This window comes from Eptesicus fuscus, chromosome 11, assembly GCF_027574615.1.
Source record: "Eptesicus fuscus isolate TK198812 chromosome 11, DD_ASM_mEF_20220401, whole genome shotgun sequence".
In the NCBI taxonomy this organism is placed as follows: Eukaryota; Metazoa; Chordata; class Mammalia; order Chiroptera; family Vespertilionidae; genus Eptesicus; species Eptesicus fuscus.
In genome coordinates, this window is record NC_072483.1 from 65,775,973 (window position 1) to 65,848,061 (window position 72,089).

Below are 72,089 nucleotides of genomic sequence, written 5' to 3' on the forward strand. Positions count from 1 at the left end.
AAAAGCCCTCTATCTTATCCTTTTTCATCTGCATAAAATACCCTGATTCATCTCAATATCCTTTCATGTGTACAAAAATAATGTATAAAACTTGGTGAGAAATTAACTTACTTTGTGTGCATTAGTCACCTGATCTGCACCAGCAACCACCATAAAATTCACAATGTATTTGTATCTAGGTCCTCTTGACTAAGAATGTAATTTTAGATATTAAGGATTTCATTATTGTTAACTGGCTGTACAACTATTGTAAACCTTTAAATAACTAAAAAAATAAAATAAAAAAATAAAGAACTCATCCATATATGGAAAAATTCTTCATTACATCTACAAATAAAAATTTGTTGAGAAAGCCTAGATTTTCACTGAGTTAAGAATAACCATGCAATAATAAAATGGAGGCCAGCCTGTGAATAAAGCAGAATGAAAATTTGGGTTACGCACTTTTTCGAAATGCCCAACTTCCTTTGATTAGCTTCCGTTGTGCAGAAATTTAGCTCAGCAACAAAACTAAGCAATAATGTGGACTCTTGGAATCTGTTCCACATTGTATGCTATTGTGAAAGGCAACAATGCCAAAGTAGAGGGTCCAAAAATGAAAATGTTGAATGAGAGTAATATCCTCTGAACATCCATGGGTCCTACCAAAGGAAACATTTCCTCTCCATCCCATTTTTGTAAATGCTCACTTGAAAGACTGTCACTTTGTTCTAAACATAGCTTTAATGGCTTAAAAAAATAATTAGAATAATTCAGGAAAGATAGCTCACAGAGATAAATGATATATGCAAATTACTAATAGAGACTTGTTTTCAATTATAGATCACTAAACTAATGCAAATATTTCTAGTTGGATTAAAATAGTAAATGATCCCAAATAAAAACTGCTTAAGTATGAATCCATTCATTCTAAAATAGACAAAACAAACAAGTGAAAAACTACAGTCTTTATTAAACTCCTGTCAGAGAATGTCTTCTTGAGTGTTAGTAATTACCTTCTAGGACATGTACTAGGCTACTTAAAATTCTGGCAGACAGAGTGGCCAATTAAGTAGCACCTCTCACCAGGTCAGGACTTTACCAGGCCGGTCTTTACCGAGGCTCACCTGTGTCTGAGGAGTTTCCCACAGCAGTATGTGTCCTCAATCAATCAATGGTCAATAAATGAAAGTGTAAATGTATTAAGATGTTTTCATGGCAGATCATACAAAAAGTATTGGAACCACATCTTGCATCAAACTTTAAACTATTTATTCTATTTTAGCTCATGCACACACAAATTAAATAAAAAAGCATATTCTATCATAAAAGAGATCTCTCTAGTACAGTGGTCAGCAAACTCATTAGTCAACAGAGCCAAATATCAACAGTACAACAATTGAAATTTCTTTTGAGAGCCGAAAACCGACTTCTGCGCATGGGCCACGAATTTTCAATCGCACTGTACGTGCGCGCCTGCACGTGGTATTTTGTGGAAGAGACACACTCAAGGGGCCAAAGAGCCGTGTGTGGCTTGCGAGCCGCAGTTTGCTGACCACTGCTCTAGTAGTTACACATCTATTCATTCTTCTTTTTTTAAATCCTATCCAAGGGTATGTTTTTAGAGAGAAGAAAAAGAGAACCATTGAGGTGATAGAGAAACATTGATCGGTTGCCTCCCATATGTGCCCCGAATGCACCCAAAGTGGGGATGAACCTGCAACTTAGCTATGTGCCCTGACCAGGAATCAAACCTGTAACCAACTGAGCCACCTGGCCAGGGCCACATTTATTCATTCTTAAAACACATTTGTTGAAAGCGAGTGTGCCAAATTTTGTGTTGTGTGCTCAAAATAACATGGTGAACCAAACATTACCCATGTCCTGAGCCCATAATTTGCATTCCAATCGTATTAATTTGGACTTCAAACTTCAACATAGAGAACATACATCACAACATGTAGTTTAAAAACAAAGTGTATCAGAGATGAGAACTAAAAAGGGAGATCAATACTAGCACTAAAATTTATTTTTGAGACACTTTGGGTAAATTCAAGATGAACTTATAATTCATTCTTTGATTAACTGAACCAATATTGGTTCAGCACATACAAAACACCAAATATAAAAATAAGTAGGTCACAAACCCGCCTCTGCAAGGACTCGGGCTAAGAAGAAGCCTAATGTACAAAAAAAGATAACTGTGGCAATTTGACAAGGCTTGATGAGCAAAGAGAAGAAGGAAGCTGGCTTTTGCAGAAGAAAACCTTGACCACGTTTTCCCAGAGGGGATGAAAATTGAGTCGAGCCTTCAAGTTTCAATAAAATCCAGCCAGTGAGTAAATGGAGGAGAAAGGGTTGTGATGGCAGCTAGAAGCAAAAGCATGTGGGAAGTGACAAGGAGGAAACTGTTGCCTGTTGGGTTTTCTGGTGTGCTGGGTTGTAATGCAACTTTAGTTACAGGTAAACCACAAAGTACAAGAAGTTCCATCTAAAGCTACCTGACACCAGATAGCAGATGGGCCAAAAATCTGCACTCTTGATGTACACAGTGTGGCTTCTTGAGTACTGGTGGAATAAAAAAAAAATCAGCAAATGTGTGAATAAATACCAAAATGCCTGGTCATTCTATGTGGTGGAAAGAATAATGGTCCCAAATCCATGTTTGAATTCCTAGAACCTGTAAATACCTTACCTGGTGAAAGAACCTTTATAAATGTGATTAACGTTAACAAATTTGGGATGAGGGATTCGCCTGAATTATCCAGAAGAGTCTAGTATGATTACAGAGATCCTTATAGATGAAAGAGAGAGACAGGAGGGTCAGTATCAGAGTGAGGAGACCTGAGAAGGCACTGACTGGCCATCGCTGCCTGTGAAGGTGGAGGAAGGGGCCAGGACCCAAGGAATGCAGGCCTACAGAACCTAGAAAAGCCGAGAGAACACATTGTGCCCTACTGCCTCTACAAGGAAGGCAGCCTTGCCATATCCCCATTAGCCCTGTGTGACTGTTTCAGACTTCTGACCTCCAGAACTGTAAGATAATACATCCGTGTTGTTGTAAGCCACTACATTTGTGGTAATTTGTTACAGCAGGAATAAAATCGAATATACTCTATTACTGAGCAAGCTGCAGAAAAAAATTCCCAATGTGAAAGAAGGCAGTGAGAATGATTGATAGATTCATTAAATCTTGATTTTTCAGTAGCATTTGAAGAGGTCAAATAGTTCAAATTTCAGGCCAGTTTGATATACATTTCCCTAAGATTAAGAGATTACATGGCCTTAACCTCTGAAAGACAGGATACCTGATGGAAGTCTTGATTTTCAATCAAGAAAGAAAACATAAGACAAAACACTGTGACTGTTGATCGTTAATAATTTTTTCCCATTTGGTTATAGTTTAAGTTTCTCCAAAATCACTAGCACTGTGAAGTCGCTGCAGAAAGTTTAAATGAAGTATGAAATAACACAATGAGGTTGGCCAGCTGGGCTCACTAGGGTAGGAAAGGCTATCCCTGGAAGTGCTGTTTGCAAAAGTACCGAATGAAAACACTAACATGAAATGCAGCTGTTGTTTTAGTTGAAATAAGGCAAATCTAAGGTAAATGCATGTTCATCTAAAATAATGTATGTCAGTGGCTCTCTCTATGGAGCAGGCCCTTGCCTTTCCTTGGCCCCTCCTTTCCCCAGAGTGTCTCTCTCTCTCTCTCTCTCTCTCTCTCTCCTCTCCTCTCCTCTCCTCTCCTCTCCTCTCCTCTCCTCTCCTCTCCTCTCCTCTCCTCTCCTCTCCTCTCCTCTCCTCTAAGCTTCAGTGGCCCTTCTTATGCTCTAACTTGTTTCCTGAGCTCATTTCTTCTACAGCTCACTTCTACTTCTGTGACTTTCTAAATAGACTTTATCTCATAAAAAATAAAACAACGCATGTCATATAAATCCCACCTATTCTAAATTGGAACTAACAATGGAACATTTAAATGAAGATTTGATTGACTCATGATGACAATAGCTGGGTTTAAATAAATTCTTCATCTTTCTCAAGCAGCTGAGAAAAAAGAGGCCAGTTGATTCAGCATAAAATGCAACATGGAGATGTTGTTACTGGTGGACTCTGATGAGTCCCTTCCAAATTTTAATAAATCTGATGCCCAGGTTGCATCCCCTACCAATGAAATCAGCATACCTGGGGTGGGACCCAAGCATCAATGTTGTTTAAATCTCCTTAAGTGATTTCAAGTTTGAGAATCCTCGGGGCTCCAGAACCCTTCCTCGCTTGTTGAGAAGTGGTTGTAAATCAGAACAGGAAACGAGCTGTACATCCCCCTACTGTATGAAGTAGGCTCAGTGACACAAAGACCGTTTTTCCTCTCCTTGGCACAGGACACCCTACATTTCTCCAGGTTTTTGTAGGACAAAGCCTGGACCCGAAATGCAGGTTATTTCCAGGATTAGATTGGATCCTAGTATAAGGTGACCAGATTTTAACATTGGTAAAGCGGGACACCATTGACCGGGGAGGGGGTTCTTGATTAAAAATTTGGTCTATATGAAGCAACAAAAATTTTCATAGAACGCAAAATTAGTATTGTAATATATTTTTTTTAAATTTCAACATAAGTACAATTTACAAATATAATAAATAAAAAATTATGTATAGTATTATTTTATTCTTTGGCATATTTCTCATTTGAGTGAATTTTTTTTTAGTAGATTGCTGTCGTTGTTTAAAAGGTCATGAATTTGCCGTAACGTTAATTGTAAGTTAATTGTAAGTCAAGGCCGGCACTAGACTTTTTGCCGCCACTATAAAATATAAATAATACGAGTACTGTCTGCTAAATTCAAGAAAATTTATGTATTTATGAAGTAAATAAATAAATTACTTACCTAAATTATCTGAATAGCTGATTTGTAATGACATCACTTGTTTAACTAGCTTACTAGCACGCAGTACGATGTGTATCGTCTGAGAGACAGTTACAAAATGTTTTCGTCATTGCCAATCCCAAAAAATGCCATTGTTCATTAAGTCCAAACAATGGTGGTCGAATTCTAACAACTGATCAACAATGCGAACTTTGATAGGCAGTTCTCGAGAATCAGTTCTCAACAATTATTTGTTATTATTAAAGTTTAACATTATAAAATTAACAAAAATAATATAAAACTCATATCCTGGCTAAGTAGCCACATGGCCGCCGAAAACCGTATATTCCCTTCCCGTTCTCCCGCCGTTCCCTAGCTTGTCGTGCATTCTTTCCAAAAATCGGGACTTTTTTAAAATGCCGCGGGACACGGGACAAATTGTTAAAAATCGGGACTGTCCCGCCAAAAGCGGGACATCTGGTCACCTTATCCTAGTACCAAGTATGTAGTTTATTTGATATTAATGTGTCACTAAAGTGTTGTGCCATAATTACATAAGAGTAGGGAGAGCTGGGAACAAGGTATACAAAGTTCTTTGTACTATTTCTATAACCTTCCTATAAATCTAAAATTACTCAAAAATAAAAATTGTCACATGATGCTGCTTAAATCATCTGCTTAGAATCTCTCACAAGAACTTATTGTGAAATCTCTTCTGTGGCAATTGTTCAAGAGCCCAGCTAGCTTAGGTCTGGTTTATCTTCTTTTTTTTTTCCCCATCTGCATCTTTTGCCATCATTCTGTCAACAGCTACACTGTCCTAGGTGGGGACATTCCCAAAGTAGACTTCTTTTTGTGGTCTGACTGTGCTTGATCTCAGAGTAAAAAAAAAAAAAAAAAAAAAAAGGAAGGAAGAGGAAGAAAGGCTAGCAGTCTTAATTCAGAAGCTGTGAAAGTGTAAGGGTTCATTGATAAGATGGCAACAGATTTCACAAAATATGTCACTACAAGCAGGACTTTTCCTTGGTCTCCCTCGCCCCACAGTTTTTTATTCTTATTCGTGGCATCTGTTACTGCTCTCTCTGTTCACTTGAGCATCTGAGCTGCTCACACTGCCTCTCAGTGATGGTCCCATCCACTTTCTCTCAGGAAAAAGCCCTCCCAGCCAGGCCCAGACACACGAGACCCTCACTATTGTGGAAAGGAGTCCCAAAGATACCCCTCCCCATTTCTCAAGAGCATCAGCCCTTCTAGAATTCTGGCTCCCTCATTACATTTTCGTTGATATGGGTTCACATTTGGGATCACCCTACAGTGGCAAGTATAGCTATGGGAGGTGTTAATCAAAACTTTGCTCTGATGAGACAGTCCACAGAAAATAAACTTTAATACCCTAAAGGCTCCTTCCAACAAAAACAATGCTAAGCCAATTTAGTCAGATTTAGCAAATAGAAGCACAAGGAACCACCCAGTTATATTGGAATTGCAGACAAAAAAGAAATGCTTTTTTTTTTTTTTTTTTTTTTTAGAATCAGGCCATACTGATACTAGAAAATTACTTGTTATTTAATCAAAAAATGACCAATTGAACTGGGCATCCTGTGTTTTTTCTGGCAATTATAGGAGAAACTCATGTGATCCACGGAAGGCCTTTCTGTGTGGGCCAGCACTGAAGGCCAGATTCTCTGCAGCCTGAGATGGTGTTCAGAGGCATCCTTTTCAAGAAGTCGAGAATATATGTGATTTCCATGTTTGGCAATGACATCTATGCCCATGAGTTATGCTTTTTCTTTCTCCCATACTTTCTACAATGCCTTTCCATAAATGTAACTTATTTTTGGCATTTATCAAAGGACTATAGATAGCAATTTTGAAGAATAATAAAATTACTTTTTTTCTCTTCCCTGCAGCCAGGAAAGACATTGCAGGAGAGAGAGAAGGATGGTACCTATCAATAGGTGATAGCAAAATGGCACAATCCAACTTTCGCTTTAGAAATAGGGTGATGTTATCCTCAAGGCCTCTTGGGTGAAATATATATGATGTACAGAAGTGTTTCTCTTGCATGCCTGAACTAAATTATTCCTAAAAAAATGACTTGCCTAAAGTTTCTGTGATAGAAAATGCCATTGTTATGATTGTTACAAAAATGACCATGGAAAAATAGGTCATTATATCTGCCTATAGCAGATTACTGTTCTGTTTGCCTTTTTTTTTATTATTATTACTTCAAAGCTTCACAATTTGAGTTTTCTGGATTTTTGATGAGAGTCTGAAATTAATACTTTGTAATTGACATATGCATTTAAATGGGAAGTTTAAACAAGTGTCTCTGTTTGACTTTAAATTATTTTTCCTGGTTTTTTTCTATTTGCGTACAGAGGAAATGAACTATTCTTTGAATCTTTACATTGCATTTGAAATGTACAAAAATAAAGGCCAGACATATATAAATAAAAAATTACCCTCCCAATCTTCCCTGTATCCACCACATTATCTTTCCAGCTTTATAATATTTGAAACATTACATCTCTGTGTATGAATCTCCTGTATCATTAATTTTTTTACTCCACAATTATTTCTTTGAACTATATTAAAATAAAAAATATATTTTGCATCAGCAACAATGTTTAGCCATTCTTTTCCTTGTTTATTCTCCCAAATAACATCTACCAATATCTCCACTTAATTCTAGCTTCCTATTTCCATGTGAATTACCAAGCAATCCTCCTCCCAATGGACTAAATTTGGGCACCCAAGTTTGAAGAATAAATGACAATGTAATGACAAAATAGAAAACAACAATGAACCAATAATCATAACAAAATTACCGTAGGCTTGTAAAAATTTACAGTTAGTCCAAGCTTTTCCATCCATGACTTCATTAGACACTCATAACAATCCTATAAAACAAATAGTCAGTGATCATTATTTCATTTAATACACGAAGACACAGGCTCAGGGTGGTTAATGGCTTGTGCCTGAGGTTATAACATTAGTGAGAGACAGGAAGAGCCAGGACCAGCGTGCATTAATTTTTGAGCACCAGCCCATGTTCTGTCTGGTATTTGCAAGGGAAAAGATTCTCAGCAGAGAAATAATTACAAGGCTAGAGAGAACCCTGCTGCAATCCACCTGGATAAAAGCATGATGAGAAAACCTGTTATGCAACCCTGGAAAAGTGAAGCCATGCTATTTTGAGGAAAGCCTCAGGGTTAAGCCTAAGTCTAAGAATCCACACTTTACTGGTAGTCAGCAGTGGGTGCTGACAGCTATGGCCAGAGCCAGCGACACAAAGATCCATTTCCCAGGGACACAGGATGGGATGCCTGCCTCCAACACTGGTTCCTCTAAATTCCCCCTATTCAAATAGGCTCTCACTATCCTCCGAATCCCACAGTTCCTCTTAGGCCCCCACATGTTCTACTTTAATGGCTCTTGACTGGCCTCACCTTCGAACCCTGTGCTGAGCTTTTGAAACAATACACATTCCTGATATCCACAGTGTATCACCTAAACCAGATTCTCAGAAACAAGATCTTTGTGAAAGGTTCTCCATTCACCCTGAGGCATAGTTAAGTTTATAGCTATGCCTTGAATTTATAATCTGCTAATTACATTCAAGCAATGTTTGTTGAGCACCTACTATATGTGAGGTACAGAAAAGAGGACCTGAGTAAAATTTAGAACCTTTTTTCAAAGAACCCATGGTTGGTTAGGCGACAGAGGCCTGTAAGTAAATACATTTAAATGAGGCTGTAATGCAACTACTATAGTTACAGAACTATGCAAGCAGTCCTGCCTCTGACACCTACAGTGGCCACACTGGAGTCTGGAGTGACAACTGGGTGAGGTCTATGCTTACTCTTCTCTGTATTCCACACCACACTTAAGGAAAGTAAATGTTCAATAATCTTGTGAATTGGCATGATTGATGGCCTCATTGTTCTTTTTAAAAACTGACTTTTATTTTTCTGAAGGTTAATTCCATATCCCTGAAAGGAAACTCTCCACTTCTTTTAAAATCTCATCTGTTATTTACCTCCAGATTTCAAATAACCTGCCGCTACAATATCTTGACTTTCAGATTTAGACATTATCTATTTGTGTCTGCACACTATCCTACTCTTAAATCCTTTACATATTCTCCTCCTATCTTTAATATAATAATTTACACTTATTTGCAAATCAATATATAATTACTTGTTAAATTAATAATTATTCTGCTAAATCAACTATTAAAAACTAAGCCACTAATTCTAAATTTATATGTATTTTTAATTATTTATTTGATTCGATTGCCTTGTTAAATTACTTAGTTTATATACACATATGTGTTTCATATGAACATATACTCTATTGTTGTACTTGTATATATATATATATAGTTGCATGTGTGTGTACTAATTCCAAGACAAATGCATGGTATTGTTTCATTATCCAATGCAACTGTGTTGAGAGGAACTTAAGTAGAAAGGGTATTATAATGACTAAAATATGACACAGGAATGACTATCTCAGTGTCAACTCTGCTCAGTTCATAGTTATACCTAGATGTCTCTGTTGGCCATCCTTCAGAAGAGACATCCAAAGTGCATGTGGCATCGTCAGGGGGTGGGACAGTGGTGTCACACTGCACCGCTGGAGGCTTCTCTAGAATAGAACAGATTTCCACCTGCTGCTGGATGTGCCACACAAAAGTAACAACATGTCATGATATGTTTTCATGGCATAGAGTGTAAAAAGTATCACCGCCTCTAGTACATGTTAAACTTTGATAATCTGAAGTGATGGGTTTATTTTTAAATGTTTTCAACTATGGTCTATGGTCCAAGCAACTAACTGAGTTATTCTAGACCCTCTATCTCATTTTCCTTAATTTCAGTTCCTCCCTGATCAGATTCCAAGTTGGATCTTAGCTGATGTCTGGCATGAGTTTGTAGCAGCTCAGGGCTCAGCCTTTTGGGCAGAATGCCATGATAATTTCACCCAACTGGTGTAAGCTTTGTTGCAATGTTAGTATCATTAAGTAAAAATAGACTGAGCAAAAATACCATTAATTTTAGAATTCTCAGTATATTTTAAAAAAAATGGTGGAGTTTTCCCGGACATGTTAATATGAGAGTTTATTATGAAAATATTAATTGAGAGCCATATTGAAAAAAGCAGAAGGTATACCTGTGGTTACCAGGGATAGAATTATAATAAAGTCCTAGTTAATTAAACTCAAATTTTATCTACAGAAGTATGTATCTCAGAAGGAAACATTTTCAAAATTACTCACTTATAAAAACTTCCATCCCATCACAAATCGACTGAACATCAAAATTCAATAAATAGCAATTCAGCTCCCTTTAAGGCACATATTAAAAATGTAACTTAGAAAGAGATCACGTCATTGGGAAAATTTAGTTACAAAAAGCTAAGAAATGCAGCTGTAGAAGCTTATTTCATCTGAAACCAGTGAATCCTTTATAAGACCTAGAAATTATTTATCAAACATTCTGGATGACTAAGACCCAAAATTATGTTAATGACACAAAGCTCTTAAGGTATCCATGACCATAAACTTATGATTTTATCCAGTTTCTGATGATTAAAAATTATAATTATGTTCTACTTTTAAATAAAATTGTGATGAAGGTTATTGTGTCTCCATTCTAGCAGATATTAGAGAAGAAACTATATTTAATGACTTGTGGTTAATTATTAGTAGAAGTATTTTCTCTATCCTACAGCTATTTTTAAAAATACTACTTTCAGGCATTGGCTAGAAGAAGGACAAGAAAAGATGGGGAAGAAAGGGAGAAGAGAGATAAAAGGAAAAAAGGAGAAAAAAAAGAGTAAAAAGAGGAAGAAACAATGGGTGAAAAAGAAAATGAGAGATTAAGAGTTAAGAGAAAGAAATGTCAAAGTGAGTAGATATAGGGAGATCCCATAATTATCACCGTGTGTTACTCAGTGCCTTTATTGATTATATATTTTATTAAATCTATAGCCTGAAATATAGATGAATTCCACTGGAATCATATTATATATGAAACAGTATAGGATAACAAGAAGATATATCCCAGACTTGAATTAGGTAACACTTTCTGATAAAATTGAAGACAATGGGATATAAGGAATGATAAATGTAGACGTGACTCATACTTAAGTAATAATCAATAAAGAAGTGTCCATGGAGCTACATAAATATCTTCATTTTAATTATGTTGATTTCAAAAGATGATTTAACTTTGGGTGCTGGGCACACAATGCAATATACAGATCATGTATCATAGAAATGTACACTTGAAACCTATATAATCTTATTAACTAATGTCACCCCAATAAATTTAATTAAAAACAATTAATTGTATTGATGTAGAAGAAAGATTGAAATACAAATGGTAACAACAAAACCTTATCCCTTTTGTTTGGCTCTGTCTGAAGAAAGATGACTTTAGAAAAAGGATGACTATCAGCTTGGAGGCCTAAAAACGGGATCCCTAAATATGCTTTGCTACCAGCATATTCCAAGGCAAAGACCCCAATACGATGTCTGTTTAGTTGACAGATCACCTTAGTGAAAACGATGTAAGAGGATTTAACAATTGGATGGTATAATTGATTAACATTGCACATTCACCTCACAACCTCCCAAATGCCAAATAACATCTATACAAATTTATCCCTAGGGGACGATTATATTGACCTGTAGACTAGAATGTTTGGTCCTTTATCACTGTATTTTTTATTCTATTTTTTACAAATTACCAGATTGACTTTTTGGTTGCTGTATCATTCTATTATGATGTTGGTTAAGGAACCTAAATTACTATGGATACCTGACAAAATCAAGTTTCTAAAACAGCAGATATGAAGACTCACCCCAAGATACGGTGACCACAACAATATACCACCATCTATGCACTGTTCTGCAGTGGGCCAACCATCCTTCCTAAGGACATAGCAGATCATTCTGTTATAACTATAGTGTCTAAATTACATGCTTTTTTCATGGAAGTTTACCCAAAGTTTCTCTTAAAAACTTTGAAAAAGACTAGCACATCTTTGAGTAATAAAACTACAAATGAACAAAAACAGATCCAGAGACAGAGAAGCATCAATCAGACCATCAAACCTCAGAGGGAAGGTAAGGGAGAGGAGGGGTAAGGGGGAGAGATCGACCAAAGGACTTGTATGCATGCATATAAGCCTAACCAATGGACACAGACACCAGGGGGGTGAGGGCATGAGTTTGGGGTGGGGGGACAATGGGGGACACATATGTAATACTGTAATAAATAAATAAAAAAATACAAATAAATTTCAATTTGCTTGTATAATATACATACTTGGAAGAAAAAAAGATATGGAATGGTTTGTCCTTATCCAATTACAACAAACTCCGAAAAACAAGCCATTGGGAAATAATTTTTTTTTCTCCTCAATCTCCTTTAGTTTATGTAGCTTTGGAGAGGCTCATAAAATCACAATCTCTTTTTCTAAAATGTTCCATCTGTTCCTGCCGATTATTCTCCCACTTGAAGACTAAATCCTTTTGCTTCCCAATTATCCTCAGTATCCAACTGTGATGATGGCAAAGGGAGTAGTAGAGAAAAGGATGTAGAACTAAGAAATGGTGATTGAGTTTTCATCAAAATATGTCTACTAAGAAATAGAGAGAAAGGGAGATGCAGGAAATTAGACAATATTACTGGAGTTTTATTATTATCCCAAATTTTATTTGCTTATAATGACTCCCAGATGAATTTGTCCCTGTGTACAATATTTTTATCCTATATATGGACATGTACATATATCCACTATGATAAATAAGAAGAGAGGGTATCTAATTTGTTTCCTAAGATACCAATATAAATGGATGATGACTGAAGATGAATTATCTGGTGCTTATGGTATAGTGCCAAGTATCTGATAGATGCTCAGTAATGATTAATACCTTATTGATCATAATAATAACAGCAACAACTAACACCAACCTGATAATTTCATTTAAAAATAACAATAACTTTATCTTAAAGGTGAAGTAATTGAGACATAGAACATCAGTAATTTTCCCAGTGCCAGACTGCTAACAATTATGCAGTGGAGGTAAAGTTTGAGCTCAGTCTCACTAAAGGTTCTATGTTTTTAGCATAATACATAATTATTCTTGTTATCATTTCTATGTTGTTAATGCTGTAAGTATTATTTTTAATATTATTTAGAGTTTCTTAATTACAACCCAACATTCCATAAGATAAAAATGAAATTTGATCAATCTATTTGGCTATGCTTGGAGAGTTGATTATTTTAGCATGGTTTCAGAAACTGGGTTCATACTTACAGTGGGCTCACACTAAACAAGGTCATGAAATGGATTTTTAAAAACCAGAAGGATAATAAATTAATATGCAAAATAACCGATTAATGTACTTTTCTGCAAGCAGTAATTACAACAAAATGGGAACACTAAATGTTTGAATGTAATACAATCCCAATAACATTCTTAAGAAATTCTTTTTAAATATGAAAATTAAATAGCACAAATTTAAGAGCATAAGCATGTAAGTGTATCCAGAAATATTCTGAGAAAATAAGAGGGAAGACACACCCTTTCAGACATCAAAATATATGTAAAAAATGCATAAACCAAGATTGTAGAGATAAAATAGTAAAGCCTTAAATCCATTTAAATTATGTGGGAACTTAGCAAATGTTAATATAAGAAAATGTTGATATTAAAAATAATTGTGAAAGAATAAATAATTTCTAGAGTGGTTCTGAAATTACTGCCTAGCCATTTCTATAAAAGTAAAGAAAAATTATTATGTATTTCTACATGAATCTGCAAAAATAATTCCAGATATATTAAATACTTTAATATATAACATAAAACAATATTACTCTTGCAATATAGATGAATGTCATATCTTTGGTGATGGATATAATTTTTTAAATATATTTTATTGATTTTTTACAGAGAGGAAGGGAGAGGGATAGAGAGTTAGAAACATCAATGAGAGAGAAACATCGATCAGCTGCCTCCTGCACACTCCCCACTGGGTATGTGCCTGCAACCAAGGTACATGCCCTTGACCGGAATCGAACCTGGGACCCTTGAGTCCGCAGGCTGATGCTGTATCCACTGAGCCAAACTGGTTAGGGCTGGATATAATTTTTTAATAATGATGTACAGCAAAACCATATGAAATAATTATAGAGGCCATGTACATTTTTAAATAATTATACATAAAAAATGCCACAATTGAAATTGAAAAGTAAACTATGAAAATAATTTTAATGTCTATAAAACCTAGAAGGTCAATATCGTCAATTTAAAATAGATCCTGTAACTAAAAAAGAAAAATTTCTAATAGAAAAATAGGTAAAGGACTTAAAAATATGTATATAGAAAAAATATTCATTACATACATAAATAGCCTCTTCATTTGATAGAAAATAAAGCAATAGAAAAAAGGCTATATGAAATTGTGCCCATCATAATTTATGCAATGTGCAATTATTTCAGCGTTAAAACTAATTTTGAACATCTATGACCAATTATAGTAGACTGTCACTGACAAATGCTTTTGCTGACAACAGTTAGAAAATACAGGTAAAACATAGATAACATCTACTTGAAATCATTGGAGAACTGATAAAGCAACCAAGACATAAGCAGCCAAAATCCAGGAGAAAAGGACATGGAAGAGGGGACCGACATCCGCCACTGTTTTGAAGATCCTTGGTACAGGGCAGGAAACTGAGAAACACAACAGAAGATCATGATCACAGAGTGGAAATGAAAGTGAAGCTTTTAAAAAATCCCTAAGGGATTAAGAGGATGAAAGTAGTATTTGGGGTTCCTTAACTGGTCAGATGAAGGGACCAAATCTAGAAACAGGAAGACCCAAAGAAGGGCATGTGACACTGTGGTTTATTAACCTACGGGTTTTGCTAAGTCCGTAAGTTGAATAGCAGGAGAAATTATAAATATAAACAATTTTTTTAATGTTTGTGTGTGTCTAGAATAGTGTACCTTCTTTTTTTATTACTAAAACGTTTTAGTGTTGACATTATTGCAGGAGTCCTCCTTGCCCATCTCCACCCTCCCCCACCTACTCCTATCTTGGCCTTTACCTAATTATTGCCATGGGGTATGCATATATGTTCTTTAGCTATTTACTTCACCTTCTTTATTTAGTCAGTGTATTAATCAAAAGATGAAGGATATCATTAGAAAACTGTATTTTAATTTTTAAATAATCAGAAATGCTAAAGCTAAGTCATAGTTGATATTAGAAATCCACTAGGTAGGCTTACCACTGACCAGGGCTTAACAGAAATGAAGACCAGTAAATGAAAGAAATGTTATAGAAAATATCTATGCTAACAGAGAGTGAAAAACAATGGAAAATATAGAGAATAACAGAAGAGCCTAGAAGAAAAGTTCTAACCTAATATCCCCAGAAGATGGGAGAGAGAACAGAGAAGAAACAATAAAGAGCTGATGGCTAAAAATATTTTCAACTGATTAAAAAATGCATACACACAACTAGATGCATCATAGTAAAACTACTGGAAACAAAACAGAGAGAAAAAATTGAAAACAATGGGGGTTGAGTTGGAGGTGTGGAAAGATACTCTCTCTGAGGAGCAAAAGTTGGGCTACACTGACCTAACAAAAGAAATTGTGAAAGCCAGAAAATAATGGAACATCTCTAACAGGGATAGTATGGAATATGAATAGGAAGAGACAGAAAGAAGGCTTCTAGACTTCTGGCAATGTTCTATATCTTAGCCTAGGTGGTGTATCTACACTAATAAAAGAGTAAGATGCAAATTGACCATACCTTTGCAACACCCACCAGCCAATCAGGAGTCCGTATGCAAATTAACCCAACAAAGGTAGAGGGTTGATTTGCATATGCAGGTGCCAAGTGGCTGGAGGTAGGGCGGGACACTTGCATCGTTGCCATGGAAACAACGCAGGCATTCCACACCACCCCAGCCACTCTGGGCCTCTGGGCAACATGGGAAGGTGGAAAGGCCACTCTGGCCAGAGCGAAGGTGGTGCAGGCAGCCAGGGGAAGGAAGGCCCATTCTTGCATGAATCTTTGTGCATCGGGCCTCTAGTACATGTTATATATACTTTGTAAAAATTCCTCTAGCTGCATACTTAAAAATTGCATATTTAATAAAAAAACTCTATCATAAAAAATTGTAAATCAATATTTAGTGACATGGAATGATGCCCACACCAGATTGCTGAGGCATATTTTAAAACAGCATGTAGAATATGATCTCACTTTTAATTTTAAAAATTATATACATTTATAGATTTCATATAAATATAAATGCATGAAGAAGTACCTAAACATATGTTCATCAAAACACTGAATATTATCTCTAGGTGGTAGATATAGTGGGGATTTTAGTTTCTTCATAATATTTTTTTTCTGTATTGTTTGACTTCAGTGTGTTTCTGCCTAGAAAACACTGTAGAAAGAAATTGCTTTAAATGTGGCACAATAAGAATGTAGCTATTCATTACCTGTTTAGGTTAAAAAGTATTTTCTTGCCCTAACCGGTTTGGCTCAGTGGATAGAGCATTGGCCTGCAGACTGAAAGGTCCCGGGTTTGATTCCGGTCAAGGGCATGTACCTTGGTTGTGGGCACATCCCTAGTAGGAGGTGTGCAGGAGGCAGCTGATCGATGTTTCTCTCTCATTGATGTTTCTAACTCTCTATCCCTCGCCCTTCCTCTCTGTAAAAAATCAATAAAATATATTTTTAAAAATATTTTCTTAATAAGGCATGTTCCATAGTCCTTACAACCATTAAATAAATTGAAGCTGTTATATTTTCCTATATTACAAATATGTAAGCCTAACACAAAGGCATTATGAATTGATTGAGTTCATATATCTTCCTGTTCAAAATTGTATGTTATTCCTACTATAGAGTAACAAGCATACATTAAATGCTTGTATCCACAATGTATCTTATGGTTTTCACAGACTAATATTATAATACTGTCTAAAATTAAGAAGTTGGGTCAAAGATGTCCAATAGTAGATATGGGCAAGTTTATAAATTAAATGAAAAGTTTTGAGATCATAATGACAATATCACTAAGTAATTTGAAAATTATAAATGTATAAATATTAAATATGTATACATAATTTTATTTTTCTATAAATCAACATTTATATGATAATGATATATCAATGGAGAAAAAACATACATACACAAGCATACACCAACAAGTGAAGATAGACAATTTCCACTCAAGCTTTCCATGAAGGACAAATTCCGTGAGCTCACATATTTTCTAGTAGCATCTAAGACTGCGAAAACAACAACAACAAAAAACACAAATCACCATTAATGCTGCTAAGATAGAATTTGGCATTGGGAGATTTTTCTCATCCTAATTAGTATGTGAACATAGGTCCCTATAAATCATTGACTGCAGATATTGAACTTTCACTGGAGAAAGTTAGTGGATTATGATTACAGTCTGGATTTACACCTTAGTTCAAATCCTAGCTCTGCCATGTGAACCTTATTAGAAACCTTACCTTTGCTTGTGATAATGTGAACCTTAGCAAGCACTACAACCTTTCTAAGTCTAAGTCTTGGTTTCCTTGTCAGTAAATTACCATCACTCAACTCATAAAACCGTGCTTATGATTTTTTAATCTTTATTATTAAGAGCATTACAGTTGTCCCCCATCTTTCCCCATTGCCCCCCTCTATCTGGTTCCCACCCCACCCCAGGCCTTTACCAACCTATTATCTGTGTCCATGGGCTATGCATATATTCATATGTTTTGATTAAAAGATGCAACACACATAAGGAACTGAGCCAGGTGCCAGGAACACATTTCTCTCAAGATCAGTTATTATTAATATGTTGGTTTCATGAGGCATGAGGTGTGGGGGAGGGAAAATTCATGCTGATGGCATCAGTGCATCATTTACTGTAAAATAGTCATAAGAAGAGAAGAAATACAAAAAGGAAATTGCTACCAAAGTCTGACTTTGGTAAGATAGATTCCATGTTCTATGATATAACTTGATAATCACTCTCACTTACTGCTTTGCCTGCAGTATAAGGAAAACAAAACGTGTGTCACACTGAAGTGCAGCTTCTTTCCAACACTGTACTTTGCCAGTGGCACACCCACAGAGCATATGGCCAACGGAACACTCTCTTCTGTGTTCTGCACTTAAATCTTCCTTCCAGGGAGGTTCTCCTGCTTCTGGGGCTCATGCATTTAAGATGCACTGTGGTTTGTTAATTACAATTTAACCTGGTAGGGAAGGAAGACGCATGTATATCTAGCCTTCCTTTGATTTTGCGTTATTAACATAGGAATGCAGATCTGTTTGATATGTTTTGGCTGATGCTGTGTAGTATCTCTCACAGAACTGTACTGTATTTGCTGATCCATTTGAAATCCAGCTTTTAACTGAGCCCATTTAGATCAAAATAGTAGTGATCAGTAAAATAATTTTGGGAGATGACAGCTATTTATCATAAGCAAAAGTTCACTTATCCCTTTTGTAAAACTGGCGTACCTGATTATGCTCATCAAAGTCAGTTCTTGCATAGATACTAGATATATAACTGTTTATTTAACCAAGCCTGGCAGAGCCAGGCAAATGTCACCTTTAAATATACACCGATATATGCAGATATTTGCATCTGGAAGCAGGTGCAACACTTGCAAGGGATTCAAACAAGAAGACATCGCTAATTGAGGTAAGCCAGAACAATACTTCATGTGAACCACATACATCATCACCAACATCTTATTACAATAGGTAGTAAGGCTAAAAACTTTTTAAATGACCAATCCCTCCTTACCAAGTAATTGCTACCATATTTTAGACACTAGTGATGATAGGCAATCCTTCCACCAGCCTTTGATTAACCCCTCCCCATATTTGTTTTTGTTGACCAGGTTTGTCCTCTATAGTGCTGAAGATATCTAACAGGTGAATCAGAAGTGTCTCCATTTACTTAAGTCTGTTTCAAATGCACAGATTTCTTTTAATGCCACTGTCTTTGATCTCTCTGTTTTTGATAATTTTTCATATCTATATTTTTTAAAATCCTGCTGGAGGGGAAATGTTTTAGTCTGACTATTAAGAAATGCTTAGACTCTATTTTATTGGCTTTATTGGTTGAACCATATTAAATTACCAACATTGACCACTTTTGGCCTAAATATTACAATTTCATGTAATTCTGTCTAATAATTTCACTTCATTTTATTTATATTACACTCTGCACTTTTTTTTTTTTTCAGAGAGGAAGAGAGAGTGAGGGAGAGATAGAAACATCAATGATGAGAGAGAATCATTGATCAACTGCCTCCTGCAAGCCCCACACTGGGGATTGAGCCCACAACCTGGGCTTGTACCCTGACCTGGAATAGAACAATGACCTCCTGGTTCATAGGTTGATACTCAACCACTGAGCCACACTGGCTGGGCTACACTCACTCTTACCTTTGACACAACCTTTTTACCTGTTTTGCAGCGCTCAGGGCAGGTGTTACTTCTCTAAGACTCCCCATGTGGTCATGTTATCAATGATATCATTGAATTACACCTTCTCTTCTGTGCTTATTACCATGTTGTCCAAATGACAGGTGTAGTCATACTGGTTAGACTGGCCTCACAGATTCACCCCATCCTGATTTTCATGCTTTTTGTTCTGTACTAATCCTCAAATATCAATGATTTCTCTGTCTTCTGTCCTCTTCATCATTACCTCATTTATTGTCATTATTATTGTAGCAGAAACTTGCATAACCCTTACTGCATATCAGTGCCATCCTCAGTGTTTTACACATATCAACTTATTTAACCAAATAAAGTTATATATTACCTCAGCCAGGTGAAGGGATGGGTCAAACAAGTGAACTGATTTGAACTGCCATATGACAGAGAGTGTAAGTTAAGCAGGCACCAATTACTATGTGAAAAAATAATTGCTTAGCTCAAAAAATAAAATAAATTTGCACCTTAGACATATGCTAGTAAAACAACAGATGATAAAGATAAAGAAAATATTTCAAAAGCAACAGGACTCAAAATATATTGCCTATAAAGGACCAGGAATTGGATTAACATTAGATTTCTCAAATGCAATAAATTAAAACATGGCAAATAGACAGAATCAAAATGTTGAAGGAAGATAACTTTTAATCTAGAATTCCATAAAGCATCACTGAAGTGTGAGAACAAGAACATTTTCAGCCCTTACTGGTTTGGCTTAGTGGATAGAGCATCGGCCTGTGGACTGAAGGGTCCTAGGTTTGATTCAGGTCAAGGGTATGTACCTTGGTTTCGGGCACATCCCCAGTAGGAGGTGTGCAGGGAGCAGCTGATCGATATTTCTCTTTCATGGATGTTTCTAACTCTCAATCCCTCTCCCTTCCTCTCTGTAAAAAATAAATAAAATATATATATTTTTAAAAAGAACATTTTCAAACAAAGATCCAGAGCGTAGGAGACATTAGAAGTAAGGGTTTCTAACATTCTTAAACTTTTCCAGAAAATGGAAAATGTTTATAATCTATTATACTATTTAATTGTAGTCACTGACAAAATAGCAAATGAATGCATAATTTTCAAAGCATCTGAAAAGAAAGAATAGACTCTATTAAATTTGATCGACTTAGTAGAAAGCAGGAAAGAACAACAACCAAAACAAAAACAATTAAATATTAAAAATTTAAAAAAGAAAATTGAAGGAATAAATCTTAATACAAATGATTATGCTAATGGCTAAATTCTCCTATTAAAAGAAAAATAATACCAGATAAATAAATACAGCTATAATAATGAAGACACGAAGTATGAGGGAAATAGGAAAAGACATACCATATAAATACCAGTTTAAAAAAAGCTATTTAAAAGAAGAACCCTCTAGCCGAAACCGGTTTGGCTCAGTGGATGGAGCATCAGTCTGCAGACTGAAGGGTCCCAGGATCGATTCCGAACAAGGGCATGTACATTGGTTGCAGGCACATCTCTGGTGGGGGGTGTGCAGGAGGCGGCTGGTCGATGTTTCTCTCTCATCGATGTTTCTGGATCTCTGTCCCTCTCCCTTCCTCTCTGTGAAAAATCAATAAAATATATATTTTTAAAAAATAAATAAATAAAATAAAAGAAGAACCCTCTATATCTAAATGCTTTTTATTAGGAAAAGGTTATCATAAAAGGACCACTTCACCATGATGATATTATAGTACTGAATTGATTCAGGTTCATTAACAAAGCCTTAAAATATATTATGTAGAGCATTAAAAAATGAGAAAACAGATTAATTTTTGAAATCTTTCATTACAGACATACACATGGTATACATCGCTCAAAAATGACAAAATAAGAACATTGGCCTCCTTACTGTTATGAGATCATAGAGGATATTTTTCTGCTGCAGAAACTCTGAAATTCCCATTCCTTTTGTCTGGAACACTCTTCCCCAAATATCCACAAGGCTCACTCTCTCTCCTCCTTCAAGTCTTAGCTCAAATATCACTCTTTAAATGAACCTTCTCAGTCATTTCTTTTCTTTTCTTTTTTTTTTGTCAGAACATATTATTTCTAAATAAAAATTTAACTGGAATTATTTTTATGAATAGATTTTGTTACATGGACATTTCCAGTAATTTAAGATAAATTACTAATAACTCATACCTGTCCAGCTCTAAATATATTAGATAATCATACATATGAAGTACACAATTTCAAGGCACTTGATCACATAGAATAAAATGCAAATGAAAACCCCTACAATACAGCTATAAGGGATGCTCCCTAGGTTGTGTGCAATGATTTGTTCTTTTTTTACATTTTAGTGGGGGGAAAAAAGTGGCTGAAGTCGATGAAATTATGGGTCCCAATTATTGAGGACAGAAAGATTTATTCATTAGCATCTGACAGTGTCATTGTGAGCAGAGTGCACTCCCCATCCTTTGGCTTTGGGATTGGCCATGTGATTGTGATGCCTTTAGCATTTAGGTTGTTAGTGGATGTGAGGTGGAAGAGACTTTGAAATGAGTTTGTGTGGTTAGTTGCTCTCTTGTTTTCCTACCTCTTGCCACATGTAGTCTCTGGTCTAAAAAAGATAACAGGTCTGTGAAGCTGACCTTGATGAGGCAACCCAGAGCTTAGAGCTAAACCCAGCTAGCCCAACCTAGATCAGCCAAATATCAGATAACACACAGATATGTGAGCAGTAATGTTTATTGTCACTGACAGGGAGCTTTGTGGTATTCTATAAAGACTCATAACTGAAGTAACTACATTTTATAACAAAATGTATTTGTGATCTGTTTTATGTGAAGGTTATATTATTGTGAGTTTCCCAAAAATTTGTACTGTATCATTCCTGCTCTCATAACCCATATCATCTATTATATAGATACCTCGATCTTTGTTTAATTAAATGAACATTCATTTAGCATCTTCTAGATTCCAGGACTCATGCTGGTTTCTGGAGATACAGAGATAAATGGGACATCATTGCCAACCTCAAGAAGCTTATCTTATACTAGAGGCCCAGTGCACGAAATTCATGCACGGGGGGTGGGGAGGGTGGGCCTCAACCCAGCCTGCACCATCTCGAAAACCAGGACTCCTCAGGGGATGTCCAACTGCCGGTTTTGGCCCGCAGGGATCCCTCTCACAATCTGGGACTGCTGGCTCCTAACCACTCGCCTGCCTGCCTGCCTGATCGCCCCTAACCACTCTGCCTGCCTGCCTAATCGCCCCTAACCACTCACCTGCCTGCCTGATCACCCATAATCGCCTCTGCCTCAGCCCCCACCGCCACAGCTTTGTCCAGAAGGACGTCGGAATGACATCCAGAATGATGTCCAGAAGGTCATTAGGCTGTCCAGTCTAATTAGCATATTACACTTTTATTATTATATATAATAAAGCCTAATGTGCTAAGTGTCTGGACAAGTCGACAGTTCAACCAATCAAAGCGTAATATGCTAATGATATGCCAAGGCCACTCAACCGCTTGCTGTGATGTGCACTGACCACCAGGGGGTAAATGCTCCAACTGGTAGGTTAGCTTGCTGCTGGGGTCCAGTCAATCGGGACTGAACGAGACAGGCCAGACATGCCCTGGAGCCCTCCTGCAGCTGGCCAACCTCCTGCATCCCTCCCCGGCCTTGATCGTGCACCACTTTGGGCCCAATCCCACAGACCAGGCCAAGAGACCCCACTGGTACATGAATTTGTGCACCGGGCCTCTAGTGTGTAAGTAAAAGGGATAGACCAGTAATAGAGATATGGAACATCACATGATAAACCATCATACAAAAAGCCCTACAGAAAGATAACAAGCTCATTTAATATGCAACAAACTAACATTAAGGCTCACCTGAGACTATGGGTAGAATCTTTTACCCATGTGGAAACCAGTCCGTGTGTGTTGAAAATAAAGCCATGATTTTGGCCTCTCATCAGTATCACACTCCATGGAACTGGGTCCATGAAACTCAGCCCTCTCGCAACCTCACTTATGCAGAACACAGCTGACACACCAGGAAGCAATTTTTTAAAATGTTTAATAAATAAAATAGGTGTCATAAGTTCCATGCACTGAAGTTCCTATATTTTATTCGTAATATTTACGCTGAGATCCTCCAGTCAGAAAGTATTCATTCATTTTTATCAGGTGCAAATCTCACAGCATATCTTAGAGTAGTTGGATAGCATGTTTTCAAGCAGAATGGTGAATGTAGGCACAGCTTATGTGTAAAACTGGAATCTACAAATAAAATTGAGATAAGGGATACTCTACGGACCCATGGTTTTTGTGTGACTTAAGGGGGGAGAAAAAGAATGACCTCTATAATAAGAAAACCTATATCTAAACCAAAAAGTTCTATGGGAGAGAGGGCTGAGGCTGTGACTTCAGCTGGTGGGAGGAATTAACCCTATGAACATGCCATTTGTTGATTACATTCTTTAGAAGAGTTATGGTCTGACCACTAATATTTCACTTGTTTCTTTTGCTGTGTTTCCTCTGACCTTTTTTCATCATTGTCTTACCAACACTGATATTAACAAAGCATTGTTCTAAGAGACATCCTGCTTGTGCTTATCCCACTCTCCACACTATACTTTGTTAGAAGGCCCACTGAGCTACATCCTTCATGTTTCTCTTTAGAGAGCCACTTGTTTTTTCTCAGCTTGGCTTTATTCATATGGAGAATGGTAATAATAAAGCTTACCTTGCTGAGTTATGTCAAGGGTTAGAAACTATGCATGTAATATTCCCACCACAATATGGGGCACATAGAATAAGTGGACAAGTAAAATGAATTTAATTTGAATAGCAAGGTTTCCACAGCAGCCTTGAAAAATATTAATTTATTTTACTGTAAAAATAGTAAGAATATTAACTCAGATATTTAAGTTATCAAAGATCTTCAACTAAAAGGAATCAATTATTACCTTCACTTAATAAAGAATATTTCAAAAATAGACAATATTTTCTCTTTGCCAACCCTTCAAATCTAAATCAGAAAATTTCTAAAATAACATTTTTTCATATGCACAGGTTGAGACAAAGGAGATCAGCATTTGTTACAGTTTTTACAACTTCAGAAACAGAATATCTGGCCTGATTTTGTTTTCTTATTCCAAGGCTATTGACTGTCATGCATATCAAAGGCCTTAATTGCAGAGATGAAAGGCATGATTCACAGTTGATAAGAAAGAAAATCTTTAGAGTCTCACAAGCAACCTTCTTTCCCAAGCAATGACATGGTCTGATTGAGGAACGCTGCACTGTAATTACAGGATCCTTTTAGGCATGATTGTAACTGTAAAAGATTTATCCTCTGACCACCATCTGCTTTTTGTTCATGAGATAAATTGTCAGTTGTTTATCGACTAAAATATCCTTTGTGCTTTGTCTTGATTTGCCAGATGATCAAGAACTCAACAAAATTTACAGTTGTTTCTATTTCATTTGCCAAATGTTGAAAAAAAGTGAATATTACTTTATTTTAAAAATTGGTCCCATTGAGAAGTTTTAAGGACTATTAACTGCCATTTCTGTGACATGAAAGGAACAAGCTTTGGATTTGTAATGAAATATATTTTAGGTTAGAAACCCATTTAAAATATTAGTAATGGCAAAATAGGGCAAGCTAGAGTCAAATCAGTTTTCCATTTTAGGGTTATTTTCACTTTACTATCAAGATTGACAGTCAATCACTTGCAACCTCACTTTATAAAATTTAGACAGAAATTTCCAAGTGAAGAATGTCTTTTATAATAAACTTTCCAACTAATCTGCATAAGATTTTTCCACCTTTAATGATAAAATGAAACTCTGATTCATACCATAGGAGTTCTTTATGGAATGGTTTTAAAAGTATGACATAGGCAGAGTGCTTTTCTCACCAAAAAAAAAAAAAAAAATTTCCTCCAAAATCTCAAGTCATTTCCTAAACTACACTCAGTGTTGTCATCTCTGTTAATTAAAATTTCAGGCCCTCTTAAATGCAATCACATTTCTCATTTATAAAATGCTTTTTAAGTCTGATCAGCAATAAATTATAAGGCAGTGATTTCACAACAGTAATGATTTTATTACAGGAAAATAGAAGAATAGAAATAAACACCACTTTGTGGTTTTAAACATCTTTGCCCACCACCCTGCACCACACTCACACACATATACACACACCAGAGTCACACAAATATGCACAAACAAACACACAGATAAACACACAGTCACACTTACACTCACACTCACACACACCCCTGAATCTGCAGCACCTTGGAGGTGGAAGGATGTTGAAGTCACTCCCATTTAGGTCAGTTCTTCTCACCATGGTACTTAACATCCAGTATCCTGGCAGATTCAGGTCAGGTATATTGTAGAATTTCTAGGAATTAGTATTTTAATTATTACCAAATGTCTGAAAATTTATAAGTATTTTTATATTAAAATTCAAAAAGTTAGAGCAATATATACTACTTTTATTTATTTAAACACTAAATTAGAAATGAAAATCTTTTAAACAACTCAATAGCAACATGTATACACATCTCTTTATGAATCAACAAATCTGTAATTATTTTCTTGAATTTCTTTGTTCTTAGCTACTATAAGAGCATTTTAATTTTTATAAGAAGACATTTCATTTACATTATCATGATAACTGATGTCTTCATTGTATTTTTTCTCTGATTTTAGCGACATCTATTAATATTGTTTTAGTTTTGTTTCTATATTTTGTCATATTGGCAGATGAGAATCATTTTATTCTGACACAGAATATTTAATGCCATGATCTGAGGAGAGGCTGTGGAGGAGAGCAGGACAGGGAGAGGTGACCATGAATCTGGCACTGAGACATTTGAGACCCTCCAAACCTAAGCAGCCATTTTTCTCCTGAAGAGCCAGCCCCTCCTAGCAGCCTCAAGGCAGCTAATTCAGCCACACCTGGCCTACACCTTGAGATTTACAGAGGAAACAAAGACTCTGATAGCCCCAAAGAGCCCTCAGGGACTGGGTTGAAGAGGAACCTGATCAATCCCTGAAGGTGATACTGCACCACCCCCTACCTAAAGCACTCTCAGAAACAGATGCTTGAGTGATTGAGTGATTAAGGTTGACAGCAGGCAGACAGGCAAAGCCTGCATATTGGTCCCAACTGCTTGCAGGCAAGGCTGTGGAGACAGGTGAAGAGGAGCAGTGGATCACTTGGAACTTCAACAGAGTGCTGACTACCTAACAGGAAACGGAAGTGTCAGCAAGAACAAAGAGTGGGGTCTTAAACCAACTCCCATGGGGCATTAAAATTCAGCTGAAGCAAATGACACTTCATTTTTTTTATTAATTTTTTTTCTTGTTTGTTTTTTATCTTTTTTTTTGTATTATTTTTCTTCATTCTACTTTTTTTATTGTTATTTTATTTTATCTTATTTTTTTCTCCTTTTCCACCCTTTTCTTCCTCACTTCTCCCTTTTTCATCCTGTTTCCTCTTCTCCTGTCCCTGCTTTAGTTTTTTTTCTCTTTCCTTTCTTTTTACCCCATGTTAAAAATTGATCTTCTTTATTTGCTTTTTGATGTGTTATTATTGTAGACTCAGTTGGATTACTCACATATCTAATTTCCTCTCCCCTGCTCCAAGTCCATGCACCCCTTTTCTCTTTCTTCATTAATAAATTTTTTTTTTCAATATATTTTTTATTGATTTTTTACAGAGAGGAAGAGAGAGGGATAGAGAGTTAGAAACATCGATGAGAGAAACATCTATCAGCTGCCTCTTGCACACCCCCTACTGGGGATGTGCCTGCAACCAAGGTATATGCCCTCGACCGGAATCAAACCTGGGACCCTTGAGTCCGAAGGCTGACGCTCTATCCACTGAGCCAAACCGGTTTTGGCCATTAATAAATTTTTTAATGCTTTTGTGTTTCCTCTCCTCTCTTGCTCTCTTCTTCTCCTAATTGTTTAATTAGTTTCACTCACTAAACTCAAGCCTAGCTGCTCTCTCCTCTATTCTCCTTTTCCAAAAATAAATGAATAAATAAATAGATAAATTAAAAAAATTTTTTGTTGTTTTATCTTTTATTTACTTATTTATTTATTTATTCTTTTCTTCTTATCCAGTCATTCTTTTTTTACCTTCTCTATACTGAACCATGGTCCTTCCCCTATTCATTCAATTCCTTAACACCGTGGTCGGCAAATTGCAGCTCGAAAGCCACGTGTGGCTCTTTGGCCCCTTGAGTGTGGCTCTTCCACAAAATACCACGGCCTGGGTTGAGTCTATTTTGAAGAAGTGGTGTTAGAAGAAGTTTAAGTTTAAAAATTTGGCTCTCAAAAGAAATTTCAATCGTTGTACTGTTGATATTTGGCTCTGTTGACTAATGAGTTTGCCGACCACTGCCTTAACCTTACTTTCTGTATATAAGTTCTGCCTCTTCAGATTCTATCCCCTCCTTTTTCTGGGTGTTTGTTGTCTGTATTTTTTGGTTTATTTGTTTGTTTGTGGTGTTTTCTCCTCATATATTTTTTCCTTCTTTTTTCATCTTTTTATTTCCTCTCTTACCTTTTTTTTTTCTTTTCTTGATATCATTTTTGCTCTCCTTTCTCTCGCCTAGTTCTCTTTTCTCTGGTGGTCATTTTTATTGGGGTTATCGGTGTTGAGAGTACATTCCTGTTTTGTTCCCTTTGTGTTGTGTCTTGTCGAGTGTATTTTGTGCTGTTCGGTCAATATAGTAGAGAGCAAGCCACATAACCAGACACCCTGAGAGGAGACTCTGTCCACAAATGGGACAATAACACTCAAGACCCAACTACACCAAGAGAACCCAAATATCCCAAGTAGGGGGCATCCCTAGAATACCCAGCCTAGAAGACCTGCGAGATTGCACCATTGGGTCCCACAAAACATCTACTATATAAGAAAAACTCAAAAAGTCTGAGTGGCATAGCAGTTTGATCTAATACAAAATAATCACAAAGGAACAGCAAAAAATGAGGAGAGAAAGAAACAACCCCCATTCGAAAGAAAAGGAGAAATAAAAAACTCAAGATTTTCATTTTGTTTTCTTGCAATTCAGCACAATGAAGTTATTCTGTTGCTTAAAGCACCTCTAAGGCTTCCCAGCAAAGAGAGAAGAAAACTGAGTCCCTAGCCCTGATTTACACAACCCTGTAAGGTCTCTCCAGCTGACTTCTCATCTTCTGTCACATTCCCACTCTCCTCTCTGTACTCTAATCTCACCATGCAATTCCCTGCTGGCCTTTGTGATGAAAACTTCAGAATCTCAGTTTAAATACCATCCCCTCCAACCAGTGACTCTAACCACCCAATCTAAAAGGCCGGCCATGATGTATCTCTCTCATATCAACCTATTTTATTTATCTGTGTTGCCTCTTTAATTGACACTCCCCACATGTTGCTGTCTCTCTAACATAACGTAGTAGTAGTCTTTCTAGTCTTAGATCTTGTCTATCTTGTTTACCATTTTCCCTTCACTTCTATCAGTGTAGTCATTTAGCAATATCTGTTGAATATGTGAAAGAATAAGTAAGTATTCATAAGGTAGGTTTCAAGCTGATCGTAATGCTTGGTCTCATGCTTCCGAAGTTATTGCTGGTTTCTAAATAGGAAGGAAAAGTAGCTTGTCCTCAAAACATGAGGGTTATGGAAAATCCACCTTATTTGCCCTGTTCATTGATGAATGATGAACATACAAAATATATTTTGTATTTTGTATTATACTGAGACAAACAAAAACTCGTAGAAAATTAGTCCCAAAATCTTATAATGGGAGACATCAAGGAAACCCACAGCCCTACATGTAGCAATCATAAGCGTGTTCCCAGAATAGCTGTTTTAGCCCTATTTTAATTGCAACATACTATTGATTGTTCCTATACCAGTGAAATATCCCAGGAACACTAGTATTTTGTATTTCAAACAATATGCTCAGACTTCTCAAGTATTAAAGTGGTTCAAGTATTCCTTTTTAGCCCATAAATCTAGATTTGTCTTCCTACCAAATATGTTCACCCTAGACAAACAGAAGATATCTGAATTTTCACTAGGGTTGTGAATGCCAGATTTAGCAAATAAAAATAGAGAACAACCAGTTAAATTTGAGTCTCAGGTAAACAATAAAAAATTTTAGTGGGAGTGTGTTCCATGCAGCATCGAGGACATACATATGCTAAATAACCGTTTGCACCTCATCTGAAGTTCACATTTAACTGGAAGTCTTGTATTTTATCTGGCAACCCTGACTAGGGTCCACTGTTGAGTGGTATCTTCTCTAATTGGTGTACCTAGAATACCTAGCATCTTGTTATGCTCCCTCAGGGTTCCTGGACATAAAATAACAGACTCGCTGGTTGCCTTGGACTCTGGGACTTAGTGAGTGCTTTGACCCTCGGTTCAGTAATGCATTGGGCCCAAGACGTACTAGTATAATATACATTGGTACACTCTGTATCCTTGTCTGTTTCCATCAACATCACATGTTCTTTTTCTCAAAATAGTTTAAGACTCCATTAACTATAAAATGGTTATATCAGTCATTGAACAAACTGTTGTTTAGTTAGTTATTCCATCAAAACTACAAAGTCTTTTAAGAGAAAGCACAAGTGGGAAATGTTTTATGTCTCTCAAATAGTATGGTACATCATAAAGCTTGATGGCTCATAAAACATGTCCTCACCAGGGAGTTTCCTCATTTATGTGCAGTGTGAGGTGGACCTTTTCATTCAGCAGGCAGAACTGGTCATGCACTGGGAATATGATTGCTATAGGCTAAGTTTATTTTTAATGATTGTGCTCTGAGTTTGCACACTCAATTCTCTTTCTCTCGTTGGCATATACAGTTGGAAAAGAGGACATAAAATGAGAAAACCTTTCAGATTTTTGCTAATAAATGTATAACTGTATCTACAGGTGTACTCATCCAACCCTCATTTCTACTGTTTACTTTTTAAATTAAATTTTGGTTGACATTGTTTAATAAAATGTTATAAGTTTCAAGTGTATAATTTTATGATACATAGAAAAAATGCAGGCTTAAGCTTATCCCTGTACCTGTCCTCTCAAGACACTTAAGCTAATGAGTATCACTTTCCTCTGTTGTACAGACACCTTCTCTCAATTTGATACTTCACTTCAGTTATTAGACAATTTTAGGATTTCCCATAAAATAATTATCCCTATATTCCAAGCAACCCACAGCCACAATCTACCTCCTTTGGCTTATTCACAACCAAACTTATCAAAAATTTTTACGGTAACCCATTTCTCACTTCTTACTTCACTCCATACCTACTAAACTGTTATTACTTACTTCCACCTCTGATGTTTATCCAACCACCTCTCTCTAAGATCATCACAGCACACATCCTTGTAAATAAAACCCTAACTTCTGTGGACTACAGAAAAATAACTCCCAAAGATGCCCACATTCTAATCCCTGGGACCTGTGAATGTGTTATATTAGAGAGAACTGGAGAGATGGAATTACTAACAGGACTTGGCTTGATGTTTCTAGCTTTGAAGATTGGGGAAGGAGCTTTGCAGGCATGCAGGCAACTCTAGAAAGTGGAAAAGGCAAGGGAACGGATCCTATCTAGAGACTCTATAAAGAGATGCAGCCTTACTAATGCCTTGACTCTAGCCCAGTAAGATCTATGACAGACTTTTCTAATGGACAGAACTATAGATGATACAGTCATGCACCACATGACAATGTTTTGATCAACAATGAGCTACATATGCAATGGTGGTCCCATTTATTATAATGGATCTGGAAAATTCCTTTCACGTAGTGACATTTTAGCCATTGTAATGTAGCAATTTCCAATGGTTTTCAGTATTTAGTACCTTGCTGTGCAGATGTGTATCCTAGGAGATGAGTATCAAATAGTCTAGGTGTATAGTAAGCTATGCCATCTTGGTTTGTGTAAATACACTCTGTGATGTTCACACAATGACCAAATAGCCCAATGAAGCATTTCTCAGAATGTATCCTCACCATTAAGCAATGCATGACTGTAAATTTGTGTTGTTCTAAACCAACTGATTTATGGAAATTTATAATAGCAACAGTAGGAAACAAATACAAATTCTTTGATCTAACTCTCCCTGGTTTTCCTACCACCTGTCAGACTACCCAACCTGACTTGTATCTCCTCCTCTCTTTTAAACCCTTGTGCTCTGTCCTAGATGCATGTTCTACTTACTCTGTATTATCCTCATCCAGGACTCTAATCACCACCTCTCTATAGAAAACACACACATTTATATTCCAAGCCCATACTTCTGGTTGAATTCCAGGTCTATAAATACAACTGCTTGCTTGACAGCTCTTCTCAGATGAATCACAGTCACTTCAAAACAAATACAGCCTAAAAAGGAAATCATGACCTCTCCCCCTAAAACTTGATCCTCTTCCAGCGTATTCTATCTCTGTTACTGGAACTATCAACCATCTAGTTATACAAGCCAGGCACTTAGGAGTCATCTTTGACCCCTCTCCCTCCCCCTCATCTTCTATATGAAATTTATCACTATCTCCTATCCATTTTACTTACTACATAAATATTGCTAACATTCATCCCCTTCTGTACATTTCCCTTGCCATCATTCTTGCTGCATTAGATTTCTATTGTTCTGTACCAAATTAGCACAAATTTAGCAGTTTAAAACAACAACTTTTTAAGGTCACAGTTCTATAGGTCAAAAGTCCACAGAGTCTGGGCTAGCTTCTCTGCTCAAGCTGAAATCAAGATGTCAGCTGGCTGCATTGTCATCTGGCAGCCAGGGTCCCCTTAGAGGATTATTCCTATTATTGGTAGAATTTTGCTTCTTGCAGGTATAGTACCGAAGTCCCCAATTATTTGATGGCTATCAGTAGGAGACTACTCTCAGCTCTAGAGACTACCCACGTTCCTGATCACCCTGTCTCCTCCAAATCAAAATTAGGGATGGTACCGTGACTCTTTCTTCTACTTTGCATCTTTCTGATTCTCCTCCTGCAACCAGCTGGAAAAAGCTCTCTACATTCAAGGGCTCATGTGATTGGATTAGGTCCACCTAGATAATTTTCCTATCTTAAAATCAACTGTGCATACAACACATAACATAACCATATTAACAGATTCTAGAGATGAAGGTGGAATATCTTTGGAGGACCCAAAACATCGCAAGCATGTCAAACTCCCGGCCGGTGGACCACATGCCTTGGCCCAAATTATCATCATTCTCCACACTATGCATTGACTTCCTAATTAATTCACCCAAATCCATTCTTTCCACCACTCTAGTCTGTTCACACTGCAGCCAGAGTGATCCTCTCCAAATACACACATGATAATGGTACCCACATGCTTCCTAGTGCTCTTAAGCTCAGCCATGGCCTAAAGCAGTGTTGCTTGATTTGTCATCTGGAGCCCAGTGCCTGTGACTGCTCCTGCTCTGCAGGGCGATCAGCACAGAAACCACGAGCAAACATCTAGACACGATCACAGCAATTCAGAGTAATTTAATGTCTGATAGAACTAAAAACAAATTTGGGGCTTGTGTTTTTATGTATGTCTTATTTTTATATTTCATGTTTTTAGTAAGCCACTGTTTATTTTATTTAATGAAATTATCGAACTGTGAAATATAGAAAGAAAAATTTAAAACCATGGACCTGTAGCACTGAAAATTGAAAAAGCTCTGGACCAGTGGACACTGCACACTCTGGCCTCCACTTCTTCAGTTTTCTCTCTTGCCAGGCAGCCTCTCAGTCTCCAAGCTCTGTCCCCAGTGGCCCTCTCATAGTTCCCTCTGCATTCCATATTCCTTGTGTCATGCTGAATGTCCTTACTAGATTACAAACTCCCTATTATATCCTCTCCTTGCACCAAGGACCTCCAATATGTATCTATTGCAATTGCAATATTAATAAACTAGAAGCCAGGTGCACAAATTCATGCACCAGTGGGATCCTTTGGTCTGGCCTGCGGGTTTGGGCCAAAACCAGCTCTCTGACATCCCCAGATTGCAAGAGGGTGTAGGCCAGGCCAAGGGACCCCACCAGTGCATGATCGGGGCTGGGGAGGGATGCAGGAGGTTGACCAGCCGCAAGAGGGCTCCAGGGCATGTTCAGCCTGTCTTGCTCAGACCAAATTGGCTGGACCCCAGCAGCAAGCTAACCTCCCTGTCAGAGCATCTACTCCCCTGGTGGTCAGTGCATGTCATAGCGGCTGGTCAACCAGTCGACTGTCTGCCCCCCTGGTGGTCAGTGCTAGTCATAGCAAGTGGTTGAGCAGTCTTAGCATATCTTTAGCATATTATGCTTTGATTGGTTGAATGGATGACCAGACACTTAGCATATTAGGCTTTTATTATATAGGATTATGTAAGAATTTTGTGAAATGTCCTCTCGCCTCCTAAATTGTAAGCTCTGTGGTATCAAGAGAGCATATCTCCCTGCTAATAGGAATATACACAGCTCTCTGCACAGTGCCTGATATATAATAGGTGCTCAAGAAATGTATATGGAATAAGAGAATACATCAATAAATAAATTTTAAATGGCAGAACCTAAGAGAAAGCCCCACTTGATTCCTGAAGATCCATGTGGAGAATGGAACCCAGAGCAGAAAGGGTCTTTTCAGACAGATGCTGCATATAACTTGCTGGAAACCACTCATATAGTGGCTCTCACCTGGGAGAACTGAGTGGTGGTGGGGAAATAAGAGTGTCGCACAGATGTTCTACCATGCAGAACTCTATAGACTTTCACTAACATCAATCAAACCTAATGGCACAATGGGTAGTCCATGCCCAGACTTAAGTCATTCATGTTCAAACTTTTATAAGAGTACAGTAGGTCTTGGATTTCTCAAAGATATATTTACACTGAGTGGCCCGATTATTGTGACCACCTGACGTTTGTAGGCAAATTAGCCGTACACTGCATCGTATGGGATATGGAAGCCGAAGTCCTGTTCAAACACCTTTGCTGTTTGCAGTTGCGAAGATAAAACATCTCCAATTCACATGGGAACACAAGGATTGGATAGTCGAGCATTGGAAAAAGTCATGTGGTCGGATGAATCACGTTTCCAGTTTCATCAGGCAGATGGCAGAGTGAGAATTTTGCAGAAACAGCATGAAAGCATGCACCCCACATGCATGAATACAACCATTCAAGCTGGTGGGGGCAGTGTTATGGTTTGGGACATGTTTTCCTGGCATGATTTGGGCCCTTTAATTCATGTGGAACAACATCTGAATACCACAACATACCTAAGTATCGTTGCTGATCAAGTTCATCCTATCATGTTGATGGTGTATCCCAATGGAAATGGCTTCTTCCAACAAGACAATGCGCCATGCCACGGTGCTCGTGTTGTGCAGGAGTGGTTTCAAGAACATGAGGGAGACTTTACCTTGCTTAGGTGGTCCCCACAATCACCAGATCTCAATCCAATTGAGCATTTGTGGGACGAAGTTAAAAGAGCCATCAGGCAGCTGGTTCCACAACCATCAAATCTCACAGAACTGGACAGTGCTATTCATCAGGCATGGTGTCAGATTCCTCGCATCACCTTTCAACATCTCGTGGAGTCAATGCCAAGAAGAATCGCCGCAGTATTGAAGGCAAAAGGTGGCCCAACGAAGTACTGATGGGGTGGTCATAATAATCTGGCCACTCAGTGTATATTACTATACCTATCTAGGACGTGGTTAGAAGTTGTTAGCTAGAAAAAAATAGTATTCAGTTACAGCAAAGCATGGAGATGTGTTTTTTTAGAAGGTGGAAGAATTGGAGAATGTTTTTTAACAATAAGTACTAGAAATAGTTCATAAGAGGGGTGTAAATATGCATGTGAGTTCCTAAGAATAAGTGTATTTAATAAAAATGAATGCTACTGTAGTGCTTCTGATGAATATTAACTTATTGAATTGTCCCTATGTGACTTATGGGGACAACTAGCTACAATTTTTGCTATCATGATTAACAGAGAAATACGGAAACTGAGGCACAGAAGGTTGGCAGCCTGCTCAAGTAAGTGGCTGGACCAAGGATTAAATCCAGGCATCCTGGCTCTAGACCTGTCTTTTAACCACCACATCTTGTAAGAAGTGGCAAAAAGAATGGTTTTAATTAATAATTTAATGGTAAGCAAGAATTTGGGAATTTGGCTAACAAGTACTTAAGAATCCAGGGAAATTGTGCTGCTAGGAACATAGGGGTGCATATATCCTTTCTGATTGGTGTTTCTAGTTTCCTGGGAACAGATTCAGAGACAGAGAAGCATTGATCAGACTGTCAAACCTCAGAGAGAAGGTAGAGGAGCATGAGGATAAGGGGGAGAGATCAACCAAAGGACTTTTATGCGTGCATATAAGCATAACCAATGGATACAGTCACCAGGGGGGTGAGGGCATGAGGAGAGGTGGGGGAGGGCAATGGGGAGATAAGGACACATATGTAATACCTTAATCAATAGAGGAAAGAAACAGAGTCCAGGGAAAAGTTAATTGTGCAGAAATAATTTGGAAATTGGCTACCAGAAACATCCAGTCCAGTGGTTGGAGAGGAGGTCCTATGGCATAAATTCCTTGTTTATAGCAATAGCAGCAGCCTTTTAAAATTGGATCTTTGTGCCCTATTGCCCTGGGTTTTTATTAGCTGTAAAGAGCCCATTTGTTATTTCTAGTGAAGGGCATTTTTAGTGCCTAAGGGAAATAAAGCTGCAATTACTCAATATTTGAATTATCTGTTAAAATGGCAATGAATGGTCTTAACCTTAAAAAAATTCACTCCCTCAAAATAACACTGCTTGTAGTTTATTTCAAAGGTAAAAGAGGACCACAATTTTCATAATCTTTGTGCATTAAGCCCTTGATATATTATTATTTGTTAGTCTTCAACTAGCTACAATTTTTGCTATGATTATTTTATTTTTTGGCTTTTTTGGGGGTAAAGTACTATCAATAACTCCTAAAATAACAAAAAAAGTAAGGTATACCTATTTTTTCCCTGTTGAGTGATTTTTATGTGCTTTAGGATTAAAAAATACCAATGACTAAATATTATTTTAGGCCAAGAAAGGAAATGAGCAAATGTTCACTTTTTAAAGATGATAGCATTTTATAAAAGAAATAATGGTTATGAAATTTAACCAAATTGTGATTTAGTTATAATATTTTCCATTATACTGCACTGTGTTGCCATAGGAGGCATTGGAGAGAAGATTGCATCTATATTGCATTATTATCCTTTGTTTCAAGTAGTAATGATTTATCATTTTTCAACACCAAGAAATTTGCGAGGGTATTTTGTTACACTTGCCACTGTGTTATTAAAAAAATTGTAAACTTCAAGCAACAAGGAGATTTATATAGAATTCTGTAATAACCCTGCTTAATATGATAGCAAATAATTCCTATTGAATAGCTATCATTGACTATACTGCTTCAAGCAATATGCAATAACACATTAAATAATTCCAGGAAAACCATGTTAAGAAATCAATTAATAATTTGAATATAGATAAAGCAATCTGCTATGCAGCATTCTAAAATGCAGAATTTGGAACAAAAATATATGAAGTATAAATATAAAGTGCAACTATAGAAAGACACACCATAATATGAGCTATAATCTCTATTCACAATCAAGGTATATAACAGAAATTACTGTTAATAAATCTTAAGAAAGTTGAAACTGAAATGACTTTTATCAGTCACATATTCTATTCAGTATGTTTAAACAAATGGTTTAGATTAGAATATTCAAAACCATATATATTTATTTTTTAATTTATCTTTATTGTTGAAAGTATTACAGATGTGCCCCTTTTTTTTCCTATTGACCCCCTCCACCCCACACCCACCCTTTCAAGCCTTCATCACACTATTGTCTGTGTCCATGTGCTATGTATATTCTATGTAATAAAAACCTAATATGCTAAGTGTCTTGTCATCTGGTCAACCGTTCAACCAATCAAAGCATAATATGTTAATGATATGCTAAGGCAGCTCAACTGCTCACTATGACATGCACTGACCACCAGGGGGCAGATGCTCTAACCAGTAGGTTAGCTTGCTGCTGGGGTCCAGCCAATTGGGACTGTGTGAGATGGGCCAGACACACCCTGGAGGCCTCCCACGGTCCCTCCCTGCCCCGTTCATACACCAGTGAGATCTTTGGCCTGGCCTATGATCTCTTGTAATCCAGGACCCCTCAGGGGATGTTGGAGAGCCTGTTTTGACCCGATCTTGCAGGCTACACCCCTCAGGAGGACGCCAGATGTAGGGCTCAGGGATGCCAAGAGCTGCTGTGGCAGTGTGAGCCTCTCCGGATAGGGACTGATTGGGCGCGAGCCCATGGCTGGTGCAGTGGGGCCAGGATGAGTGGGAGTGGCAGATAGGAGCTGCAGGCAGTGTTGGACTGCGGGTTTCAGCCCGATCCCCACAGGCCACCCCAGGTCACCCCTGTACACGTATTCATGCACCAGGCCTCTAGTATGCATATAAGTTCCCTGGTTAATCTCTCTTTTCTACATCCCCACCCCCACTTTCCCTCTGAGATTCATTAGTCTGTTCCATGCTTCTATGTCTCTGGATCTATTTTGTTCATCAGTTTATTTTGTTCATTAGATTCCACATATGAGTGAGATCATGTGATACTTATTTTTCTGACTGGCTTATTTCACTTAGCATAATACTCTCCAGGTTCCTCTGTGTTGTCTCAAAGGGTAAGACATCCTTCTTTTTAACATCTGCATAAGATTCCATGGCATAAATGTACTGCAGCTTTTTTATTCAAACCATATCCTACCTAATAAAATAGTAATATGCAAATTGACCACACCTTTGCTATGCCCAAGCCACACCCACCAGCCAAAGCCATGCCACCAGCCAATCAGGGCGAGTATGCAAATTACCCAACAAAGATGGCAGTTAATTTGCATACACTGAGGGAGGGAGGAGTGAAGACTGAAGACAACTTAGAAGGAAGAGGGAGGAAAAGCAGAAAGCAAGGTGGCTGCCAGAGGAAAAACCCGGGCGGGGCGGGGCAGGCAGCAGCGGCCTGCGGGTGCAGGTGCAGCGGCCGCAACAGTGGCGGCAGCACACACGGCCGCAGCAGCCGCTTGTAGGATTCTTCCTGCAAATGGGCTACTAGTTTAATAATAAAAACTCTGGTTCTAACATTTGCCAATGCAAAGTCATAAATTTCTGTGTATTAAGCTTGTTTTTTCACTAAAAATGTAGAGATAGAAAATATAAAAACAAAGAAAAATTAAATTTTCACTTTTTTTAAAAGGATTTGTCATAATCAATATTTTTCTGTGCCCTTATTATTAATTCTTTATAAACTGTTAGTATTCATGTTTTGGTGTCCAGCATTTTAAATAAACTGGAATAAAAAATTGAATCCATAATTTAGTAAACATGATCCTCATAGGTGCAAAAGCTTAATTCTGTGTCTGGACTACCTAAATTATCATTTGGGTGTTATATAGACACTCTAGATGAAAAGGGAATTACATAGTCACTCACAAAATATTCAGTGGACATGTATCAAAATACAAAGTAATTTACTGATCATATTATCTATCATTTAAAATATAATAATAATGAAAATTTTTATTTTTGGAAATTTTGACTATACTGTCATTTTTTTCAATGAAATAGACTTTATCTGCATATATCATTAGTTACTGAAAAATTATGTACTCAGATCCATTATTTTCTCCTAATCACACACTGAAATTCCAGTTACTTGAAATTAAGTTGAATCATCAGGTATTTTTTCTTGAAACAAAAATTTTAAATCCAATCTCTAAGAGCCAAACATTTTGTTTCTATCAACTTGGACTCTACCTTTACTACTTTTATTTTTTATTAAAAATTTTTAATGTTGAGATTATTTCAGGTGTCTACCTTTAGTTTTATAGTGCTAAGATAGTCTCATAAACAAGTAAATTAAATACCAGAATGTGAAAACCTGGAAAAGATCAGGTTTACATGAGCTTTACACAGCTGGAAGGAAGTCAGATTACTAAACCTCCAAGTAATATACTTGCAAATACTTAAATGATGGAAACAATTACTAGAGATGTTTTGAATAAAAATCGAGCTTCAAACACCCAAATCCAATCAAGCGCATGTATAATTGAAATATTTTTTCAAGACCAGGAAAGAGACAGGGATGTTTGCTCTTACCATTTTTTTTTTTTTTTTAGCATTTTCACCTTAAACTTTATTTCCATTCACAAGAACTCAGAAATGATTACAAACTAAGTCAAACAAAAAACTTGCTATATCCTAGGTATTATAAGTTTATGCCACTCTATCTAGCTTTGGTAAAACAATACCATATTTTAAAACTTACTAGCCTATTTGAATTATAGTATCTTGCATATCATCTCTTCTTTTAAAAAAATCTTTATTGCTGAAAATATTACATGTCCCCCTTTTTCCCTCATTAACCATCTCTAGCCCACTCCTGCCCCCACACCAGGTCTTCACCACCCTCTTGTCTGTGTCTATGGGTTACGCATATATGCATACAAGCTCTTTAGTTGATCTCTTTCCACCCACCCACTCCTGCTTTCCCTCTGAGATTTGACAGTCTTTCCATGCTTCTATGTTCACAACAGTGCAATTTATAATAGCTAAAATCTGGACACAGCCCAAGTTTCCATCAGTAGATGAGTGGATAAAAAAGCTCTGGTACATTTACACCATGGAATACTATTCAGCAGTAAAAGAGAAGGATCTCTTACCCTTTGAGACAACATGCTAAGTGAAATAGGACAGTCAGAGAAATATATGTATCACATGATCTCACTCATATGTGTAATCTAATGAACAAAATTAAACTGATGAACAAAATAAATCCAGAGATATGGATGCATGGAACAGACTCTTACCATTTATTTTTTATATCACACTAGAATCCCTAACCAGTGCGATAAAACAAGAGAAAAAATTTCAAAGTCTATAGATTATAAAGGAAGATATAGTACTGCTTCTATTTGTGGACAATAGAATCCTCTACATTGAAAGTCCTAAAGAATCTAGTCTCCTAAAATTATTGAGAGAGTTTAACAGTATTATAGAATACAAGGCCAATATACAAATAAACCATATTTCTATATAGTAGCTATGAACAGTTTAAATTTGAAATTTTAAAAAAAATTACTATGTTCAATGACACACACTCTTAACTCTAACCCAGTTGGCATTGCAGGAAAAGGCTGATTGCAAAGGGACAACAGGAACATATTTTTGAGGTGATGGAGCTGTTTTGTCTGAGGCTGTTCTGGTGGATTCACAATATAAAGCATTTTTTAAAACTCATAGAACTGTACGCCCCAAAGAATGCCTTTTACTCTATGAAAATTTTTAAAAGTCAACCAAGTTATAAAGAGAACCCAAGATGAAGTGTATACTGTGACAAGTGAGTCTAACTGTATTACAAATGAGTGGCATGACTAATTCTGTAAAGAAAGAAGCCTACCTAAGTAACTTCGAGAAACAGTGTTTGACTACACATTGGAATGTTAAAGATAAAAAAGTACACACTGTCGTCTAGTTGGTAAATGTGTCTAACATAGTGTGAGTTAATTCTGAGACATGTTTACATTTATACTAGGATTGAACAAGTAAGTATCGCGTCGATAATGAAAGCTGGCTTGATAAAGAAGTTGAAATAAGCCGAAGTGGAATGTAAGAATTATCCCTGTGGTGCGGGGCTGGTTTGGAAGGTACCGGTACGAGCTCATTTCTGTAATCGTACAGTGAGATAGTCTACATTGAACACCAAAGAGGGAGCTTAGCATACACGCTGTATTAAACATCAAAGCACAAGAAAAAAATATAATTTTTTAAAGTAAAGTTTATATAGTTTTAAAAGGCCCCTCAGGAAAAGTCTAACAAAAGACATACAAGAGCCTTTGGAGAAATAGTAAAACTTTACTGAAGAATAATAAAATGTACCTATATTATTTTCCACAGCAAATTTAAGCCATTCACTTGCAGACAATAAAGTAAAATTGCAAAGAGAAGTTTTAAAGACTTAAAATTGTGTCTCTGAATATTTCTCTACACAAAATAAATGCTTATAGTTTACTGCATTAAATTAATTATGAATACATGTGGAATATTATATACAAAATAAATGATATTAGGTAGAGGGTTTAGTAAGTGGGTCGAAAGAACCTGATTCTTTCCACAGTTTGTATTGATCAACTAAAGATAATCAATTGCCTAAATGAGTAGAAATACTATGAGTTAACAAAGCAATTTACGTCAATAGGTATTGTATATATTGGTTAAGAGACATGGAATTGTACACTTGAAACCTATATGATTTTTAAATATTTTTTAACCAATGATACCTTAATAAATTTAATTTTTAAAAACAGACAAGCTCTGGGATGAGGCCTTTCAGATTTGATTTCTAGACCATCAGGGAAGTCAGAAAAATATTAGTACTTGCCATGTCGAGTTATAGGTTTTCATGAAATAACAAGTGGGAAGTATGTAGCATGGTGCCTGGCACATAGTAAGTGCCCAGTAAGTAGAAACAGCTTATAATATGAATATCGTTAATTAACATCCCACAGCTCTAGGGATATGAGAATCTAAATAGTCCCATAAAGGGAAAAGCTACTTAATCACAATCCCGCATCTGCTGGGAAAGTACCTCTAATTTATATTGTTCTCCTATCCTACAGGTTAGTGCTTAAGAGAAATAACGTAGAGGACCTAAGACATTCAGCTTGGACCTCCCCTGACTTCACTTTTCACATAAGCCCAAATTATTACTACAACCCTTCCATGTTACAAAATTATGTCAAGTGCATTATTCCACAGAGGGTGTGACACCCTCACATTAAATTATATACTAAGCAAATTAGTAGAAAGTAGATAGTCCTGTTCCATCAAAACCCAGCATTTAAAAAATATCCAAAGAAATACAATACTGCTTTTACATTGTGTGCCACATTTAAGAAACAAAATTTCCTATTCAGGAGTGACAATAGTCACCATATTCTTTTAGAGGTCTCCGGGTTTAAAATATCAAGTGCTTTTAAATAGGGCAAATTATGACTTAGAAATATTTTAATAATGAAGAGTTTAAATTATGTACCTTCTATTCAAGTGATGATGTTGAAAGAAGATAAAGTATAAAAAACATTGGTAGTAAACAAGCTAATATTAATTTATTCATAAAATACATAGACTTTTGATTAAATGAAGAAACATTTCATATTATTTTTACATGTATTAAATCCAAAACTGTTATCTAGAAAGTTATGCAGTCCTTATCTATTTTGATCAGTTTAATGGAAGATAAAGGGGCAACATAAAGTTAAGTAAAGGTGACCTTTTTCCCTGGGGCTTTCACTCAGCTTTCTCAACTCACCCCTGAATATAGGATATAAGTTTCATTGTGTTTATTATCAATAATAATTTAATATTATTAATAATAAAAACAATAAATTGACACTGTTTTCATAAAAATATTCATACATATGTATGTTGATATATACATGCATATATAATACACTCATACATATGTAATATGTATGTTGTTACATACATACATAAATACATTCCTATACATGTTGATACACATATAAAAACACACATTTATAACACGTGTATATGCTGTGTGAAGACTGACACAAAGCAGCAAAAATTAACATTGATTTTTTTTTCAGTCACCGTTTCTATGGAAACATGACAGCTAAGAAAAATATATAAAATCTGGATTCCTTTGCAATAAAATCGGTATCATTCTCCTACTCTTTTCTTGACAAAAGCGGTAGTATTGCTCATGCTTAGACTTCCACAATTATGGTTACATGACCCAAGCTAATGGCTCCTTTAGAAACTCTCCTTTCCAGTTTAAAACAAATTCAATGTTTTATTATGGAGAATTTAGGTTTCTCCTTGAAAAACCCAGAAAGTCATTTATAATATGCTGTAATGCACATGAACTATGGTCTCTGAATAAATACCACTCTAGTAACTGCCTGATGTGATGTCCTGCGGAGTGTGATCACAGTTAAATTTTAAACTCAGAGTTTTAAATCGTGAACATGTAATACACTTCTTGGTGGTGATATAAAACATCTCAGTGATTTTGAAGTAAAAGTTGAAAATATTTTAAAAGTGGCAAAATAAATATAAGGCTGACATTAAACCCATAGCTACCTAGCATGGTCAAGAACTGAGTATACTAAATATTCTATTTGCCAGCTATCATAAATGTCATACTTTAAAAAAAAAAACTGCTTGAAAGAACTTAAATATAATCAGGGAATTTTGCATTGGCATTTGATTTCGTCCTGACTCAGAAAACATTTTGATATCATGTTTGAAGATAGTCCTGACATTTCCCAAAATATTTTTGGTTACTGCATGCTGGTTTTTCAAGAAAATAAATATCTCACACTTATTAGGTGTCAACTATATATCAGATATTACTATATTCATTTAACACACATCTTCTCATCTAATCTTCAGTACAATGTTTTGAGAGAGGAACTATCATAAGAGCCCTTTTAGATAGTTTAGATACTAACGCTGAAACATAGGGAGTGGTGATTAAGATTATGGGCTCTGCAATCTAAACGTCTTATAGGGCAAGGTCTCCACCATGGTACAGTCCTTGCTTGCTGTGTGAAACAAGCTGCCATGCTGTGAGCTGACCATTAGATGGACTATGTGGCAGGGAATGAAGAGTGGACACTGGCCAACAGCCAGCAATGAACCAAGGGCCTCCATACTCCAATATCCCATAAAGAAAGGAATCCCAACAATAAAAAAAAAAGAAAAAAGAAAAGAAAGTAAAGTGGAATAGAAATAGTGATCCATTAATCCATCAACTAACCTCTATGTATTTAATGAGTTTTTTTTAGAAGACAATGTGTTCAACTTTATGGTTGGAATATGACAACAAATATTAGGAATAGAATACATAAGAACACAATTAATTTAATTCAGTATATAGTTTCGGACTTGTGCTTAGTAGACAAGCAGAGAGTAAGTGCTGTTGAACTATGTAGAAAAAGACATCCCTAGAAGTCAACAGTCAAGGTCACACTTGAGGGCAAGATAGGTATTGAATTGGACTTTGAAGACTAGGTCGATTTTGACAGTTATTGGGTAGTCATCTACTTCCCAAGATAAAGTAGAAATAGATCTGGGTGAGAAGAAAAATTTATTAAATGAGGAAGTAGTATAAGCCACTTTCATGAGGACTTTTTAAAGGACTTGTGAGTCATTTTCTTATATTCTTTTTGCTTATTGGAGAGCTAATGCAGATAATTGAGTAGAGGACTGGGCCCTCTCGCAATCCGGAACCCCTGGGGGGATGTCGGAGAGCCAGTTTTGGCCTGATCACTGCAGGCCAGGCCGAGGGGCCCCACTGGTGCACCAATCCGTGCACCAGGCCTCTAATCTATACATATTATAAATGCTAAAGTTTATTTTTATTTTGTTAACAGACTAGTGGCCCGGTGCACGAAATTTGTGCACGGAGGGGGGGGTTCCCTCAGCCCAGGCTGCACCCTCTCCAATCGGGGACCCCTGTGGGATCGGGCCTAAACCGGCAGTCAGACATCCCTCTCACAATCTGGGACCACTGGTTCCTAACCGCTCACCTGCCTGCCTGCATGATTGCCCCTAACCTCTCTGCCTGATCGCCCCTAACTGCCTCTGCCTGCCTCCCTGATCACCCCTAACTGCTCTCCCCTTCCAGCCTGATCTCCCCTAACTGCTCTCCCCTGCCAGGCTGATCTCGCCCCCAACTGCCTCTGCCTGCCTGATCACCCCTAACTGCCCTCACATGCTGGCCTGATCTCGCCCCCAATGGCCCTCCCCTGCTGGCCTGATATCACCCCCAACAGCCCTCTCCTTCCATCATGATCTTGCCCCGAACTGTCCTTCCCTGCCAGCCTGGTTACCCCCAACTGCCCTCCCCTGCCGACCTGATATCACCCCAAACTGCCTCTACCTGCCTGATCACCCCTAACTGCCCTCCCCTGCTGGCCTGATCTCGCTCCCAACTGCCCTCCTCTGCCAGCCAATTTGGTTCTGATTGGTCGGTTTCTATGCCAATCAGCATCTCCAGGCCTGATCCGAGAGGCGGGGCTTCAGCAGTCCCCACAGAGGCCCAGAGAGAAACAGTGCAGCTGCTGGTGAAGCCCAGAGAGAAAGAGAGAGGCAAGTGCTGATCAACAGCTGCCACAGAGGCTGCAGATCAGACCCTGCCTCTCTCTTTGGGCCTCTCTCCGGGCCTGATCCACAGCTTCCTCAGCAGTCAGTCCTGGGTTGCTGCACCCGCACCAGCGGCAGTCAGTCCTAGGTCGCCACGGCAACCTAGCACTGACTGCAGGACTGACTTCTGGTGTTCGGTCGAGTCTTTGGTCGTTCATTACGGACCCAGGGATTTTATATATTAGGATTGAACTTGCATCTAGCCAGCTGCCTTCTTTATAATTCAAGGGTCATCATCCTCTTGCCTCATATTTTAGACTTCTTTGTCCTCTACTTAATTATCTGCATTAGCTGTCCAATAAGCAGAAAGCATACAAGAAAATGACTCACAAGTCGTTTAAAGAATCCTCATAAAGTGGCTTATATTACTTCCTCATATGTAGTCCTTTGTCCAGAACTCAACTGGCAAAGAAAAGGAAATTAGGAGAAGCCACAGATATGGAAGAGAACAATTTATTCTGCCAACATGAGACCAAAAGCCATTTCTAAGTAATATCCCAAGATACTTTCATCCATGTGCAAAGTACATTCACTGTAGCATTGTCGCAACACTGAAATTTTGGAAACAACCTTACTATGCTTGAGCAGGTGAATGAATAAAGGAAACATATTGGTAAAATGGAATATTATGTAGAATTAACATGAATAAACTAGACACACAGGGACATATGCATAGTGTCGATATCTTGAAAATAAAATGCAGAGTGAAAAGCTAGGTAAACAATAATACATTTTCAATAACACCATTTAAAGATTTTAAATGCAAAGAAATCAATGTTTTATGTAATTATTTTTTAAAAAATTTTGAATGATAAATATCAAATCAAAGTAGTGGCATATGCTGAAGAGGAAGGTGGTGAGTGTTGGAAAGGAATCAAAAAAAGCTTCAAATGTATCTGTAATGTTTTATTTTTTATATTTAAATTGCTTTGAAGAAAATATGAAGAATAAAACCAAGTGAATGTAATGTTATTTAATTAAAACATACACACAAAACCACAGAAAAGTATTCTTATGCAATATTTTAATCATAATTTGCTTAATGAGTGTCTCAGTTAGACTGTTGAATCTGCTACATTTACCAAATGAAAGTATCATGAATTTTTAAAACATCTTCCTATAAACATTACATTCCAATTGTTTTCTATTCAAGTTGTATATTGTCATGCTTAATATGATAAATAACAAACTAACTTCAAAATATAATTTATTACTTACTAAAAACAAATTTTTAAAAAATCTGACATACTGTTTTTCTCAAATTTAATGATGTAATGGAAATATATATATATACATACATATGTGTGTGTGTGTGTGTGTGTGTATATTCTATAAGTGACTTTTCTCTGTAAAGTTTGAAACTTACCTATATAAAAAGTTGTTTTAATAAACCCGCCTCTCTATTCAAGTATTTTTATTCTTCTGATTAACATCTTAATCTACATTGCTTCAATATTCTCTAGGAAGAAAAATATGTAAATTGTACAACTTATCAGAAGTAAACTTTCTTTTGACATTTGATCAGTATTCTGAGCAGTTAAGTCAGTCTAAATAACAGAAATTTGGTTTACAGATTATGTTATTTTGAGTGTGCTGTTGAGAATAGTTGTATCTCACCTCCCACTGCATTTCCTAGACATTGCATTTGTCCCAAGGAGTTAAGAATTCTTATGGATTATATGTTTGTATCCTCCCAAAATTCATATGTTGAAACCCTTATCTCCCAATATGATGGTACTAGGAGGTGGGATCCTTGGGAGGTAATCAAGTTTAGGTGAGGTCATGGGGGTAGAGCCTCCATGATGAGATTGGTGTTTTCATAAGAGACAGAGACTAGAGCTTCCTCTCTTGGCCATCTGAGGAAGATGGCTGTCTACAAGCCAGGAAGCCAGCTCTCATCAGAACCCACCCACATAGCACCCTGATCTGGTACACCCAGGCCCCAGGATGGTGGAAATGTTGTTGTTTAAGCCACCCAATCTATGGTATTTTGTTACAGCAGCCCACTAACACAGGACCAAGAATAAATTATTGGAAAAACTACTTTTTGGAAAACAAGCAAAATTAATGTAGCATAAAACACTGCTAAATAAAATCCAATTTAGTGCCTTGGAAGCCTCAAGTAACTGTTCTATTTTAAGCAACAACTCAATGAACCACTTCCCCTGCAAGAAAGAGACTCAAGTAAAATTTTAGAGTAAGCATAATTATAGTATCCTGTTGCTACAACTCAAAAAAAAAGTTAAGATAAGCACAAAATGGTACCATTACTGTATTCAGTCTGATAATTTCAGCTGAATATTCAAGCATTGGTAATAACAGATAATTGATGAATAAAAGTAAACACATTTCATATGCTAATAAAGTTTTAAACTAAAATATTGGGAGTTTTTTGTCTAGGTGTGTAAAAATGTAGAAATAGAGCTTTTTTATGAGTAACCACATAATACGCACTATAAATTTTCTTCCTAGAAAGTGCACTGTGTCAGGGTGAGGGGATCACAGGAGACAAAAAAATAACGTAAGGCTTATGAAGAGCTGAGACTCAGCATAGTGTTGTTTCAGGAAAGGAGTGAGAATCATAGAGTAAGGTCCTAAAATATGATGGAGAGAAAAATCTCTGTAACTGTGGGTTAAGAAAATGTTCCCTGATGCAAGAGCAAAAGCATCACCCATTTTAAAAAATGATAAATTGAATTTTGTTATACTCAGAAACTTCTGATCTGCATATGCTATTGTTAAGAGTATTAAAGACAAGCTACAAATTTAGGGAAAATATTTTCAAACTGCATACCTAGAAAAGTATATAAATTCAGAATATGTAAAGAACTCAAAATTCAACAATAAGAAAAAATTCAATTAAAATGTGAAAATATTTTATTAAACACTTCATTATAGAATATACTAGAGGCCCAGTACATGATTGAATCATGCACGTATAGGGTCCCCTACACGCTTTCGCTTTTCGCGGTGGAGCTGGGTGCCTGTCCGATGGTGCACCAGGCCTTTCAGAAGCCTCCGGCTCGGCGGAGGCTTCTGAAAGGCCTGGTGCTAGAGCAGACAGGCACCCAGCTCCCCCACTTTTGATGGTCCACGGCCGCTGAGGGAGGCTACCCTGCTGTTGAGAGGCACAGGGGGCGGAACTCCCGCCCCCTGTGCCTCTCAATGGCTGCTGAGGGGGGCTGCCGTGGACACCTGGCTACCCTGCCGTTGAGAGGCGCAGCTGGGTGTCCTCGGCAGGCCCCCTCAGCGGCCATGGGTCTGGCCGTTGAGAGGCACAGGAGGGAGTCCCGCCCCCTGTGCCTCTCAACAGCAGGGTAGCCCCCCTCAGTGGCAGCGGATCCGTGCCTCTCTATGGCCGGATAGGCCACCCCGAGTCCCGCCCCCCAGCCTCCCGCTGCCCAATCGTGGGCGTAGCAGAATGATGGTAATTTACATGTTACTCTATTATTAGATAGGATATGGGTGACAAATAAATACATGAAAATGTGTTGAATTTGATTAGTCATTAGGAAAATGCAAAACAAAATTACAATGGGATACCAATAGATACCCAAAAGAAAGATGAAAAAAATTACAATATGAAGTTCAGACAAAGATCTGGAACAACTGGAATTCTCATACATTGCTGTTAGGAATACAAAGTGGTATAGTAATTATGTGGCATTCATTCATCCCCTAAAGGAACTATCATTTCAAATGAATTGATGTTACCATCCTAATAATTTGGGGTTATCATCTTAATTTGGCCAGCTGTATTTCATAGTCATGTATTTTCAGTAAAGAAGTGAACTTAAATATAGGATTCTTAATCTAAGATTCATATGGTTGTACCAATCCTTGTTTCCATAGTTGCTATGACAACATAGAATTTAATATAGGTTCTTCAAAGGGATTTTTTTCTACAACTCACTTTCTTGTTTAATTTTCATCATAATCAGATTATTTGCCTTTTATGAACAGAAATCTGTGACCTCCTTCTCTCAGTGTTGAAAATGTCCTTCAATCATTCTCTAAATACACACCAAAATGTGGTGCTAGCATAAAGATAGACATATAGATTAGGAATAGAATTGAAGGTCCAGAAATAAACACATACATCTAAGGTCAAGTGATTTTCAACAAGGGAGCTAACACCACTCAGTGAGGAAAGTGGGCTTTTTAACAAATAATGTGAGGACATTTGAATAACCATAACAAAATAGTACAATTGGACCCTTACCTCACATCATATTAAGAAATTAGCTCAAACTGAATCAACAACCTAAATAAAAACAGGCAGAAATCTCTGTGACTATGAATTAGGCAATGCTTTCTTTGTGTAGTAACACACCAAAAGCACAACAACCAAAAGAAAAATAAATAGATAAAATAGGCTTCATAAAAATATAAAACATTTGTGCTTCAAAGAATACTATCAATAAGAAAATCAAGACAACCAACAGAATTTGTGGCATTTGTAACATTTGTAAATCATCCTACCTAATAATAGACAAATATGCAAATTGGCCGCACCTTCGCTATGCCCAAGCCAAGCCACGCCCACCAGCCAATCAGGGCGAGTATGCAAGTTACCCCAACCAATATGGTGGTTAATTTGCATATCAAGACAGCGTAGAAAGAAGCCAAGAGCTGCAGAAGGGAGCAAAGCTGCGGAGAAGCAAGCAAGCGGGGTGGAGAAGGGAGGAGCAGAAGCGGGGCGGGGGAGAAGGGAGGAGAGCAGGCGGGCTGGCGGAGAAGGGAGGAAAGCAGGTGGGGCGGGGTAGAGTGCAGCAGGAAGCCCTATTGCAGGAAACTTCCTGCAACGGGAACACTAGTATAACTCATAAAGTACTTGAATCTAGAATATATAAAGAATGCTTACAACTCAATAATAAAAAAACAAGTAACCCATTTAAAAAATGGACAAAAGCACTGGCTGGATACTCAATGGTTAGAGTGTCAGCCTGCAGACCAAAGGGTGGTAGGTTCGATTCCAACTGGCAGCTCTTCTAATGGTTAAACATTAGGGTTATATGATCCATCAATTCCATTCTTAACTATATACCCAAGAGATTAAAAGCATATGTCCACACAAAAATGTATACATATGTTCATATCAGAGTTACTCTTAAGAACTAAAAGTGGAAATAACCAAAATGTCCATCAACAGATGAAAGGATAAACAAAATGTGGTACATCCTTAAAATAGGATAGTATTTTGGCAATAAAAAGAAATGAATTATTGGTACATGTATTACAGTATGGATGGACCTTGAAACCTTTATGGTCAGTGAAGAAACCAGACATAAAAGACCTTATATTATATAATTCCACAGAAATAGAGAATTGATTAGTGATTGCCAGGGACTTGGGGAGAAGGGTATAACTGCTAATGGGTATAGAGAGTCTTTTGGGGGTGATAGAAAATTCTGGGGTTAAGTAGTGGCACTGGTTGCAAAACTTTGTGATCATACATTAAGCCACTAAATTATATGCTTTAAGTGGGTGAATTTTATAGTATGTAAATTGTATCTCAATAAAAACAAAAATAACAAACAAAAAAAACCTAGGCTGGAGAAGTCTGTAGACATGAGGATAGGAGGAGCCAGCACTGCTTGAACACATTAAGGTGACTTTAGGTCAGATCTACCCACAACAGAAGACAACTCTCTAGTCAACAGTAAGCACCTTTGTGGAACTGCCTGGCTTAGAGAGAATTGGGCCCAAAGCAGTTCCAGGTTCAGCACACTGCCATGAATCCTGAATTTTGGCCATCTGAAAGCAAACTGCTGTGACTAAAAATATTTGAGCAAGAGTGATCTGTAATTAAACCCAAACACATTGTCATCATGCCAGACAAGAGTTACAGATCCTCATAACTTAGGCAGTAAATGTTAACATAATGGCATTTTTCCTGTGTGCTAATGACCTGCTAACTGTAATTGCAGCCTTTACTTATTATTTTGTATTTCAATGACCTTAATTATAGTAATCAGTTTGCTCAAGTTGTCAGACATATACATTTCACTTAAGTGTATTCATATAGTAAAGGGATTCCACTAGCCAAGACCTTAAATAATTCTTTTTTTTCTAGATCTTCATGCAACTAGGATAATTTACCTTCATCCTAAATCTGGAACTTTATATTTAAACACCTATAGGGAACATTCATGTACTAGTAATATTTTTTTTTAAATGAAGCAAGCATATGTTAAAGGCAGAAAGAGATGAGAATTCTGATGAAGAGGGGAGCCCATACCTAAAGAACACCCCTTTACTCAGGTGCAGCTAAGTAAGAAAAAAAAAAAAGTTGCCTATATCATTCCATTTTTTAAGGAAATATAGAATTGTGAATTTTATATGGGAAATCTTAATTTTAAAATAGTGGATGTAGCTTTTGAAGGCTGAGCTAAGAACAGTACATATCATATCACATATTTATTTCAAAATTATTTATTTTATTTAAGGCCTTTATTCTCTGTCAGAAAAAGAAAAAGAAACAATGAAATTTTGTCTCTGGGACTATAGGTACTAGATTTCCATGTTGCCATGTTATAGAATTTACCAGGCGACCGAAAAATACACAGGAGTACCCAGAGACACAGGAAAAACCCATTTATTTCCAGATGTTTCACATGTACTAGTACAGTGACTCTGGGGGTCAGTTCTCCAAATCCTGAGCAAACCAATATGAAGGAAGCTTTCTCTTTATACCCTTTGGTTTCTTTGTCCCCCAAATATGGACCAGACTTCCAGACCTTTTGCAGGCTTTGCAAAAAGCCCCGTGTGTTGGGATGGAGGCCGTGAGACCACACCTAATAGCTTGGCCTGGTGCCAGCACTGATAACTCCCTCTGGGAGTTGTGTATTGTTCATGTTTATGGCCTCTGTAAAATGTGAATATTTAGGTAAACAGGTCTTGCAAGACCAGATCATTAAGGAAGGGGCAGTGACTAGACTATAGGCTAACAGGAATGTGCAATAGGGATACTAATTAACTAGGTACAAAGTTAGGCTGCTGGTCTCCCCCCCAAAACATGTCTTATTTTCCTCATCAGCCATATTAGACTTCAGAGATCTCTGGTGACATTGTTATATCCCTCAAATCTGTGCCATTTAATTCTGTGAATGACTGCCCAATTGTTTACCAGGTCAATATCAGGCTTTATATATCCCATGTGATTAAATTTAACCAAACCTGGCACTGTCAATAGTATGTTATACTTTAAAGTTAATTCTTTTAATCAAACTGAAAAGTGTCCAATAGTGTTTACTATCACTCTGAGTTCCCAAATGGTTAGTAGCCATTCCTGTAACTGGACAAACAATGAGTCCATGCTGCCAATTAAGCAGAGACAGGGTTGAATCATAGATGAGTGTTTATTCCAATATTGCCAGCAATATGGGAGAGCAGTAGATCATCCACAAAAATCTGCTCTGCACCTCACCATAAGCCAGCTGCTTATATTGGGTAAAAGGACAAAAGATTACATGGTGAAGTATCCAAAGGGTATGCCAAATGGATAGTTAACAGAGGGCTGAGTAGCTGCAAAGGGCTAGAGATTCTGGCTTCTGCAACAGAGCTGTTAATCTTCCCATGATAATAGGCAGCTCCAAATGGGGAGGATGGGCTTGCATCTCCAGGTGAGCTCCCAGGTCCCATGTGTGTAACTGCCAGCCAGATTAGAAAGTGCCTTCTTTAATCAGAACAAAGCAATCACGGTTAACAGAGCATGATTAATGTTTCTTACAATTCTAGCTGGTTCCCCAACATTCTACTTCTGCCCCTATCATTCCTACCTGGAATTCAAAATCTATAAAGAATAATAAAGGTTTAGAACCTTATGTTCCTCATTTCATTTGACTCAATGCCATTTTCATTGCTCCCTCTCCCCTGCCTTGCTCACTAGCAATCAGTTAATCTCATTAATTGTCACTGAATTATCTCTCATGTCTGTCCTCTCTTCTCCACGTCAGCACCCTGACAATCAGCCGTTTTACCTTACATGTGACCAACTACAATAATTTTCACAAGCACTGCCAAAACCCACCTAGCAATCTACTTTAGGAAGAATAGTAATCCCGAAACACCACACTGATTGCTTTACATTTTTTACTCTAAAATTTCAAGCACTCTCCATTGCTCATAAAAAGAAGCCCAAACGCTATAGGGAGGGGAGGAACTTGTATTTTATGGGTATGAATAATAAAACAACCTCTGTAGCCTGATAGAGTTGGGTTCATGTTCTGAGTCCACACTTACCAGAATATCTCTATTGAATTACAGTCCATAATCTTAGACTCCTTAACCATACAGTTAAGTTCTTACATCTTATCTCAGAAGAGGTATTATAAGAATCAAATAGGTCATCTTTGTAAAGTAGCTAGCACATCCCAGGTTCTTGGACTGTACTGCCAGTAAGAAACTAGATCTGGAATCTCACCTGCTCACCTGGCTCAGGAGGGTTGAGAGCTGGTCTCCTGGTTCAGTTGCACAGAGGTCAGATCATGAGCAGATGTCTCCTGAAGACAAACCAACAAGATTGTAGATAAGGTGGAATTCATCAGCACAACAATATGCAAATCACTGCTCAACATCATCTGGCAACCTTCAAACCACAATTAGTGACTTCCTGCCTGAGACCTTGCAATTCATGCTCCACGGAGAGACATCCCTTTTGTGTAACCTGCTCATCCAGGAAGCAAACATTTAAGAAACAGAAGTAACCTCATGAGGGCAGTAACAAGAACAACAAAAACAACACGTGTCAGTAAAAGAAGGAGTCCTGGAAAGCTAGCAAAGGATTGTTGAATGTAGCATCTTCCCAATTTCTTTTATCTCGACTACACATTAAACTTACTACTTCACAACTTTTTCCTTAGTTTGCCCAACATATGGGTTGAAATCTAAAATAGCAGTTTATATTCTGCTATTTCTACGTTAGAAGTTTTCAGTAAGTGTTGGAATTTGCATTTGCAGTTGCTGCACCAACAATTTATTACTTTTCCACATTTCTTTGCTGGCAAACAAAGGCACTGCAGCAATAATAACTTGAAATTCCTCGTTGTTAATGTCCCTTGTGTTATGTTTTGGTGCAAGTAGAAGTTCTCTTCCGTTCTCTTCTGAGAACTATGATAAATGGCCTGCCTGACTTTGGAGGAGTGTGATGACCATAGAAAATGATGGCTTTGCATCTCTCCCAGCTTTCTCATGAAAAACAGTCAAGCTTTTACAGGTATAGTTTGTGGTCATGTAACAGAACAATGATTGTCAGCTTGTCACCTGCCTTAGACTGGGTTTCCTGGAAACAGACTCTTGTCACCTGCCTTAGACTGGGTTCCCTGGAAATAAGACTCTGAGACAAGAGCTGTGCACAGATGGAATGTTGGGGGCTGCTCTTGGGTGATCCCTATAAGGAAGTGAGGAAGGCAGGATTGGGCAAAGGGAAAGTTGACCTCCATTGCTATTGTAATTAAGGCTTCCCCCAATTCTATGGGGAGTTCTGGAGCTAGGACAGACCTTAAATATTGCCCCAAATTAAGAAACTACAGCTGGACCTCTGTATTTTTGCATAGGCAAGTCATTAGCAGCGAGCCACCCCTTGGCGGAGTCTATAACCCTGATTGAGGCAGTTCATTATGGCTGAAGCCAACTCCCAGGCAGGGATGGAGCTATAATTAGGAGTTAATTTTCCCAGAAGTTGGCTGGGGAGAGAAATTGGTGTGTCATTCCTGAAGAAAAGACCTGGTGATCACTACAGGTCCCTGAAGATGTTAAATCCTATGTCATGAACTCATTAGCTTTTGTCTACTGAGTTCACCAGTCAAATGAGACTTGATTACCATGTTTGAGGGAATGAAGTTAACCAGCTTATTTCAATGCTTGCACTGCTTAATTTAGCTGACTTATATAATTCAGTGATAGGAGAACAATATGAAGAAAATGAAAGGGAAATGATTACATTTTTATGGGCATAATGTGTTAGAGAGTAACAACTATTTGACTTTAGATGCCCTAGGCAAAACTTGTTATGGGAAAGAAACAATCCATCAAAATTAATCCAGAGTGCCTAGGCCTCACTTCAGTGTGAGGAGTGGCTTCAATATTCAACAGTCCAGTGGTACAGCATCAGTGCTAATTAAGACCAGGGAAAAACTAAGGTTGCTCTTGGTGCCATAACAATATTTCAGATACTCGTCAGCAGTTCTATTTTCCTTTCTTGTTTTTTGTTTCTCCAACTCCTCATGTCTTTCTTGTCTCTGCCCTCTCCCAATTTCATATACCCTCCCTACAAGCTCTCCAAGGATCTCTTTACCATCTCACTCCTGCAACACCCCCACCCCTCCCATCTCACCTTGACACACATCCTCCCTTATCTTCACTCCACCAAAAGTTGACTTGATCCTGTCAGGAGGACACTGTGCTTTTTGAGGAGAGGCATTGGACTGAGAGCAGAGACATCCTTCCCCAATTAGCAGTACAAAAAAAATCACAAGTGTTACAACATAGAGAACTATCCAATGATACCAACCATTCTCTCTTCTTCTGCTCATTTTAAGTTTCCTTCAACCTTAGCTAAGACTTATGCTAGTCTAGATGGCTTACTAGATGAGGCAACTCAAACCTTCAGTGACTAAGAGGAATTAGCCAGTGGTCATAATGACTACCTTACACAATGTTACCATCAAAATTTTTCAGGGAAGTAATAAGAGATACCCAAGTGGATGACAAATGGTGTCAAATGGTGACTTCTTTCTGTGTCACCTGATCTCTTGGGCAACATATCAAAAAACCCATAGCTTATGTATATATATAAAAGGCTAATATGCAAACTGTCCCCTCAGGAGTTTGACCGGGAGACCAGGAGTTCAATCGCTTGCTATGATGTGCGCTGACCACCAGGGTGCAGCGCAGAACATGGCGGGTGACCAGTGGTGGTGGTGGGGTGCTGAGGAAGCGAGGGAAGGAGGAGGTGCAGAGGCAGGGAGGTGGGGAGGCGAGGAACCTGATCAGCCCTGATTGCCAGCCAGGCCTAGGGACCCCACCTGTGCATGAATTTCATGCACTGAGCCTCTAGTAACTTGATGAAACCCTTGCTGTGTTCCCTGATAAAATCATCCCAGCTCTGTGAACCAGGACCATTAAACCTGCAGAGCCTAGAATTGTAAGGATAGAAAGCACAAATTCCTTAAATTGTCCTTCAGAGTGATGGAAATTGGAACATATTGGGTTATATCTGGTCAGGAGATATAGTAATTTAAAGGAATAAAAAATAACTACAAATAACATAAGAATAACAGACATAGAGAACAGTCACTACCTGTAGGTTTAAAGCCTTTTCTCAAATTCTGATGCCTGGAAACCCTGGCTCTATCTTGAGGTCACAGTGCCCAAGGATTCTAGTGGTTACTCAACTCCTTATACATATTTCTCACATAGCTAGTTACTATTTGCTTAAGACTTTGGTTAAGTAATATTTCTTCTCTACATCTATTTTTCATATCTACTAAATAAACATAAGAATAGTAACTCACTATGCTACTGCTTTAAAATTAGTCTTCTTATATAAGTAGCCTTGTGCAAAGTAGTTGAATGTAGAGCCCTTCAAATATTCCTTGGGGCTATAGGAAGAAAAAAAATGTATGGCTATTCTGGTTATGCATTACTGTATAGTAAACCATCGTAAAATTTGATGGGTTAAAGTGACAACTTATTATTTGTCCTGTTTCTGTAGGTTGACTGGGCTCAGGAGGGTGCTTGTCATTTGGGTCTCTCTTGGACACAGTTGCAGTCACCTATCAAGATGGGGCTGCAGTCATCTGAAAGCTAGATGAGGCTGAGGCTCACCCACGTGATTGCCTGATTCTGCTGTATGTCTTCAGGTAGCTTAGCTGGAGCTGTTGACCAGAGTCCCTGCGCATTGTCTCGTCATGTAATATGAGCTTCTAACTGCATGGCAGATGTGTTTCAAGGAGGAGTGAACCAAGAGGCAAGGAGCTGAAACTGCCAGTCTTCTTAAGCATTGTGTAAAAGCTGCATGATGTTACTTTATTTAATTCGATTGCTCAGAGGAATTACAGAGTCTGCCAGATAGCAGGGAGGTGGAGATGTGAGCACCATCTCTTGATAGGGAAGGACAAGGTCGCATCACTGAAGAGCATGTAGATACTGTGGAGCCATCTAGAAGCACAATCAGCAACCATGATTTAATTCAGCAAACTCTGTGACCAACAGTGCTCTAGAGTGAGCTAATGTCAAGCAGGAATCAAATTTTCTGACATTCACAATGAGTTTGTACCATTTTAGAGCAGTTTTTTTTTTTTTTTTATGAAAACCATTTTCTGTAGTTCTATAGAGAATAAGCTTCCATTTTTAAAGAGTTTATTTAAGAGTGGAGAGCATAACATCAATTTATTTCTCTAACTAATATACCTATAAGACAATATGTTTTACATCTTACTGTTTTCCAACTTCACACTTCTTACAGCAGTATTAGACATTAATAAAATGTATCAATTTAATAATTTTTTAATGCTAATAACATACATCATCATCAAATTGAACTCTTTAAGTGATCATTTCTTGCCCCTAATAAGGGTTAGAATTATGCTGCTAAAAGAGGCATTAAATCCAAATCATTCTAATATTTTCTAATAATAAGCTAATTTCATCTATATCATTAAAATACTTTGGTGGGTTTCAGTCACTGATTGCCTTACCCCTGTACTGTGTGGTCAGTCCTTAGCATTACCAACCAGGTATTTGATCTTACACTCAGCCAGAAATACAACTTGCTAAAATTATAAATGGAATGTCTTAGTGCTAATGATGGTTCCATAGCCCTTTGGGGATAGCTAAATTTCAGCTCTTGTTACTGACTAATCTAATCGCATGTTGGTCTGACAAGATATCTTTTAGTTGAAACATGAATTAATGATTGTATTTATCTAATTACTACTGAAAGGAGTTTATAGGGGTAAAATAGGCAGCTTTAGGGAGTTTTAGGAAGTAGGGGCCCAGGAGGGAGGAAGGCATAGTTGGTTGAGGGCTTGGAGCTGCCAAAAGGCATACATTCACATAGAGAAAAAAGGTGCCACAGGATAAGGGGAGAGAAAGACATCCATTCACAGAAGATAGGGAAAAGCCACAGGGTATGGGGAGAAAGAGGAAACAAACTTTCACAGAGGATTTCACAGAGAAATGCTGACAAATGGGAGAAAGAGGAAAACAGATTTTCATGGGAGATAGAGAATTCTACCACTGAAGGGGAAGGAAAAAAGGGGGCACCATATGGGTTTTCAGCTTTGAAGCTGATATTGGAAGGCAGCATCAAGAGAAAAAAAGGAGCTTGGTGGATTACCCCCTCTGGGACCTCCTCTCCATGTGGGAGTCTGTATTTGTTTCCAATAAATGTCCACCCTTTTCATCTACCACCTTTTGTCCATAGCTTCATTCTTCAAATCCACCTGGACAAGAACCCAGGAAAGAAACCACCCTTGCTCAGGAAAATCCACCTGACTCACTACCAAATTCTCTTCCAGCACATAGAAGACTAAACTTTAAGAAAATCCTAACTTAGAAAAACTTACCCAAAATTAGTAAGATGAAACTTGACAGCAGTATTGAGAAGGCTAACCCCTATTTTGTAAAACTACTGTTTGGAATTCTCTGCTGTTTTTTTAGACGGCCTCTTATTCTAAAAAAATAACTTTGCTTTCTAGCCTGCTTTAGCCTGCTTGAATAATGAGGAAGATAAATTTAGCTGTCTGACCTTGTAGGCCAGACACTAGATATGCCCATACTCTCAATGCCATGCCAGGTGCATTTTTTAATTGGATAGAACTGTGTTGTTTTCAAGGCCAGCAGCGAGATAACCACTAAGCGCACATAGGGCTGGCTCCTTAATAAAAAGGGAAGTTCTGCTTGTAGCTTGGCTTAGAATTTGAATTCATTTTCTATAAGCCCACCGGTGAATAAAGTGTGACTCCAAACTCTCTGAACATTGCTTGATTTATTCCGGTTCTCTGTAACAGTATATGTATAGCCTTATATTCAGATTCAAAATGAATCATACAGGACTGAATGAGATTGTATTTAAAAGCTACGCCAAAACTTATCTAAAGCCAAGAAGCTGATGTAGATACATTAAAATTGAAGTCCTGGGTTGCATACAAAGGAGCATAGTATACTTATTGTGGTCCAAGCTATTGCATCTTGCTTGTGTGGTTTTCTTAAAAGGTTAAGAGTGTGAACATATAACATCATAACAATTTCATGAACATAGATGCATAGACTTAGCCAAATGAGAAAATAAGTAAATGATAAAATAAAACCACCAGTATTAAGACTTCTTTTCTGGCCATGAAAGAATAGCTAATATCTGATCTACCAAGTTGCTGCAAATAGCTATATACCCTTGAATATATGCAAGTGTGTATATAATACTGTTTGAGTATTTAAAGGTATTAAACAGTAGTCAACACTAAGATTCTTGAGAGAAGGGATGGACAAACAGGCCAACCAATCAGAGGCATTTTTGTACTCAACCTGCAGGTTGAGTCAACCATGTTCATGTCCCTTCTGGTGCAGAGGTGATCTGGGGGTTCGTGGGGAGTAGAATTCCAAAGTCTGATAAGGTTTGGGGGCACTGTCACCCTCATTGATGTCTTGTGCTGGGTTGATGATGTCGGAGGCACTGGCGTACTTGGGGGGTAGGGTGGGGGCATCTCAGGGAACAATGGTCTTCCTGGGTGAAAAGCCGTGGAGGGGCAGAATAGTTGGATGGTTTTCCATTCTGAGTATGTATGCTGGGGGCCTGGCTCAAGATGGAACTACAAGTGTGGGCCCTATTGCTAGTTGAACACATCTTGGTGAGCTCCTTTAGATTACCTTGCAAAGGAGCACAGGATACCTGGATATCCGTGACTGAGCTTTGTGGGGACTCCATCCACTATACATGATAATTCTAGGACGTTTTGTGGATGGCAGCTCTAAAATTCCAAGACTGCACCATTAAAATGATAGTAGGATTATTAGCACAGAAACCTGCCAGCCAGATGGGTCTGCACTGGTCACAAGTGGGAAGGCCACTTCACCTGGGAAATAATTTGAGGCATTGTTTAAGGAGGGAGCAACTTGTTTAAGCATCACTTCCATTGGCACCATGTAATGCAGAGGGAGGTGAGCTCTGGTTCAGAATCTGGGCCTGGTTGCACTCTTGGCAGAAACTCTTCTCACTGAACCTGCCAGCATTTGGTGCTAAGCCCCCTGCTGTGTAGTTGTGCACCTGGCTGAATTCCTTGTTTGTCTCCTGAGACAGGGTTAGGGCTGAGGGGTCTCCTAGCAACTGTATTATCCAGGTTGTGCACAGCAACCAATAGCCACAATAGAGGGGAAGGTATGATTTAACTAGCTTACAGGGGCCTTCTTCAGGGCAAGCAATCTGCATACTGACCCAGGGAGGAGGGTGGTTGCTTTGGACAAAAGGTCATCTACTTCATTAGGTAAAGCAGGATATGGACCTGCTAGGAGACGGCTGGATTCTGGGGTTCCTCTGTGGTGTGGAGAGGAAATAGAATGTTCCCTCTACTCTTCGAGTTTTGTGACTGAGATACCCGCCCCCCCCCCAATAAAAGACTGATTAATAGGAGAAAAACAAATAGAAGTTTACTAACATGTATACCTCCTGTATACATGGGAGATATCCAGGAAAGCAGAATACCTTCTCAAAATGGCCCAAGCCACCACCACCTCAAATACTATTTTCAGCTAAAGGAAAAAGATGTATATGGGGGGGGGGGGGCAATTATGGGAGGTTGTCAGGAAAAGCACAGTAAGGGAGGGTATGGTTGTCATGCAGATTTAGAGCAGTACCTTCTCCAGTGATAAGAGTCTCTGGAGAGTTGGACCTCCTCCTCTCCAGGTACAGAGAGGAGATACCCTTACAAATGGAGATTTCGCCTATGAATTTAAATGTCTTTACAGAAGGGTAACTTCTCAGTTTTCAGAGCTTTCCCTGGGCCTGTTTTTCCTTTGAAATAATCAACATAAAATAATCCTGATGCCAAGTTTACTTAGGGGTGGCTAATTCCATTTCCCTTCCTGGATTTCATTTCCTATGTGACTGGCATCCCTTGATAGGTCTCATTTCCCCTCTCTCCTCTCTGAGATCCACACAGTTCCACTAGTGGATCCTAGGGTTGTAATTCCAATCTCATGAAATGTTTTGATGAATTTGGTTTAATTAGCCAACCTTTATAACCTGAATAGTGAGGCAGCTGGTATTGGGCCAACATCTGAGCCAATAAAATCTGTATAATTATGATCTCTAATTTGGTAGGCATTTGTCACCTGGGCTCTCTATTATAAGAGGGTCATGTTTCACAAGGGCACAAGTTATAAACATCTGGTGTCTTAGTTTCCTGTTAATGTTACAATAAATCACAACAAACTCGGTATCTTTAAAAAATGCACAAACTTACTATTTTATAGTTCTAGGTCAGAAATCTTAAATCAAGGTGTTGGCAGGGTCGTGTTCTTCTGGAGACTGCAGGCAAGAATCCATTTCCTTGCCTTTTCCAGCTTCTAGAGGCCATCTGCGTTCCATGGTTCATGACCTGTCTTCTTATCACTCCAATTTCTGCCTTTACCTTGACATCTTCTTCTCTGCCTCTAATTCTATCACCTTCCTCTTATAAAGACCCCAGTGATTGTAATGGAGTCATTTGGATAATCCAAGAATATTGCCCTACCTCACTATCCTTAATGTATTCACATCTGAAAAGTCCCTTTAATTTATGTACACATTTACAAATTGTGGAGACTAGGAGTTGGACATCTCCTGGAGAAGGGCATTATTCAGCCTGCCATACCTGGTAAATTGAACAGCTGCAAGAGCCAGGTAATAGTGCAAAGTAATAATCACAGGTTAACACTGTGGCCACCTGAAGGTGTGCCACTAGGATCTGCCTTCAGGAAAGACTGTAAGATGGCCATGTACTTAGCTGACAGGCTCTAGTTGCAGCAAATTCTGCAGCCACCACAGCCTTTGAGCAAATGTCCGGCTCTTCCTGGACAATTCCCAGCTAATGACTGAGCACAGCAAGGCTTCGAGAGTTTGGTATTTCTGCTCAATATGAGACTCTTCTCACAGGCAATCTTCGCTCCAAGTTCCCTTTTCCGCTGGCTGAGACTGTCAGATCGGCATCATAGCTGGGAGTTTCCTTGTCCACTTCTACTTCCTCCCCTCTTGCCTTTCACAGATGTCAGATCTACAGGACAGTGTGAAGGCTACCCCATCTTTCTTGCTTCCTCCATTATCCTTCCCAGGCACAACCCCAGTGCGTCTCACATTCCTAACCCATCTCAGTGTCCTCTTGCTCAACTGGCATAAGCCAGTAAACTGCGAGTCCTGATTGACCACTGGACTTCATGTGGTTTAGAAGGACAGAGTCAAAGGGAAACGTGTTGAATAAAGCCATCTGATAGAACTTGATGGAGGGAGAAATTTTACATAAGCAATAGAGAGACCAGACAATTTTACAGGGAAAATAAAGGTATTCTCAGAAGCCTTCTTCCTTGGGGAGCTCCATTACTGCAAGTTAGACATGGGCAGTCTTCGCAATGTTACATAAGCCCCGATGCCAGTGTTCAAGGTGTCTGTCAAGACATCTTGTTCCAAAAGCATCAGGGGTCATCTAAGGTCTATACACATAAGATTAACTTTCTTTGTATTTATTATAGCCTTTTATTTTTTATTTTTTGTTAATTCAAAAGAGAAGGGCACAGCTGAGTTTGTTTTCAGGGAAAAGTGAAGCAACTTTGCTTAGCTGTGCCCTTGGTGTAGCACATGATACTGTGCCCTTTGAACTCCCACTTCTATTCTTTGAGTGAGCCTTCACTCTCATAGACTAATATACTTCACTCTTATAAGGCACAGCAAAACATTGTTTTGCTCATCTCTTTTTACTGATGTAAGACCAAGGTTGATCTAACCTCTAGGCTCTTCAAATGTGAGGGGGTAAAAAAGGCATTTGGCTAAAAACTTAATCCTGGGGTATTCCTTTTAAATCCAGGAATTAGGTTCACAGTTCCTTCGTAGACGCGTTAGAAATGGACATCTCTGTTTTGAGTCCAGACTTTCCTATTCATGGACTGTTATTGTTGTATTGTAATTATCAGACTATAATTTCAAAACAATATGTTACCTGTGGAAAGCATGATATCCTCATTATTCTTTTTTTTAATATAATTTATTGATTTTTTACAGAGAGGAAGGGAGAGGGATAGAGAGTTAGAAACATCAATGAGAGAGAAACATCGATCAGCCGCCTCCTGCACACTCCCTACTGGGGATATGCCCGCAACCAAGGTACATGCCCTTGATCGGAATCGAACCTGGGACCCTTCAGTCCACAGGCCGATGCTCTGTCCACTGAGCCAAACCGGTTAGGGCTCAGTATTCTTTTTAATTACTCCTATTTCATATCAGTGGAAAATGTTAATATTCTATCATCCTCTCCAAGAACACCCTTTGCACCCCTGCCCCTCCCCAAATTACAATCATCTCTCCGGCCCATATTTCTTGTGAAAAAAATAAGAAATTGAGTGGCAAAAAAGGAAAAGCCTTGGTGAGTTATAGATTTCATTTTAACCTTAAGACCAAGCTTAAAAATTATTCTCCAAATGGATAAATTTAGTCCCAAAATAGTAACACACTTGTGCTGACAGATGGCAGTTCGGATAGAGGAATGCGTGTAGCAATTTCTGCCTGAAGCACTTCCATCTGTCACCAGGTCTCTGCTGTGCCTGGATATTCAAACTACTTTTTCCACTCCTGGGCCATTGTACATGCTTTCATCATTCGCTTTGCTATGATGTGGACTGAACTGTTCATAAGCATCTCTGAAACAACAATAATTTAAAATATAACCAGAGTTCTATCTCTATGGTACTAATACTTCATCATTTAAAAATACCACTTCTTGTGGTCTTTCTCAGAACCAAGAATAAGGGGGTGGGGGAAGTGGAAGAGAATAAGTGGAATGGGGGTGGGTCTGGGGGGAGGAAGAAAAGAGAAAAATCTTCTATCCAAGTGTCAAAGAAATTTTGCTTTCTTTCCTTAAAAAAAATAAAAGAAACATATTTCTTTCTTTTCCTATTTATGCAATAAAATATAGCCATATGGCCCAGCCCACGTGGCTCAGTGGTTGAGCATCAATGTAGGAACCAAGAGGTCACAGTTCAGTTCCGGGTCAGGGCACATGCCTGGGTTGTGGGCTTGATCCCCAGTAGGGGGCATGCAGGAGGCAGCCAATCAATGATTCTCTCTCATTGTTGATGTTTCTATCTTTCTGTCCCTCTCCCTCTCTTAAATCAATTTTTAAAATATATTACAAAATATCTATATGAATGCTTAAAATCTAATTTATTATTCTTACTTATAGGCAGCAGAGTAAAGATGAGCCCAGAATCTGCAGCCAGAATCTGCAGCCAGCCAGACTCTCTGGGCTAACTCCAGGCAGACCTCCACTACCAGCATTGGAAACTTGGGCAAATTTCTGGACCTTTCTGTGCCTCAATTTTCTCACCTCTGAGGTGACAATTAATAAGTAGATCTATTCCATTGGTTTGATGAGGGTTGAATAAATAAATATATGCAAAGCAGGGCCTGGCATATGATCAGCCATGACAAACCTGAACCTGACCCCTATTCTGACACCTAAGTGGGTATCTAAGCTGTTGACACCAGTGCAGACCTGACTGGCCCCATAACTTTCACTGTGATGTGGTATGAATGCAGCAAGGCTTCTGGTCACCATAACCCCAGGTAGGCTCCCTGACCACAGCAGACCATCTCCAACAGCTACTGTCTAGCTCACCACAGCCCAAAGAAGTCCAGTTAAGTACCCAGGGGCTCAAGTCATTGTGACTTTAAAGAAGTGAAAACAATTTCTGGGTGGAATATCAGTTTCCTGAAACATGGACTTTTTAAAGACTACACTATACTTTAAAAAATTGTCAAACCCTTTCATAGCATGAACATTTTCCTATGTTTTTAATATACATTGCAACTATTTTTCCAATAATTTATTTGAATTCTTAAATAATAGTATTGAACATTTTGAAGATTTTATTTGTGAGCAGCTAAATTAATAAATATTCTTTTGTGGCTTGCCATTTTAGTGACATACATGATTGACCCATGATTGTAAGAAATAATTGTTCATAATTTCTTTAATGCATATTAAATTTATTTTAATAAATATTTTTAAAAATACATTAGATTCATTTATAATGTATATTGGACTTTTTAAAGAAAATATTTTAAGAAAAATATTTTTTCTTCTTTCAATGCATAGTTATATTTTTTTAAATTTGGTCACTGGAATTTCTTTTAATGAGTTAAGTGCAGTAGGAATTTACCTATTTTTTTTCTAAATATCTAGCCAGTTATAGCAATTATATTAATTTATTAAATCCATGTTTCATTAATTATTAAAAATGTCATTGTCACTATATGCAGATTTTTCATATATTCAGATCCTGGTCAGGAGTCTCTATCCAGACCTATTGATTTGTTTCTCTGCTTCTTCTTTTCAAGTATTTTAACTAACGTAAAATTTTTCTACACTCTAATGTCTAGTGAAATCGGTGCCCTGCTCCTATTCTCCCCATTTTCAGAATGATCTTGGTTATTTTTGCATGATTCCTTTCCAAAAAACCTTTAGCTTCATTTTACTTTCTGAAATTACACCAAACAAACAAACTCCTGTAGACACTGCAATTTGAATGAATTTGAACTTATAAACTAATGTAGGGAAAACAATACCTTTACAAAAGTGAATTTTTTTCCTATAGTCAAATATGTTTTTCCAGTGACTTCCATAATTCAATAAAAAAGCCATCAGTTGGAGCCAAATAGGACCTACTTCGTCCGATCTTGACTATGTTTGGAGATGGATTTAGGAGAATCTGAAACTCAGCCTATATTATATAACCCATTCTGTGGAAATTAGGCTGACCAAAGATTTCTTTAATAATATTTTTGGCAGTAAAGGGTTAGCAAGTAATTTATAAAATGAAGTACAATGTTATATATTGGAGACATATTTTAAAAATACGTTGTACCATAGGAAAATACTGCTTCTCTTCAGCATGAAGCTAATACTGACTCCATCCTTAATGTGCAGGGACCCCTTCCTCTACCAGTGACTTGGATTTCACTGAACCACCCACTCTTTACCACTTGACTCCCATTAAGAACAACAATTTACTTTTGTGAAGAGGCTGTGTGGGGCTTGGCTGGGCCGGTAGCTGGAGGGCTGGAAACTGATCATAGTGGAGCCAGCAGTGACTCCACTTTCCAACTAACTGAGCTAACCAGCCATGGTGTCGTCTATACTATTTTCTTCTTATTCTTTGTATATCACCTAAAATGTTCTAAAGTAGGAATGGATGCTCAACTCCTTGGATCCCTATTCACATTTGTTCAGAAATGTAAAGTTCAGTAGATTCCATGGAGTGCAGTGAAACATTTTTTTAAATGTTAGTTGTTGGGATCAGAAAAGTAAAACATGCTTATTTTAACAATTCAAACAATAATTGCTTTGATAACTCACACAATAAAGAAACATCTGAATTAATGGAAAGGCTGCTATATACCTGATTTAGATGCAGGAGCACATACACATATAAAGATGGGGATTTTCTGTGGATTTCACTTCAGGAGAGCAGAGGAGGAGCCACAAAATATGTATGTAAATGGGAGGACAACTGGCAGTGGTGAACCGACTGCCTGGTCCCTCACCTCATTTTTGCTCAGAGCTGAGGCAGTGAACTGCAGGACCAATACTTCAATGGCCCCTTAAATTTTAAACCTTTATGGCATCTTTCTAAATTTTTACAACTAGATTGCATTATCTGCCTTCAAAGAATTATACAGTCAATCAACAGGCAATTTTTAATTCCAGAATCATACCTCCAATCTGGGAAAACTGAAGAGAAGCAAAAGTATAGTCCCTGCCAGTGAGATACTGAGAACTCCATAGGCTCTGAGGAGCATAGAACCCCTTCTCCAGTCTTTCTTCCCTTAGTCTGACCAGACCCCCCAAAGCTTCCCTTATCCTTTCCGCTCACAGGACCCAGGAGATCTGTTGTCTCTCCCATTCATGTGGTTTAAAAGCAAACAAACAAACAAACAAAAAACTACAAATAGAAACCTAACTGATGGGTGGCTCAATATCCTTACCTATTGTAGATGTTAGGTTGATGCTTTGTCTTTGAGCTGTTACATAAAGACATAATGTACCTGAGGATAATTGAAATTGCATTCACATAACATCTAATTTATGCAGATTTAAACATATAATGTGAAATCAACCAGATCTTCCTAAAGTTGAGGAAGAAATACACTTACAAGGATTAACGATTCCTTATACAATACCTAGCTCCTTGTTATGTAATAGGTATGTACCTCATTATAATACGGAAGTTTGAAAAAGAAAACTAGTGTCCATTTCTTCAGCATTTGTGGTTAAGAGCCTTGGGTAGAACATCTGGGACCAGTGAGGAGATGCTGGGCCCATGAGGGAGAGGCAACTGCCCACCCAAGATGACAGCTGAGTGCGTTGTCTTGCTTCTGACAACTGCATGTTGCATGGCCAGCAGTGATAATGCGTATCGCAGTGTCAGCTCTTCTGCATTTGCCAAGAGGAAGAGTGAGAACACTGCTCTTTAAATATTAGGCTCAGAAGATCATTAGGCCATCAGCCCATCTTAATAAAGAACAAACATGCTTTTCCCCAGGAAAAACAAAGGCTTCCTCTTAGGGTCAGCCATTTAAAACATTAATGGAATCTTTGTGGGGAATCCCCATTATCCCACCTCATAAATGCTGGCTTCTGAAATCCAATAGAAGCTAATTGCTGAAAGCCTCACTGCCATTTCAATAATGTTACAGAAACGATCTAGGTGTCTACGCCCAGCGTACTGGGACAATTAGGCTATATTTGGACAGCTAAAAAGCAAGACACACAAATGTAAGTAGAAGCCTTCAAAGAATGACCCGGGAAGAGTCTTCAAACCATAATACTACTTCCTGTCTCACATTCTAGCTGCATTTCTCTCTTTTTTTTTTCCTCTTTGTTTTCATAATTTAGCATGATTATAATACAAGTGACCTTGGAGAAAAAAATCAAAATGTTGGATAAATTTGATCAAAAACATGAATGAATACCAGATGCATCGCTCCCTTTCCTCCCTCTCTCCCTCTCTATGCCTCCCTCCTTCCCTTCAGCTCCCTCCCTGCTTTTTTCGATGGACAGTGGTGGCAGTAAAGAAACCATTTAGTGCTGGAAGCCTGGCAAGCAGGTATTGGCTTCCCAGATGGGAGACACAGCTGCCGACAGCTGCTGATGACCAGAACCACATGTTGCCTGCCTCACAGTTTCTCTCAGACCTGGCACTGTTACTAATATTTCTTTCTCAATGAAGCCTTCTATACTGTGTTGAGCTGAGGCCTGAAACAGTCTGGGGGAAAAATTTATTACTTTTAAAAAGATAAAGGCAGCTATCTTTTGTTTTAGTGCCATAAATTCACCTTTCAAAAACAGGTGGCAGTTACTAACGGCTGTAATTTCTCTTTTTCTAGCCAGAGATGAATCCTAAACTCAACAGCCAAATTTAATTGGAAAACATAGACTTCATTTCATTTTGAACTTGAAAGATTTATTACAGAAACAGGTAATCTCCTCTGTTGTAGTGAAACCCATACCTATCCAGATGTTGGAGAATTTCAAGGCTGATATTTTGAGACTTTCAAATCAGGAACTTATGGGGTTTATTTCTTTTTGCATTTTTTCACTGTGTATAAATTATTCATAGGTATAAAATACTGAGATTTATTTTTCAGAGGGAACACACACAAAAGTAAGACGGAGCAGAAAGTATCAGAAGCCACTGAATTTACATCTTTACAAATAGCTTCAGATCTCCAAAGACTCTTAAGAAAAACATGACAATCTTAAGATGATTTTTAAAAAGCAAATATTGCTACAGAAACTCCTGGTCAGCTCATTTGCGGTAAACAGACTCACAAGAGAAATGAGGTCTGTATACCAAAATGAAATCAGACAAGTGTCAGAACCCACAGCACAGCTTTTCATGTTTGTGTGGATGAGAGAAATCTAAATAAGCTAATCTCTTCTTCCTCCTGTTATTGCTTGGGGTTTTGGTGGCCAGGAAAATATATCATAAATATCTGAGAGGTCACATAAAAAAAGTTGTCCTTACCTGCCCTGCCCCTGGAGATCCTCCCCTAATAGGTCTGTGCTTGGCAATGTGTGTTCCCAACGGCCGCAGCTAATTTTGATGCAATAGAAACACGGACCAAATTCTCAACACCTCAGATGTGCAGTAAGAGCTTGAGAATTGAATGCCGAAGTCACAGGGAGAAAGAAGGGAGGATAGGTAACACTCTTTGTTAATTTCAACAAGACCTGCCCTGGAAGTTAGTTAGCATAGATGGCACATCCTTGGGTAGGCAAAGAGCTAGAATCAACCAAAGTGGGGGGTGCTCAGTATAGAAAGTCGGTCTCTGTTGGCCTGAGACAGAAATGGCAATAGTGCTGGCTGAGGGAAAAGGGAGGGGATGTACAGCATTAATCACACCAACTGGAAAGTGAAACTCTACTCTTTCTACCTCTCAATACTCTATCACTCGGCCCAGCAGTTCGTTACCTTATTGGTTGTAATGCTTGCATTTATATATATTTAATAATTTAAAGGAGTTCTGTAAAGCATTGTAACACCATCTCTAATACTTGGTGCTTTTGAAATACAAAAGCAATGGCTTAAGCCTTAAGAATTTCAATATTCTGTAATTCAAAGTCAATTGGAAATGAATGGGTTGATGCATATTAAACACCTGGGGAGGTTATCATGTAAAGTGGAGAGATGAAAAAGTCAAAGACATACTTATTAGCATGCTGTAAGAGTCACTTTCCAGACCTCTGTTCGCTGCTCAGGCAGTGAACATGCCTAGACTGGGATATCACTTTCTACAGGTTTGTGGGTTTTTTTTTCCTCTCTAGCTTCCTTGGGTTATTTAAGTTTCTAAACTGCCCACACTGATACTCTACTCAGCATCTGAAATAGGCAGATGAACACTGAGATTAGAATGCCTCTGCCTCTGTTCTTTCTTCTTAGACAGAAACAAACAAACATAAAATTAAAAAAAAAGAATGTGGGGCGGGGGGTCAAAAAGATGGATGATACATTTAACCAACAGTATTTCGATCTTTGGGTTTCATATTTGTGGTGAATATGGAATGGTTTCCTCACAAAAAAAATTTTAGGGAATATTATTTTTAAGACATGGCTGTTTTATTATGGGTGCATTTGAAAAATTCAAAGAGTTTATATTTAGCAGAGTAAAAAGAGGATAATAGAGGTTATTGTTTAGGAGCTGAGTGCAGCTCTGTAGAAGGTAAGGAATAACTAATGTTGACTTTGTGTTATGGTTGAATGGAAACTTCTCTCTTCCCCCTCTAAGGTTTGACTTCTTACATAAAACTGGATATGGAAGGTACGGAAATAACAGTAATTATAGTAATGAATGCATCGATTCAATAAATGTGTCTTGTATGCTAGTTATGACACAAGCACTTTTCTAAGCACTAAGATGCTATCAGTGAAGCAAAAATGTTAGAAATTCCTGCTTTGTAAAATTTGCAAGCTAGTATAAGGATACGGAAAATAAACATAGTAAGTAGATAAATACTATACTGTCTGAGAACATAGTAAGCACTGTGGGAAAACAGAGCACATTTATGGAGGATTCATTCAATAATCACTGCACTAGGACCACATCCTCACTCAAGTCCTGTGTTAGATGTAAGGAATTCAACAGTGTCCAACACAGTCCTGACCCCTAACGAGCGAGAGCCCACGCTGTGACTGTCAGAATGCAGAGTTGGCCAATGCCAGGATGTGGATTGCTGCTCAGGCTCACCCAGCCACACAGGGTGTTGCTCAGAGATCATAATACTATTTCCACTGGGCTCCACAGTCCATCTCAACACAGTGGTCCAGGCAGTCTCCTCTCATGGATCAGAGCCGGCACTGGACAGGAACACATTTACATCCTGAGTACTGCCAGTATGAGGATGGAAGCTGAGCTGTCCATAAGTATATCTAAACAGGAAGCCACACTCATCCGAGAGAATGACCATTATCCTATTATCTCAGAAATTAACCCTTATTAATCTGCATGAATATTTTATGACATTTAATCAATATAGATTTATTTTAAGTATATTATTAAGGAGCTTTATTACATTTTCTCTTGCATGATGAATACTATTCCAGGAACAAATTATTCCCCCCCCCCCAATATATCTCTAATAATGACCCACTAATTAGTGTAATC